This window comes from Plectropomus leopardus, chromosome 22 (assembly GCF_008729295.1).
Source record: "Plectropomus leopardus isolate mb chromosome 22, YSFRI_Pleo_2.0, whole genome shotgun sequence".
Classification (NCBI taxonomy): domain Eukaryota; kingdom Metazoa; phylum Chordata; class Actinopteri; order Perciformes; family Serranidae; genus Plectropomus; species Plectropomus leopardus.
This window is the reverse complement of record NC_056484.1, coordinates 1419240-1491328: the sequence shown is the minus strand read 5'-3', so window position 1 is coordinate 1491328 and position 72089 is coordinate 1419240.

Below are 72089 nucleotides of genomic sequence, written 5' to 3'. Positions count from 1 at the left end.
AAGTTTCAAAGGGTTAAATGTATCAGTCTTAAAAGTTTTATGTTTATTGTGGTAAATATCAAGCTGTGCATTATTTAAAGGTTTTTCTCCTGTGTGTGTGTGTGTGTGTGTGTGTGTGTGTGTGTGTGTGTGTGTGTGTGTGCGTGTGCGTCCTGGCGGGGCGAGCTACCTCCTGGCGCCACGGGGATGAAGGCTTCACGCTTGGGCTGAGATTACCTGTGCGGGCGCCCTGTGTGGCTTGTTTATGAATCAGCTTTTTTGTTCTGATTTTCCCTCCGCTTGTGTCTTTTTAGGACAAGTCCCTCCATCTACGAGGGAGGGAGGGAGTGTGAGGGAGTGTGAGGGAGGGCGGGAAGGCGGGCGTTGGCCGGCCACACCTTGCCGTGAACCCCTCACCTGGACGTGACCCGCCGGGTGTTTATAACCTGGGTTTATCTCCATGGCGATAAAGCCTTGTGCTGCGGCGGTGGAATGAAAACAGGTTGGCGGGCCAGACAGGCAGGAGACGAGGATGTAACGTAACACACGTCTGCACCCGACCAGCTGAGTGGTCGAAGCCAGCGGCGTGCATCATCGCCTCCAGAACTGAATTAAAAAGAAAAATCCCCTCCAGGACCCTCTCAGCCACATTAGAGTTTATTGCAGAAGGGTTTTTCTGATAAAAACTTTTTTTTAATGACCCCACTTGCCCTTTACTGGCATCAACTTTATGTAGTGATTTTGAGTAATTCCTAAATAATCTTTAATAAACCGCCCAAAAATGAGCCAGGAATTATCTGCTCAATCTCTGGTTGAAAAAGAAAACTGTTAAAGCAGCAGAGGAGTAAAGGTTATCGATTTAAAAAAAAACTTTAGATATAACCTCTTAATGAAGCAGAAAATTTTGTGCATGCGGGTGCAATGTATGGCTGCAACTAACGACTATTTTTATCATTAACCCTTGACGTCAGTTATATTTTTATATATTATTATTTTTACTAATTTCTTACTCATTTTTGGGCCACGTCTCATCAAGTTGTCATTTCTTTTGTCATTTTTAAGTTGCAATAACTTTACAAAATTAAATAAATGCAGCTAAATCTTGAATAAACTTGACACTTGAAAAGTAAAGTAGTTTTAAAGTAACATTTACTTTCCTTTATTAGGGCAGTAGGTTTCCAAGATTACTTTAAGTAAGATCAGCTTTTCAGTTTTGCATTTTTTGTCTCCATCTGCCACCAAAGGGCTATCACTATTACAGTAGGCGTAATATGTAAATTTCACTACACGTGAAACTTGATGTTCTGTGCAAATAAATGGAAAATATACAGTATATGCATCGGCATCGGATTATTATTTTTACTAATTTCTTACTCATTTTTGGGCCACGTCTCATCAAGTTGTCATTTCTTTTGTCATTTTTAAGTTGCAATAACTTTACAAAATTAAATAAATGCAGCTAAATCTTGAATAAACTTGACACTTGAAAAGTAAAGTAGTTTTAAAGTAACATTTACTTTCCTTTATTAGGGCAGTAGGTTTCCAAGATTACTTTAAGTAAGATCAGCTTTTCAGTTTTGCATTTTTTGTCTCCATCTGCCACCAAAGGGCTATCACTATTACAGTAGGCGTAATATGTAAATTTCACTACACGTGAAACTTGATGTTCTGTGCAAATAAATGGAAAATATACAGTATATGCATCGGCATCGGAAATCAGCCAAAATGAAAAGTATCAGCAAATAGTACACCACTGATTATTATTACTGGTGCATCATATAGTTAAACCATAGCAATGCATCATATTTAATGAGATATGTTTTGTTCTTTAAAGTGATTAATTACAAAATGTAATTGAGTGTGAAGTACACTATGTGCTGGAGTAGAGGTAGTACATGTAGTGCAAGAACACAAAAAGCAAACACAGTACTAAAACCACAAGACCGTATTATATTCCACTACTTGGCTGGCACCAAATCACAAGCAGAGTTTACTTATCATCAATAATATTCGACATGTACAACAAAACAGACTTAAACATATCAGCAACCAATGATTTTCTTTACAGGTTTAACCCTGTGAAACCCAGACAGACATCAGGTTTCTTGTGCTGCAGTCACATGCCTTTTCTTAAAAAAAACATGAGAATAAAATCAGTGGGCATCTTCGCAATAAATGTTTCAGAAATTGCAAGAAATTAATAGATTTAGTAAAATATTTTTTAAAAAGCTGGGAAAAATGTCTTTGTAAAAAATAATAAACAAGGGAAAAAATGATTTTTAATTCTCAAATTTACACATTTAAAGTTATGTTACAGAATTATTGTATTTTTCAATCACTTCTTTGGGGTTCATAATTGAAATTATGTTATGGAAAAAATATAATAACTATTTATCTTTTCTTTTCTTTTTGTTTAGGTTTTTTCCTTTTTTCTGTATATACTACTTTTGCAAATTTCCATGCAACTTTCTACTATCTTCTTTAACTAATATTTTACTATGTTTTATTTGTTATTTTTATTTTTTCATGTATTTTTGCAATTTTCAGGTAACTTTCTTGTACTTTTTTAAACTATTTTTTGCTATGTTTTTTTAATACATTGTTTTGAACATTTTCATGCAATTTTCTTCTAACTTTTTTAATTCATATTTTGATATGTTTTCATTTGTTATTTTTATTTTTCCATGTATTTTTTGCAATTTTCAGGTAACTTTCTTGTAATTTTTTAAACAAATTTTTGCCGTTTTTTGGGACATGTCTCGTTAAGTTGATCATTGTCTTCTTACCTTCTTTTTTAAAGAAATCAGACCAGTTGCTCTGGTTTCAAGGGGTTAATCACGCATGTTTTCTTATAATAACCAAACTGCCTCACCTGCACAAACCACACCCGACGCCACACACACTAACACACACGCCACTCAGGACGCCGAGTCACCGTGAAGCCTCCGTGTGTTTACACAGGAGCACCGCTGAGCTGGAACACTCAACTATTCCAAGCATGTGTTACATTCAAGTGTCGGGCTATTGTGCGCTGGAGAGCGGCTGTTGTTCGAGTCACTAATGTGAGAGTGACACGAGCCAAGTGGGCTTAACTTGAAGAGTACGAAGTTCGATGAATGCTCGCACACTTGGCAGCCGGAGGACTCATCACGTTTAAAATCGAGCAGGAGGAGAAAACTGAGGCGAGTGTGCACAAGCCTACCACCACCACACTACAAAAAATCTGACATTTTAAAAAAGTCTAGAAAACTTTAAAAAAGCCTAAGAAGTATAAGTAAATATAACTATAAGTCTTAATTTATGTTTACTTTATATTGAATCAGTGGTGAACAAAGTACACAACGCTTTTACTAAAGTCAAAGTAAAGATCGTCCTGGTCAAAGTTGCTGAGTCAAAGTATTACTTGAGTGTTAGTACTGGAGTATTTGTTATTAAAAAAAGTAAGTGCTCAAAGTACTCAAAGCTTTGTTTTCCTTCGTCTAAATACATTTACAGTTCCTATGTATTCTGAAATAATACAATGACTTGCTGGAAGAACTTGAATATGCAGCAAAGCTCACAAAAATTTGCTCACAAAAACAGAAACTGACAAAATGACCACTACTGTCATTTTCATTTTTTAAAGGAGAAAAATTAATACTTTGACCTACTTTATCAGGTTAGGTGGTGAAGTCTTATAGGCTATGATGTAGTTTGTGCGTAGTGAAGCGAGCAAACATTTAACCCTTCAACATTTTAATATTACACACACTAATATCACATCAGTCCTAATCATAAATATCAAATATTCATAAATTTTAACCCTACAAATGCCAGTTTTTTGTCATGATGCCACTTGTGTTTTTAGATGAAAACAGAAACACAAAAAAATGAATTATACGACATGCAAAGTGGATTTGTTTTTGTTGTTTTGGGGGGTTTGCTTTGTTTGTTTTTTGCTGATGACAGCCTGAGATATGTTAGTGATTTGCAGCAACATTGATTGTGGAAATAGCATTTATTTTCTCCATATGCCAAATAATATGGGTCTAAAAAAATGACATCGCCAGGTGGAAAATGGTAAAAATGTCAAATTCCAAGTCAAAAGCCCAGAATGACACCCAGAAATAATACAAGTCATGTTTTTATGCTTTGATGGCTGTGGGATCAAAAATGTCAGTTTGAATGAGTTTCATTACAAGATTAAACAAAAATACACAATGTTGTCAAAATTGATGCCATATGCACGAACGCAGCCAAAATAATCATCCGCTGACTTCAAAGCAAATGTAACGAGTAACGCGAGCGAATGTAGTAATGTAGTGGAATCAAAACTACAGTATTTGTCTTGCAAAACTAGTGTAGTCAAAGTAATAAATCTCCAAAAATAAAATAATAATACTGAAAGTACACATACTCAAATACTGTACTTAGTAGTACTTTGGTAAGTACTTCTTTACTGTGCACCAGTGTATCTAAATGTTAACTTTACTTAAAATCAAATTATATTTACGTACTTTTGTGAAATTGTTGCAACTTAAAAATGGCGAGTAGTAACTTTCTAAGTTTTAGCAACTTCTCTCTGTATTCTGCAGGTTACATATAGTCGAACATACATGTATTTTCTAACACATGTAAACAAAACAGAACAAAACAGAAATCTCCAAACTTCATCATTAACTAAATCCTCGTTGTGATGATCAAGTTACATCAGATTAACTCTGTTTACTGACGTTGGTAACGAGGGAAGTTTCCTTGTTCTTTCTAAGTTGCAACAACTTTAAAGAATTAAGTAAATAAAGGCCTTGTAAAAAAATCTTTAAAAAAGACAGAAATATTCAGATTTAATCAAACTCCTTGATTTTACCTAAGACTTTAACAAGACTCCATGTCATGCTGTTTTATCACAAATGTCAATCAATCTTCAGCCAGTTTGCAAAATGCATTTCACTGCTTAGTTAAGTCTAACTTGGTTTACTTCAAAACTTAAGTTGCTCTCACTTACATAGAACAAGCTAACTCACACGTCATTTTTGAGTTGCTACAACTTCACAAAATTAAGTAAATGCAACTGAAATTTCAAGTAAAGTTAACAGTTAGGTATGAAATAAAAATGATAGTTATATTTACTGATTATTGCAGGTGAGACCGATTTGTCAGATTTTACAGTGACAGGAAACTGACTGCGTCTGATAAATAAAGTAAGCTCAACAGAGAATTATTAGTTTGCAGGATTATTTTCATTTTACATTAAACTGTTAAATCCGACTAACTGGTTTACTTAAAAACTTAAGTTTCTGCCACTTACAAAGAACAAGTTAATTCACTCAACTTCAAAATTAATACGACCAAATTTAAACTGAATTAGGTACGAAGTGAACATAAATTAAGTAGTTATATTTATTTTTTTCAAGGTAATAGGTTTTCCAGATTATTTTAAGTAAGATGGACTTGTCAGATTTTACAGTGCTCTTTTCTCTGCTGTATCATCCGTAGGCCCGATCCCAGCCGCCCCAAACCGCCGGTTCAATTACCCATCATGCCCTTGACCTTGGAGGTCAGCTTGCTTTGGAGGATGAAGCCTTAGATGTCCGGAGAGAGAAATAGAAAGTGAAAGAGAGGGAGGAGGAGGGGAGCACAGGGAAGGAGGGATTGAGAGTTGGAAGGGGTGAGGTGGAGAGATGGATTGTGGGGAAGGGTGAGTGTGTGTGTGTGTGTGTGTGTGTGTGTGTGTGTTTGCGGCGTGAGAGAGAGAGAGAGAGGAGAGAGAGGCCTCAGCCCTGCTCTCTCTTATCTCTCCAGCTTGGTGGAGTTTTAAATTATTCATTCCCTGCTGCTCCCGCCGACTTACACATCTCCATCACACGGCTGCCCGCATCCGCCCGGGGAACAGGCGGTCGCCACGGCAACCTTATCACAGATCGCAGATTTCGGCTCCAGAAATGAAATAAAAGAGGAAATTGGCTGTATTAGCATAAGAGGAGTCAGCCCGGAGTTGAATACACACATCACCCCCCCACCCACCATCCTCTCTCGCCGCCGCCGCCGCTGCCGCCCCAAAGCTCACAGCAACACCCCGCCCCCGCCTCCTCTTCTTATCAGCGCTGTCTGATCGCTGCTCTCCCTTTCTATATTTTTTTTTCTAATTCCACTCCCCCTCATCCACCGCCGCTGCCGCCGCCACCTCCACCGCCACCGACTCGCCCTCCAACCACACACCCCATCCCTCTCCCTCCGCCGCCCTCGTCGTCGCTCTTTGTTCCTCCTTGTGCTCGGAGAAGAATGGGGCGAGTGGGTGGGAGAGGAAAATAGATGTGGTCGCCGTGACCTCTAACCTTTTCAGAGGGGAGTAAACAATAAGCAATAACCTGGGAGACGTGACTCTGGCAGCGCCGCCGCGGCGACTGACTGACAGCACACTTTATTTCCTGTCCAATAGGACCTTTTTTCCCTCCTCATCATTTTATTATGGGCATTTTTTTTTTCCTTCTTTTCTGTCCGTCTTTCATTCTCGGTCCTGTCCTCCGGGATCTACCATCTCAATTTTTAGAAAGCGGATTCTGACACTGACCTTAAAAAAAGACAGATATTTGTTTGGCTTCCAGGTGAATGGATGTAACTTCCAGGCGGCGTGAGGCCTCGCCGGTGTAATCACGCTTTTGCAAAAACTAGATATCACGCCACGTAGGTTGTATGCCTCCGCGCACCAGACTAGCAGCACGTGCAGTTTCCATCCATGTGTGTGAAAACATGGACGCGTCACACACAGAAGATCTCTACAATCAGATTACAGATAAGTGTCACCCATTCAGCACCTGACCAAACGTCTCCGATATAACGCTGAGTAATTATCGGGAAAGGGTTTATGCAGAACATTATGTTGTCACAGTTGACCTTTGACCTCTTGGCTGTAAAATGTCAAAACTTCCTTTTATCCTGTAAAACATTTGTGTGAAACTTGAGCATACACTGTGAAAAATGTCGGTAAAATGAACTGGTTTTTTTTGTTCTGTAAAAACAACCGTTTTGGGGTTTTTTTTTAAACCCTGTATGAATTCTTGAGTTATGGCCAAAAGCATGTTTAATGAGGTCACTGTGATCTTGACCTTTGACCTCCAAACAACAGATTCTAATAACGTCATTCTTGAGTCCAAGTGGATGTTTGTGCCAAATTTGAGAAAATTCCTTCAAGGCCAAGTCCAGATATTGCATTCATGAGTTTTAGACAGATGCAAGGTCACAGTGACCTTTGACCTTCGATTTCTGATTTCATTGAGTCCAAGTGATTGATTGTGTCAAATTTGAAGAAATTACAATAAGGTGTTATGGAAATATTCATTTCACAAAAATTAGACATATGTGGTCACCGTGACCTTGACCTTTGACCACCAAAATCCAATTAGTTCATCCTTGAGTCAACCTGAAAGTTTAAGCCAAATTTAAAGGATTTTCCTACAGGTTTTCTTGAGATATCACTTTCACAAGAATGAGACAGACGAGGTCACAGTGACCTTGATCTTTGACCTATAATCACCAAAATCTAATTAGTTCATTCTTGAGTCCAAGTGAACGTTTGCACCAAATTTCAGGAACCCCCCTTCCTCCATCTTCAGATAGGTCACGGTGACACTTGATCTTCAGCCAGCAAAATTTTATCCGCTCATCGTTAAGTTCGTTTGAAGGAATTTTCTTGAGGATCAATTCTAGACTAGAATAGATTAGATTCATTATTGTTTGTGTTTTTTATATTTATTTTCTTTATTTTATAAAGTTAATTTTATTTTCATATTTATCATATAACACTGACCATTTATTTTTTATCATAAATTCTATACATTTTTAACCAGATTTATTTTTATTTGCATTTATTTATTTTTCTTATTTACTTTTATATAATTTTGTAATATATATTATATAATATAATTTTTTTTGCAAATATATTTTTAGGTGTTACTGTAAAAGGGTTAAGATATCAAATTCTCAAGAACGCGCCGGATAGACAGACATCACGTAAATATAATGCCTCCGACCTCGCCTATCACCCGCACGAAGGCATAAAAAACAAAGATATGTGTTTGACTTTCAGGTGAATGGATGTAACTTTCAGGCAGCGTGAGGCCTCGCCGGTGTAATCACTCTTTGGGGAAAATAAAAAGGTCCGGGTCCACATTAACATCCTCCGTCAATGCATAATCTCCTGCAGCTATCAGCAGCCCTCCATCACTGTGAAGCCTCAAAGGCCGCGGCACAAAGCAGACTCTTTAGGAGAACCCATAAATGTGTTCCCCCCCTTAACGCCCATTCTGCCGCCACTTAACCACCCGTAACAAGACGTCCCGGTTCCTCCCTCTGCACCTCATTCCCTACACTCAGGAATAAAGGTTCCAAAAGGATTCTTCCTGAAGACCTGAGGTTCTACCCAGAACCATTCGCTTCTGAAGAAACTTTTTGTTAAGAAACAGTTCTTCAAGTGTACTTTGTAAGACTCGAACCAAAACCAAGATTAGTGGGAGAGAGATTTATGGGTAATGTAGTCAATGACTATTTTTAGAGCCCCCCTTGGGCCCCTAAAGAGTTCTCAATGGAACACCCTAAAATAATCTAAAATAAATAAATCCATATAAATGGGTTCTCAGTTGAACGCCCTGTGTGGGTTCTTTGGTTATATAAAAAGGTTCTGGATCAAATTCTAGAGATATCCCTTGGAAAATAAAAAGCTTCTCAGTATAATCTCCTGAGTGGGTTCCCATCGCATCCTTGGAATGAGGAACGGCTCTGGATAGAACCTCCACAGAGGGTTCTGGGTGGAACGATTACACCACAGAAGGGTCCTCTGTTAAACTTCTCATAAGGGGTTCTGGGTGGGACCTTTATTACACTTCATGTTTAGGTAGATACCTCTGAAAGTTTTCTAGCTGGAACCTTAATGAAAGGTTCTACAGGCAACCAAAAAGGGTTCTCCTGTAGGGACAAGCCATAGATGGTTCTAGTTAGCAGCTTTATTTCTGAGAGTGCGTTCAGTAACAGGTCGTCCCGGTTCCTCCCTCCTCCCGTTCCTCCCTAATTGAAGTTAAACGGCTGAGAAATAGCGGCCGTGTTCCCCCCAGATGGTTCTAAATGTCGACATGTTCTCCCACTCAGACTGACACTTCCCCGGGGAACACTGAGTGTGTTTGTTATGGTAATCACCGTCCTCCCTCTCACATCTTTTGTGCAAATCAAACTGGTGGTGGTGGTGAGGGGGGGGGGCAATAAGGCACAATAACGCCCACCGTGCTCGCCGGCGGCGTTCTCCATTATCACCGCCATCATTATGGCAACTTAGTTAATGTTGTTTTAAAGACGGCGGTGTTTTCTGCACAGATTTTTTGAACAGAAGAAGAGAGCATGACTGAATCGATGAGGGATTAACAGCTGTGTTCACTCGGCCTCCCCCTCACTGTCCGACTGTCTTCTCTCTTCATCCAGCGCGGCTGCTTCACAGCTTCATCAGAGGGTTTTTTTGGCGGCGATCCGATCCGATGCGACCCGTTTTTGACCCTTTCTGTCAAATCCCGTGACGATGCCGTCTGTCTGAGAGCGTGCTGACCACCACAGAAACTCACACAGTCAAAAGTTTGTGGTGCAACTTTCACTGGGTTCAAAGGCAGATGCTACCGTTTTTATTTTGGACTAAAGCCAGAAGTTTGAGCCTGTTTTTTGTTATCAGTTATACCCAAAATTTTACTCTCTGAATTGTTGTAAAGCTAAAATGGTAATAACACGGTCAATGTAAGAAGAGACGATCTTTTGGTAAATTGCCTTGAAAAAGGAAAGTAAATATAACTTTAAATTTTAATTTGTGTTTTGTTTGTATGTCAGTGTTACGTTAAATTAAAATTTTGCTGTATTGACTTAATTTTGTGAAGTTGTTGGTGATATTTAAGACCTTTACAAAACGTACCTTTAAACAGATTTCATTGACATATTTACTAAAGCGTTTCTGTGACTTTTCCATCAGAGACCTTATATTCTCTGATATGATTAAAATATATATTATTTTAAAAAAATACCATGAATTCAGTATGGTACTTAATGGAACTTAATATCTAAATTTTATTTATTTATTTTTTTTGACTCAGGGGAGTGGAATAAAAACTTTAAATGTTTACTATATTTTGAATTTATTTTTACCATTGATTTGAATTTAGCGTTTAAAAATGTTGGCAATTAAAAAATCTCGATAATTTTTTTTTAAAAAAAAAAGTGATTAAAAATTTGGGCCCTTTTTTTAAATAGTGATTTTTTTTTTATTATTATTTTCTTTTTTTATTTTGGTCATTTTTAAAGAAAACATGCCCTCCAATCCCGTAGCCCTGTGGTTTTGGACAGCATTTATAAAGGTAAGCAGTAGGCTTTACATGTAGTCCCTGACAGAGTCAGGTTTTAAACTGGAATATAGTCATTAGTGCGTTATTAATCCACATTTTAGGTACGTGTGTATAACACTTTTAACATCACAAACGAAGAACTTTGACTCATTTAGACCCCAAAACAATCAAAAGATGGATAAATAAAATTAAATAAAAATTATTGTAGCAATTAAGCATCTTCAAATTCAAATTTAAGTAAAATAACTTACTTTAAATACCTTATATCTAGTAATTAATTTAAGGCATTTTTAGACTTCTTTTTTATTTACTTTTTGAGGACCTGCAGACACACTGAGTGAAGATAACACCACCCAGTTGTGCTACTTTGTTATATCAAGAGCTCATTGTGTTTTATTTCTTACATTTTCATAAACATTTCCAATTTAATCAGAAGTGGACGGCGCAGACGGACTTATATCGAGACTAATGACGAGCCAAAAATGGCAAACCATTACATCACTTTATCCCGCAGAAACTAATCAGATGCATGGGAGTGTAATCTGATGAAGTCCTCCCACTCTGAGCTCTCTGTCCCCACAGACGCAACAATGGAAAGAAAAATGTGGAGGAAGAGGACGCCGGCAAAGCCTCATCACACTCCTCCATCTCCACAACAAGCCAAAGAGAACAGAAACAGCCTGAGGCATGAGGACACAGGGACAATGTCCACCAAATGCTCTGCTGTCCCACTAACGCCAAACATCTGTAGCTCCAAACAGTTCTCACTTATTATTGTCAAAAATCAGGGATACTCAACTTGTTCTGCTCTGGGGCCACTTCTGGGGCCCCATACGGGTTTCTACGATTTCAGGACATTTTTAGGATTTTAGGACATCCGTAGGAGTTTAGGACATTTCTCAGCTTTTGTGATATGTGTTTGATTTTATGACATTTATGGGAATTTTAGCACATTCATATGATTTCAGGATGTTTCTAGGATTTTAGGACAGTTCTTGGATTTTAGGACATTTATAAGATTTAAGGACATTTTTAGGGTTTTAGGACATTCCTAGAATTTTAGGACATTAGGGTCTTAGCTAGGACCTCTGTAGGGGCGTGTGGGGGATCTAACAAGCTCTATTTTGATGCTGCTCCTTATGTATACCAAAAGTACAAAAACAATTCCCAGTGTCAATCACTTTATTTTTATTGTAATAAGAAAATAGGTGGGGGGCCACCCAGCACCCTATCAGGGTCCAATTTGACTGATGTTGGATCGTGGTCATTAGTCCAAACATAAAACATGTTATTGTACAACAACCAAAACAACCACCGCAGACACCATCTAACAATCTTATCTATTCATTTGAGTCCAAAACTGAGCTTTTGTAGATCTCAAATTACAATAAAAAAGTCACTTCTTTCCCACGAAGCAATCCAAACGTCTTTTTTCTACCGCCTTTTGTTCATCCATTCATCTGTTTCATCACAAGCGCCTTAATATTGGAACAATCCTGATTGCTTCTCGAGGCGTTATCTCCTGAAAGGCTTCTCTCCCTTTCGTCCTGCTCTCTAATTCCCGAAACCCTCCTCCTGTGTTTCCCCACTCGGTAGCATCGGGCCTGTTTATTCCCCAAGCTCTTAATCTGTTTTAAGTGGTGAATACTTTGGAACAGTGAAGAAAAAGGCCCTAACATGAAGACAGCCCCGGCATCCTGTGCCATGCTGCTATCCTTGGTGGTCTTCTAAAGCTGCCTCTGCCTCTGTTTCTGCGTGTGATTGTGCCTGGTATGGTTGGAGGCTCATCGCAGCCTACATGTGATTTCACATGGGCTATAGAGACACTTAGCGCCTGTGGCTCTGTCCCTCCCACACACAGTCTGCGAGCAGGAGCTGCACTGCTCACAATCCCATGTGTAGGTTTGCTGAGAAGCGCCTGTAGTGGTGACACTGTGTCTGTGTTTGCGAGAGAGTGTGTGCTCGCTTGTAAAGTGCGCGTGTGCGAGTTCGATGCCAAGACCACACATCCTGCGCTGTTTTTCTGGAGTCACACACGTAGGAATACACAGGATGTCAGCCAGCGGTTCGGTAACAGCAAGTGACAGGGTGAGACGGGAGACAATGATGATCCCTCACCGTCCTAAAATGGATCGGCGCTGCCCCCCCCCCCACCCCGGTCCAACCCCTCAGACCCACGCTTGTCCCTGCTCCCTGGCCTTGAGCAGATAACCGCGGCCGAGCTGTGAGCGGGACAGGGAACGAATCCCAAAGGTGCGTCCCGTAACGGCTCCGGCCAAGGGAGCGTGGGCGCGGTGGGGCTGATTCCCCACCGGTTTGTGGGTAGCGGCGTCACACTCGGTTCCAGCCCTCGGGGGTCGAGGCGTAAGGGGACGCTGTCTTTTCTTGTCCGGGTCGGACAGCGTTGGTCACAGCGGATTTCCAGAGCGGGTGGAGGAGCGATGCACGGTCCCACACCGTGTTAAAGAGTGCGGGACGGCAGCCATTTGTAGTCCTGTTTGGACAGGCGTCAGTGTGCGGTGGGCGGGTGATATGGACATTGGAACAAAGGGGATTGAGACAAAGTGTCAACAACAACAACAAGTACAGCCCAGCCTGTGTTTGATTTGATGTAGTTTGCTTCAGCCAAAGCCAGTGCTTTTATTTTTACAGCATCAAGGAACAAAGCCCATCCAAGATGTCAGGCGTAAAGTTTCTCCGCTCAAACACAAACAGGCACTCGTGAGTGAAGCTGCTGACGGCAGAAACTCGGTGCCAGGTACGAACATGTTTTCATGTGATCACTCTTAGCCCCCCAAGTTTAAAATAACTAATTTTCCCCCAAACACTGTGTCATTTTGTCAAGGAGGAGCAGATAAGATGTGAAGAGTGTATGCAAAGACACAACTGTTGGACCAACATGAGACTGTCAGGGATACACACCTTACGGCCTGCAGGCCAAATCTGGCCCCTGATAGGGTACCAGATTTAACCTTAAATCCTTGAAAGATCATTAAATCCTAGAAACACCCTAGAATCCTAGAAATGTCCTAAAATAACCAAGAAATGTCCTTAAATCCTAAAAATGTCCTAAAATAACCTAGAAATGTCCTCGAATCTGCTGTTAAGGCTCCGTACATGGGTGTTTTGTCGCAACCTTTCAGTGTTTTTCCATTTTCTTCTTACGCAGGAAAACCAGTTGTGTTTTAGCGAGTCATTGATGTGTTTAGGCTCCAAATGTAGGTGTTTGTAGCAGTCCATTGCATTTACATTTGGTGTTTTGTAATTACGTCAATGTGTTTCAGAGTACTTTTTAGGCTCCAGAAATGTTTTTTTGTTGTTTTGGGTTTTTTTGTTAGCTACCAGTAAGTGTCTTTCAATCTGCTTTTTTTTAGGTTCAAAATTGAGTCTGTAGTAGCCATCCGTCAGTGCGGCGAGTGCTTCGAAAAGCAGTTGTTTCTTATCAAGCCATTGCTGCCATCTCTGTTGGGATTTTGCCATTAAAACTGGGAGTTTAAAGCCAAAACAGGATCTCTTTCAAGCATAAACAAGAGGTTTTTGTGCAAAAACTAAACCACACATTAACATTAACATTTTTTAAAAAAAGATGATCTTATGGTGTCTTGAGGACTGGTATAAGTGCTTTTAAAAAAAGCATTTAATACAATAATTTTTAATTCAAAAGCACAAAAAATACTATCCAGGAAAAAGTGCTTAAAGATCTTAAATAGTGAAGTGATAGGAGAATATCACAGGTTTATTAGGCCTCATGTACTGTGCTGATTACAATAAAATCAAATAACATATACTCATAAATACAAATAGCATGCTTAGTAAGGTATAAACCTAAGTGTGTGTGTGTGTGTGTGTGTGTGTTGTTGTTGTTGTGTGAGCGGCTGGGTGTTGTGGCAAACAAGCGAGCAGGGCCCATAAATCGTGGCGCTATCAGTGGTCCGGTCTCGGCCACCCTTGTGTTCTTTTATTGAATGTTATTGTAGCTGGACGGCCCCTCGGTAGATATTTCCTGGTAAGAAATCAAGATCAGAGCCGAGGGGTTGGGAGGGGGTGAGGAGGGAGAGAGAGGAGAGGAGAGGAGAGAGAGGAGAGGAGGAGGACGGAAAGGGAACAATGACTGATGGACATTGGAGGAGAGGGGAAGAAGAGGGGATAAGAGTTGGAGTGGGCGGTCACTGGCACTGCTTTAAAGCTCCGACAGAGAATGAGTGGTGATATTCAACTTAAAGTGAAAACTGGGGGTGTGAGCAGAGATGTGATGTGGATTTAGGATCATCCTACGATGAGGGATGGAGACAATCTCACTATCGTTCTCTGCGATTGGTCAGATGAGGGTGTTATTTTCTCTCTTTTAGGGCAGTGTAGGAGTGAGAAAACACAGCAGAGATCAAATTTATCACAACTTCTGTGAGTTACATCCAACAGTAAGATACAAACTTATTATTGTAATGATGTCATTTTGTTCGTCGGTCTGCGACAAAGTGAGAAATCAGTGGGTGCGTCTCCTTGTGAAATGCGATTTACTCTGATCTTTTGTCAAATATGTCAAAGTTTTGAACTCTGTTTTTATTTTGCTTCAGTTCTCATGAGGTATATGAATGTGAATGTTTTCATGAGATGAAAAAGCAGAACCAGATTTACAGATTTAAACCCTACCGTGTCACAGTGGTGTTCAAGGATACAGCCTGAGAATGGCTACATATCCATATCATTTCAGAAAAAGTGCATTTAGTTTACGTGCACAAAAGTCTGCTTTTTGCCCTTATTCTGAAAAAAATGTATGAATATTTCACTAACACTCCTGTTCACATGCAGCTCTGATTAATAACATGTCATTTATCACCTCAAAATGTGGAAAAGTAGAACAGCTGGACTCGCTTGTCATTCTGTTTCTTGGCATTAAAATGGGATTTTTATGTTACAGTTTCTTACCAACGTCACACGTCAACAACGACGTCAACATCTGACACTGGAGAATTCCCACCAAACATTAGACAAACGTTTTTACAGGAGTTGTATTCCTCCTCAGGATTATATTGACCTTATGAAAAAAACTTCACCTAACACCTGGATCAACGTCAGTTTTCTTGTGTTGCATCAGACACCTCTTATGAACACAGGGAAAAAGGTTAACGGCCACTTGGCATAAAAATAAAATAAAAAAGTGAGAAAAATTAGTTAAATTAAATTTTAAAAAGTGTGAGAGAGAGAGAGAGAATCACTAGAAAATGAAAAAATAAGTAGGACAATATTTTTTTAAACTATATTTATAATTCTTTTTTTTAACTTTGTTACAGAGCAATATATATATATATTTATTATTATTTATTTATTTATCTAGCACTTTACATTTTTTTTTGTTTTTGCTAATTTTCTGTAATTTTTATTTAATTTTTTACCAATTTCTTACTAGTTTGCTGGTTGCCTTGGTTCTGTATTTTGAAAAGAAATCAAGCTTTAAGCATCAAGAAACATGCCATCTGTACAATATATTATTCAGATGTCACTACTCTATATTTAATATTTCGAGTATTTAATTTTATGCCAACATGTTCCAGTTTAAAACAAACCCCATTTCGAATTTCAAAGTTGCATCATAGTTGAGAAACAGAGTCAAATGCGAGCGATGAGAAGCTCAGAGTAAAAAAGTTCTCAAGTAGGGTAATAAAATCAAACGATTCTTCATTTAGCCGTGAACCCTCTGAATCCCCTCTGATCCACTGTTACAGGGCTTCAGTAAATGAATCTCAGTTTGTCCACCCTCACTGTCTTTTCCTCGGTACCTTTCCGTATGTGCAGAGTGTAAAACATTTGTTAGTAAGCCCGAGCGCGTCTCCTCGTGGGCGTGATTGGTTGGACTTCCCCGTGGCCTCGCTCTCCTTGCCTTTAATTGCTGCGGGGATCGCGGGGCGGCAGCGACAGAATGGACTCCAGAGATTGTGGTTCCACCGCTGCCTCTCAAACTGGCTTTTCTTCCCATGCGCCCGCTCGCCAAGCGCTCCCAAATTCCCCCATTTGCCACCCTCTCACCCCACACCTCGCCTGAGTAATGGCATCAGAAACAAGCGCCTCTCTCCAAAGATAGACGCTCATTTTCGAGAGGAGGCTGGGTGGACTCTGTCGCTCCTCAGCGAGGAGTTTTGAAGCGTGAGGGAGTTAAGAATTGGTAGAAAAATCCGGTACACCAGTCGTCTAACGCTCGGACTCTTCTTCTCCTCAATTCTCCTCTTGTATCCTCACCTTTCCTTTAACCTTCCCCTCTTATTACGTTTCTAACCTCGTTTTTTGCTGGTTCGCTTTCGACTCGCCTCCTCTCTTTTCCTTCTTTTTCAGTTCCTGTCCACCCGCTGCAACACAGAGGGCATGATTGGGACCGCCTGGTTTTCACCTGATCAAATAGCTGATTGGTTTAGATTGGGAGTCAACAACAAGAAGTTTCAGATTAAGCTTTGATTTTTGTTGAATCTGAGAGATTTTGGTTTCATTTGTCTGATTTGAAGGTTAATTCTCTTAATTCTGTTCAGGAGAAACCACAGATGGCCTGTAAAGCATTTCAATAGCTCACTGGGTCACAATAAGACTGCGAACAAACTGATATTTGGGTCTGATAACACTTCAATAAAAAAGAAATGTTGGCGTCTAATTTTATTTCTTTCCACCGAGTTCCCTTTTCTTTCTTTAATTCTCCATTTGCTTTCCCTTTACTATCCTGTTCTCTCCTTCCCACTGGCTCTTCCTTTTCCGAACTGCTTCCTTTCCGCTGGCTTCCTTCCCTCCTCTCCTAATCTCGGCTGAGCTCTGGGAGCAGATAAGGCTGATTTGGTGTTTGGAGTTTCCCCTCCGTCCTACTGGCACTAGAGCATCTCCTACCAGGCCAAGGTAGATGAGGACAGCAGATACATGGCGGGGAGCTTTTTATGTATGGAGGATTTGATTTCATCCCGATCCCAAACACAGAAACACTCACTCGCACTCAGAGTCGCTTGGATCAGAAAAATATGACAGTTGGCCGATGGGGCAGGAAAAGAGTTAGAGAAGTTTGACTGAATATTTATGACAGAGCTCATCGATATGAGAGCGGTGGTCTCTGGAAGATCGTAGTCAGAACTGATTCTTGTGATCTTTTGATCAGATTTTACGAAAGGATGCATGCATGTTATTATGAGTGACATCGGCAGCAAGTGTCACATCCCATCATGGATTAAGTGATGTTTTACAGTCTTTTCTTTAACCCCTTTAAAAGCTAAGCAAATTGCAGTTGTTTTTCTTGTTGTTTTAAAAAAATAAATAAAAATTATTAAAAAAAATATTGGGAGAAGGCAATGAATAACTTGATGAGAAAATGGTCAAAACTAGCACGACATTTGTTTAAAAAAAAAAAAGACAGAAAATGACCTGAAAATTTGCCCAAAAAATATTTACCACGACTTGAAAAAAGTGCTAATATAAGAACACGTGTACATATTTCATGTAAATATTAGGCAGATTTTCACATCATTTTCGTTGTTTTCGACCAGCTGCGCCCCTCCAGCGTGTGGCGCTCTAGGCGGCAGTATATTTCCTCCTTATTCACTGATGATCCCTAAATGTTTCTCCTGTTGCATTTTTTAAAAACATTGCCATTGAGAGGCATTAGGCGAGGCATGTGCTCATAATAACAGATCCCTTCCAGTCATAAAATGTATTGATCAGGCCAAGTACTGATCCCTCACATCCGACTGAGACTCCCCTCCCTATTTATAGGTAAAACTCTCTCATCTAACTTCCTGCAGAAAAGCACAACAATGTGAACAAGTACTCCTAAAAAACATGGTCAAAGGTACTTGATAGTAGGAAATAAAACATGTTTTCTGATTTTATTTAAAGATATCGACAGCCTGTTGTTATCAGCTGTCAACAACCTGTAACCCTAAGTTGACCCGTATAGGTTTAAGATGCAGAGCAGCAGATGCTGGTTATTGTGATTAGAGCAGCGCTTTAGTGATTTGGCAAGATGCTCTGGTGATAAACAAGTGATTATGTACATGATCCACTCCAGCCATCATCTCCCTTCTCCCCCAAAAGCCAACATGTCGGATCTGCGTGTCTCCGATTCAGCGGAGGCTGCGGAGAGAGACTACCTCGGGGAGGTCTACACGGATAAGCATTTAAAAACACTAATCTCCCAATCACTAACACTCCCAGATAACCGTCTGCTTGGGCAGTGATCAGCGTGGAGATTATGGATGCGATCTGGATCTGATCACTCCTGCTGATATCAGACGGCTGTTTGAAATAGATTTGGGGTGTTCTGCTCCAAAACTGAAATTATTCAGCTTGTGAGAAAAAAAAAATCATCTGACTGAGAGCGAGCCAGTCAGAGAGCACCGTCCCATCCAGAATCACTAAGATACCTCCAAAATCTTCCCTGCTGGGAAACTCCATCTAGATGTCAAAAGTTATGCTTCAATGCTATTTAGCTCGTTTTGCGACTTGGTAACCACGCATTTTATCCAAATTAATCACATCACTTTTCAGGATTTCAGGAAGACAATGAATAACTGCGTTTTAAAATGTGCTTTCTGCATCACACGAGGCTTTAACTCACAACCTAAAACATCAAGTCACTATCCCGGTACCAAGAGAGAAACCAGACGGCTTCACACTATGACTGAGCCGACCACCAGGGGGCAGGATATCAGCCGTCTGTGCAAAGGCGCATTTCAAACTGCTGTCAAAAATTCCCTAATCAAGACTAAACTGAGAGTTTGCAGACTTCATCTGGACAGCAGAGATGTTGGTCATTTGTTTTTACAAAGATTGTTTTGCTCCGAAAGGGAAAGGCTGATTGAAGGACTGCAGTAGTTGACATGAGGGTAGATTTGAAAATGCCGTAAAAAATTCAGTTTTTTAGATAAAATTCTGAAATGTTACACACTTAATCTACCATGACAGCAAAATGTTGTCAATTTTTCTTCTAAAATTTAAGGTGATCCCTGTTATTCATGACATTTGGGGGATTTTAGTACATTTGTGGGATTTTAGGACATAGGTTTAGGTTCATTTAGGTTCTTGTATAGGACCTCTGTCGGGGGTGTGGGGGATCCTTGACTGGCACTTTTTTTTAATCAAAAAGCTCTATTTTTATGCTGTTTTAGACACCCTGGCATCTTATGGATACTAAAAGCATAAAAACAATTCCTAGTGTAAATTATTTTCTTTTTATTGTAAATTAAAACATGGTTGGGGGGGCACCTGGCACCTTACAAGGGGCCAGATTTGAGTATCACTGGCACTGAGTTTCACCAACCTGCATGGGTTTTAACTGAAACAAGAGCACCTGGAGAAACTTTGCAGAAACTTCTCGCTGTGAGGACCAACCACTAACCACAGAGCCAACATGCTTCCCCACTACATGCTCATGTGTTTCTGTATATCATATATCCTCGACTTAACATTCACTGTCATTTATAATTCATGTCAAAGTGGAAAACCTGCAATTTAAATACCAATAGCAGTAAATTAAAGGGAAATCTAGAATTAGAAAAACAGAAATCCCTGTTATTTTGAGGGAAAAAGCATGACTTGTGGCTTTTTCCTTTAAAAGCTTGGTGCAAAATGACATCAGTTTGATGTAATTTAGTTTGGTATATGCTATGATTTCTGCCACAAAGGCTCATGTCAAGTGGATAAATTGATTTTTGGTGTGTTTTTGCTCCACTACATGCTTGATTCTGTCATTTCTCAGCCTGTCTCTGTGCCATTAGGTCATGCTGCACCGCTGCTCTGATCCGTGCTGCGGATACAGGCTCCTTGTTTTGGTTGGGCCTCAGGTAAGCGCCGACCGAGTGAAGGCTTCCAAAAGGCCTTTCTCATCTTTCTACCCGAGCGTGGCGTAACCGCGGCACAGACAAAACACCAAATCCAAAGCTGATCCACATCAAAGCCGCCACTCCTCTGTCTCCTCTCTGTTCTCCGCCATCACTGTGTTCACACAAACCCGGCTTCACCTCGTCCTCTCGCTGACCTTGTATCGCTCTTTTTATCCGCTGATTATCAACGGCCGCGGCGTTTTACCCCCCCTCATCTTCTTTCTCTTTGCTCATCCCTCTTTCCCTCTGTGTGTGGGCTCGGCTCAACAGGAGGTCGTCCACAGGTAACTCAGCTGAGGAGCGCCACAACGCACAGAGAGGAAGAAGAAAGAGGAAAAAATAGAATAAACAGGATTAGGGCGGGGTGCACTCTTACAAATAAAGGTGCTAACTAGAGCCATACACTGGCTATTTTAAAATTATTTAAAGATGTATACTGTGCACCACAGGGAGTTTGCAATTTTGTTGTATTCTTCTTTATATTATGACAGTAACGTTCTTGTTCGTCATTGGGTTCTACTGCTTGTTTCTGTAGGAGATCTCTTTAAGGTTGGTATTATAGTTTCAACTGGAATAATGCCAGAAGGTACTACCTACAACCCAACATAAAGGGTAATACCTCGAACCATCTGTGAAAGGTTCCACCCAGAAGCCCCTATGAGAGATTCAATAGAGAACCCTTCTATGGTGTAATGGTTCCACCAAGAACCCTCTCTGGGTGTTCTACCAAAAACCAACATATGAGGTTTTACAGAGAACCCTTTTATATTTCAAAGGATTTTAGGACATTTTTAGGATTCATGATGTTTTTGTGATTTAAGGACATTTCTGAGGTTTTAGGACATTTCTGGGATTTAGAGACAATTCTACAAGTGTCAGACATCTAAAGAATTTTAGGACATTTTAAGGATTTTAAGACATTTCATCAATTTTAGAACATTTCAAGGATATTAGAGCATTTCAAGAATTTTAAGGACAGGAGTTTAGGACATTTCCACGGTTTAAGGACATTTCTACAATTTTAGGACGTTTCTAAAATTCTAAGATATTTCATGTTTTTTTTTTTGTGATTTAAGGAAATTTCTCGGGTTTAAGGATACTTCTAGGATTTTATCACATTTCACGGATTTTAGGTCGTTTCTAGGACTTTAGGACATTTCTCCTGTTGAGCAGGGGATTCTACGGAGAACCCTTTTATGTTCGAAGGGTTACATCTAGCACCCGCCCTCTGATAATAGTAACTGACTACATTCCCAATAGATCTCTCTCTTCCATTAATCATGGTTTTAGTTCTTAATGGAACTCGTAGTCTTGCAAGAAACCGTTTCTTCAGAAAATGATCCTTCAGAGGCAAATGGTTCTGGTAGAACCACAGCCCTTCAGGACAAACCCTTTTGAATCCTTCATTTCTCAGAGTGTAGGGAAGAAGAAAGAGGAAAAAGTGGAAGAGACAGGATTAGGGTGGGGTGTGGGGGGTGTGTGTGTGTGGGGGGGTGTCTAACAACGCCATCATCACCATCGTCGTCATCATCATCATCGGAGCCTTAATCAAACCCGGTTACATCTCAAACCAGCCTTGAATGTTTGCCGCTCGTAATAATGTGCACCTTCTGTCTAATTTGGCCATTATTCAGGCCTGTCAGACCGCAATTATTTAGAGCTTATCTCCCTCGCACACGAAATGACGCGTTTGTCACGCTTTTGCTCCAAACACAAACACACACACACACACACACACACACACACACACACACACACACACACAGAGGCTTTAGAAATTCCATTGATGCCTGCGTGTGATAGGACCTGGTGCCCCCGTTTCACCCTCCACCCCCCTCTCGTCATTACTGCATTGATTACCTTGCTCGTTTTATCATCTACACATATTCAATCTCATCGGGAAGAAGCCACACACATGCATATTGTTTATGCGTAGATGGAGATTGCATTGTTGTTTATCCCCCGAGTTTGTTTATTCTATTGGCTGATTTGTGTTTAGTAATGTCATCTATCCCCCTCTGGACTTGGAGCCAAGCAGCGGAGAAAAGAAAAGAAACACAATCTCTCCATTCAGATTGGCTGAGAATAGGATGCGTGATATTGGGTTTCTATGATCTTTTGTGAAGCCGTAATTTGATGCCACGCAAAGTGTTTAGCGGAACAAATATAGAAACGTTGTTAAATCATATCATAAATTAGTGATCAGGAGGAAGCGGTGGAGGGGGGGGTATGTGTGTGTTTACTGCAGTGATTGGGTTACATTTGCCATAACAAGACCACGTTTTTGTTTTTTGTTTTTTTTTTTTATTTTGACATCCCAATTTAGTTAGTGTTATTTGGAGAACAAACCAGCCATGTAATACACAATAAAAGTTGGAGTAATGATATTTTTAGGGCAATAAAGGGAATGGATGTGGCTGTTATTAAAGCATCTCTGCAATTGCAAAACAATTCTTATCGGCTGGGAAATGCTACATTTTCCGAGGACGAGGAAATGAGGCGGTGGACAAAACTAGCCATCAGATAGCGCGCCTCCTTAATTCTCTCATCCCCTGTTAAATAATATCATTATCATTGCCTAATGACGATGGTGCAGCCGTGCTTATGGAATAAGCCGATTAGAAGAGAGACAAACAGCACGGGGCCAGGAAGCACGGCGAGGCCATTTACCACTTCATACAGGACAAATGACTGTGTCTCCTACACTCTCACAAATGAAGGTGCTAACTAGAACCATGGTGGGTTTTTCAGCTTGTCCCATGGTAAAATAAATAAATATAAATATATGTAAAAAATCCTAAAACAATTTATTTATATACAGTTTCTGGTTGTGACAAATTGTGTCATTTTGTCGAATTTTATTTTGGTGGTCCCACAGGATTTGAAAGGCATGTTTTCTCTTTTTTTTTTTTTTGAAAAGTTTTTATTTTTTAAAATAATTTTTTTTTAAGGAAAAAAATGCTACAAAATTTTAAAACAAAACATATTGCCAATATTTTTTAGGAAAACATACTGTACCCCCCAAACCTGAGGGCCTCCGGTTTGGATGTTACATTTTCTTAAGAAATTGCTTAAAAACAAACACTAAAAAAAAAACGTAATCATCAAAAGAACTTAAAAATAGTCAAAATGTTTTTAAAGAAAGAAAATCAATAAAACTTTTTACATACAAGAAAATCACCATACATTTTTAAACATCAACCACAATTTTAAAAGGAAAATAAATAATAATAATAACAATAATAAAAATAACAATAACAATTTAAAAAGGGGGGAAGAAAATGCAAATAAAAAAATAAAAATAAAAAATAAAAAACATGCCTTCCAAACCTGCAGGGTTAAACAAACCATTTGGAGCATGGTGACAATTGAAATATTTGGGGGTAAAGATCTTTTAACACCTATGCTTTCAACAATCGTTGTCTTTAGATATAAAAAAAAAGGTTTGTATTGGAAATCTTTGTCTTAAGAAGGACCTTTGAAGAACCATTTATTCAAAAAAAGGTTCTTTAGAAGCAAATGGTTCTGGGGAGAACCTCAACCTCTTTTTTCTAAGAGTGTACCATCTTTCCCTTTCCCTTTTTTCAATCTCCCATCCCCTCCACACTCCCATCTATTTCATTTCTTTTTTTTTTTAAGTCGTCATGAAGTATTTGATTTCCTCTCCTCCCTCCTTCCCTCTCTCCGTCCCCCCACCTCCACCGCCCCTCTCTCCTTTGTGCGGAGGTAATCGTAGATGCAAAGGGAAGGGGGCCGCGGGGCTCTTATCAGCCCATAACATCTGTTGGCGTGTCAGGTGATGAGATGGAGCGCTCGCGGCCTGCCGGCGGCCTGGACGGCTCCTTTAATGCAGAGAGGGGAGTGTGCAAACAAACAGCGGCTGATAGGGTCTATGCTTGTCACAATCGCTCAGGACCGTGATCTATCTTCCCCCTGCCTCCTCGCTCTCTCTTCCTCTCCCCCTCTCTCCCTCTCTGTCTCCATCTTCCCCTCTCTCACATGAGTGTTCTTCTTCACTCTCCCCATAGACCTCTCACTCTCCTGTGCACCCCCGTTTTTTTATTTCAAACCCACCCTGTAACACCAGCAAACGTTATAACGGCCCACAAACGTGATAAACCACAAACGTAATACAAATCTGCAGCTTTTGATGTAATAATCCCACAAACGTTAGAAATTTACCACAAACATAATGGCAGTTTCCACCAACAAACGTGACACGAAAATTCCTACAAATCTCCAGAAAAGACATCTATAGGACGTACAGAAAAGACATCGTATACAGAGAGGACATCTATACTACATCCAGAGAAGATATCTATATAATGTATAGAAAAGACATCTATATGACGTCCAGACAAAACATCTAAATGACGTCCAGAAAAGACATCATGCACAGAGAGGACATCTATACTTTATAGATCACTTTGCATCAACAATATGTAATTGTTGCTCATTAAACTGACATATCAATGCAGATCGATGGATAATTACACCCCTGCTGGTAACCCTAATTACCAATAACAACTGCATCTACCAAAGATTGCATATTGACGACAGGAGCATTCACCTCACCACACACACACACACACACACACACACACACAATCAATGACTGTTATGACTGTCAGAATATCTTTGCCACATGAAAGGTAAGTTATTTTTAGGTATACATTCGGAAAATACTGCAGTCCTGACCTAGTTGACCTCAATGGTAGGAGCACCCTCCTCTGCTCGTTATGTTTCTATAATTCTTACGTTTGTCTCATGATTATGGATGTGTGTTTGGCGCTGATCAGGTTGTTCTAATGGTTTTCGGGAGCCTGCAAACAGAGAGGAAAGGGAAGTGGATGTCAGACAGTGAGATGTAGTAGATAAGATGGTCAGCAGGACTATCAGTGTAGACTTACAGTGCTGTTATCAGGAGGCATGCATGCTCAAAGAAAATGTTTCGGCCTTATCAACATGCTCATTTCCACAATCATCGGCAGCATCGACAGCGCCAGCACCATCATTATCATCATCATCATCATATCCGTCATCATCGCTGTCATTATTAACAGTATTGGCATTGTGGCGGGGAAAACCATCAGGATCATTATCATCATTATCAATTTCATACATTTTCCCATAATTTCTTACTTGTTTCAAGGTCTGCACAGCCCAAAAAACTCTGAAACATCAGAGCTTCAGCAACATTAAAAAGGGCTTTGGTTTGATGTATTCACAACCTTCTGATATATAGGCCGAGTAAAAACAGAAAAGCAAAATGTTAACATATAAGATTTGTCTGGACCAAGCAATCAAGTCTTGGACTTATTCCCAAACTTCACCAGCCTTTATCAAGACAGAGCTAGGTTTTAGACGTTTGACACTGATATATATTAGGAATTATATGATATCATATCTATTCTTTAGACAACAATACAATACTTGCTGAAATAAAATAAAAGAATCTGCCACAATACATTTCAATTCGAGCAATATAAAATTATCTGATCCTTTAACGCAGTATTTTTACTTTTGGCAATAAATGATAAAAAAAAACATCCCATAAAGAATTGCAATTAATTAAAACTGGTTAATTCTGTCCAAAAATCATTTCTAGAAGAAATGTTTTCATTTTAATTCAAACCATGAGCCCAAAACATCTGGGCTAACTGACTTTAAGTCCTGAAGACAAATTTCTCCCAACCGCCATCAAACACGGATTGACATTGAGATCACTTAACAAACGTATAAAATTTGTCTCAATAATAAATGTCAAGGTTCACAGACAAAAAAGTCATGTTCTCCTACATATACAACATGCTAAAATTATTAACACGAGCCTATGGCATTTTATATTGCATTACTGTTTTGCCACAAATGATATTAAAGCACACCCTCAAGTGTAATATTGCATTAATGGACATTCTTGCTGATCTGATAATATGTTGATGCTCTCAAAATGGCCAAAATGGTCAAATTTTGAGTCATTTTAAAGAACAGCGATATACAATTTTATAGCAGCCAATAGTTTTAAAGGAGCGATCACACCGAGACGCACCGCACTGGGCGCTACGCTTCAAAAACGCCTTGGAAGCACATCTGGAAAAACAGCTGGGAGCACCTGGAGCGGGGCTGCGTGCACATACTGCGTGCACGTGACCAAAACTGACAATGATGAGCCTTGAGCTGGAAAGTTGCGAATATTTGAACTTTTATGCGCAACCAAAAACTGGAAGAAAAACATGTCGCATAGCAGCAAGAGAGGAGCTCCCATCAGGCACGCCTTATGGTCAACTAAAAATATGTTACATTACTCGCTTGTTAAAAGCTATAAAGGAACTATTAAAGACTTCTTAAGGAAAAAATATGTACAGTATATGACTGCTGCAGACAGGGTACCCCCCAGGGATAAAATATGAGACTTTTTAATACCACCTAGAATGAAATGTAATGCCAACTACAAGGCCATATTGGCAAAAGTGCGAAGAATAATATGCAAAATCAGTCAATTTGTAACCCTAGAAATAATAATTAATCAAACAAAAATATTTTTACATTATTACCTTGTTAAGCTGCAAAGCATCTGTTTAAGACTCCTCAAGAAAAAAAATGAATAAAATATTTCTTTTGCATCTGCGGTAGAAGCCCACGTGGTCAAGAAACACTGAAAACTATGATTCTTCCACTGAGCTGCATCATATTTCAAAACAAAATGATAAAAACTGAATCAAAATGGGAGTTTAACCCACAGCCAGCAGACAACCCTTTGCTCTCTCTCCCCTCCCAAATGAAATAGGATTTCAGGCCCATGTCTAAGTGCTTTGCAGGGACTACATCAGCCGCTGAACTGTACTGCTCCTTCTGAAGCTACACAACTATAATGTCATTGTCAGATGGCTTGTGGCAGCAAGATCAATAGTTAGTAATTCCTTGGCTGGGGGTCTGAGAGTCCTCGCCCCGCTCTCTGTGTCTGTCCCCCCCGAGCTAGAATGTCCTCTAATGGAGCAGGCCAGATCTAATCACGGCAGTAATTGAAGTTTACTTTGAAGCTTTCAATCTGGGAGAATATTTAAAGACAAAGCCACCATGAAACACTATCTACTGTCCCAGGCTGATGTGATCTGGATCTAGTGGCCTCTTCAATAATAGATGAGAGTCTCAAACATACTTTTATCCCTCCGTGCGTCACATTTGTGCATTAGATTTTACTTAATTCAACATTCAAGGGTCGGACCGTCATGAGCTTTCTGAAGGCCAACACCAAAGTTTGCATGATTTATGCTTGTATGAACCATGAGTGTGTTTGCAAATTAAGAGTCTGGACGGACTCATGGTACTATATGTGGCAAAATGATGAACTAGTTTGATAAAATATATTCAACTTGTTCAGGGTTGGGAAAGAGAATAAGACAGAATAAAACAAAAGGGCCTATTTTCGTCAAAAAAGAAAAAAAAATTCAATGTTGAAATCTTTCAGAAATGCAGATGGTGGTGGTGGGAATCAATACAATATTATCACAACACTTTCCGGGCAATACAGTGATACTGCAATTTTAAACATTTTGTGTTATACCGAGTAGTGCGAAATATATAATCGCAAAACGCTGTTTACACTCCTGAAAGGTAAGCTTTATTTGCTAGTTGTCACGTTTCAGTCCATTAGTCAGATGTGTTTGATGCACAATTGCACACAAGAAAGTGATGTATGGAGAGATTTGCACACGAGAAAGTGACGTATAGAGAGATTTGCACTGGTATTATATAGTTTGAAGAGCTAAAATTGTATTATTTTGAAAAATACCTATGTGCTGTCGTCACTCTGCTGTATTTCAGTCTGAACTAGGTTTTTGAAGTTATTATGAAGATCTGTTTGGTGTGTTATTTGTATACAGATGTGCAAAATGCCTGCACAATGTTTCATGCAAATGTCTTATATTATATTATATTCTTGCTGGGCATATTGGCATTTGTGTTTCATTGATGGTATGGTACATTGCAAATAGAGGGTGGCATGATAGTTTTATGCCTAGAGCAGTGAAAGTGCATGCACCGGCCCTGCAAGTAGCTAACAACCACCATCAGAGCAAAAGCAACAACAATTCAGACAAGCATTTCTAACCCTCCAACACAAGTATTCATACTACCGTGACCACTAAATAAACAACAAAAAAGCATCACATTGCAAATACAACAACCCAAGCAAATGTAAGTAGAGCCGCCACAAGGAAGTACACTTAATACCAAAGCACATAAGTAGATGGCAACAGCATAAGAGCAATTATCAGGAGATAAATGCCAAAACACCAAGCTGTCAGACAGAAACGAAACTGCTTCAAGCACCGGCAGCATGCCAACATTATTATGCACACAAACATCAACTCAACAGAGGAAAACAACAGCATCAATACAGCCAACAACACTGAAACATGATGATTCAGGCGGTAACACAAGGTAATTCAACAATATCACAGACAAATAACAGCCACAAGAGAAATAGCATCAAGCTCGATACGTTATTATTATTACAATTAACTGCACACAAGCAGAAATTAGCAGCTAGCAGATCCCAAAAACACACAGCAGCATTAGCTTCATATCTTTTGCAAAGCACATAAATAGCTTCAGAGCAAAACCAGCACACATATATAAATATATTAGAAAAAGCAGCACTTACCTTGTTTAAGTGAATGAAAGTCAGTGTGTAGCAGGAGAGCAGCAGCACTAATGCTAAATATGAAGTGTGTGTGTGTGTGTGTGTGTGTGTGTGTGTGTGTGTAAAATGTGAATGTGACAACAAGCCATGTTTCCATGAAGTGCATGGTGCAGTGGAATAATTGTACGCATGGACAGCGTGCAAGAAAACACTCCTTAAAGCCAGCATACATCAAAGAACAACTGCTGCACAAAACCAGTTCAGCTCATTACAGTCATCAAACATGATGATGAGTCATATTTCACCAGCATGTAAATCAACAGCTCCGAGGCCTCATGATGCACACAACAAAAACAACCAAGAGAAGATGGACCTGGAGTTCCCTACCTTATTATTTTTTCTATTTTATTATTATTATTATTATTATATTATTTATCATTTTGTATTTATTGTTTTTTTATTATTTATTATGTTTTTAATTATTGTTATTGTTACCATTGTTATAATTTTAAAAAATAACAATTTATGTATTTATATATTTATATATAAATATTATTTATTAATTAATATTTAAATTAAATTATTAAATAAAATAAATTATTATTTATATTTATTATTATTATTTATTATTATTATTATTATTATTATTAATTATTATTATTATTAATTATTATGATTATATACTTTTTATTATTTCATTATATTTTTTTAAGTATTTTTATTATTTCATTTTTGTTATAATAATATTATCTTTTTTTATTATTATTATTTTATTTTTATTCATGTTTTACAATTAACTGCACACTAGCAAATATCAACAGTAGAGTAGTAGCAGTAGATCCAAAAAACAGTAGCATCAGCGACATATCTTTTGCAGACCACACAAACAACAGAGCAAAACCAGCACACACATATACATGTTGTGTGTGTGTGTATATATATACACAGTATATATATATTTTTTTTTAAAAAAAGGATTATACGACCTTAGGAGCTTAGCTTGGTCCTTAGAAGATCCTTCACTGGTACTTTTTTATTTTTATCAACAAGCTCTATTTTTATGCTGTTTTATGCACTCTGGCACCTTATGTATAATAAAAGTACATAAACAATTCCCAGTGTGAATTAATTTATTTTTATTGTGAATAAGAAAATGTTTGGGGGTGCCTCCGGCACCCTGTCGGGGGCCAGATTTGGCCCGCAGGCCATAAGTTGAGTATCACTGCCTTAGAGCCAGCACACATCAAAGCACAACACAAACTGCTCCACAAACCATTTCAGCTCATTAGAGTCATCAAACACAGTGATGAGTCATATTTCACCACCGTGTGAATCAACAGCTCCGAGGCCTCGCAACAAAAGCGACAACCAAAAGAAAAATAAGCCCAGTCACGACCAGAAATAATTAATTCACAATTAATTCAAAAAACATCATAATGAAAGCAGCATAAAAGCAGATATTAGCAGCCAGCAAACACCAAGACATAAATCAGATGTCTGAGACAAGCCTGCAACACCAGCAGCAACCACAGATTCAAAACATCAGCTCACAGCACATCTGTTAGTAAAAGCATCTCCTACCATGTCGACGTGAAGAATCGATCTCTGGTCCAGAAACACGACGGAGAGCTCTGATGTGACGAACAGCCAGCACAACTTTCCTCCTCGAACAAGTCCTACAGAAACATGGTCAGACTGTTGGCGAGCTAACATGCATGTCACATGGTCATTAGCATCTCTAACTACAATTTAAGACACAAGACATGACTCAGCAGAAATAGTAGCAAATTTCTACAACAATGAACAGTACAGAATTAAATTGCAAGCACGCAAAAGAAATAAATCAATTAACAAAAATAAAAAAAGTCATAAAATAATAATTAAAGATGTAGAATACACCAATAAGAGATAGAAAGACAAGTGAGTCAGAACTGATTAAAAAATGATTGAAAAGATTAAATAAAAATAAATATCTAATAAATTAGACCATAAGATGAGGATAACACATATGAATTGAAATGAATAAAATAGGTTTAACTTTAAACAAAACAATAAACCAGTTCAAGTAAAAACACAACTAAGTCAAAAACGAATAAAATATATAAGTAAGAATAAAGTAAAATAAAATATATATATGCATATTTTTTTAAATGGCCTCAATTTAACTTGAAAAGATGATACTGTTGGGACACTTCTTTATTTGCTCATTAATTTAACATTTTTTGTTTATTCATAAAATAAAATAAAGAAATCGCCCTTGTGAACCACTTAAAAAAAACAGATACATATCTTAAAACATTATCAAACTTAAATATATCACATAAATACTTACCAAAACTATTAATTCATGCAAAGCTTACAACTTTATAATGTCATTAGATAAACCCCATCTTGTTTGTTTTTATTTTATTTAATTTTGGGATCTGGTTTTGTACAGTTGCATCACTATTACTGAAGTAATGCTTTTTTTTTTGACTTGTCTCTTTATTTTTTATTTGTAAATTTTGCTCTTTACTTGCCACTTTATATACAAACTAAATGTACTGACCAGTGAATGTACTGCTACAAAACTGTTAATAGATAGTAAAATAAATAAATAAATGGATAAATAAATAAATAAAATAAAATAATATTTTTTAAAAAAGTAAAACAAAAAGAAAAAATAGCTTTGAATCCAAAATACATAACATTCAACATATATTTCAATTACAGTTGACAGTAATGTAGCACTTAAAATACATAGACATTAAAAAAAACATGAGTTTTAATCAGGCTCAGACAACAAAGCATATAAAAAGGGGAACTAACTTAAATAAAATGTGATATTTTGACAGTTTTCAGGGCTGCATATCTATATTAAAAAAAAAAAAGGAGCCCACATTCGCATTTTTAACGACTAATGAGAATAAGACCGAACAGAAAGGTGAGCTAAAACAGCTCTTACATAGTAAACCTGTTGCTTTGTTTAGCTAACTCAAATGCTACACAGACATTAGCACCTCTGCTAACAGGTAAGGAGACCGGAAGTGACTCAACAGAAATGTTAGCAAAAGCAGCTCTTACCTGGTGTGTGAAGCGAAGCGTCGAAAACAGCCGAAAATACAACGGAAATTGGTGAGAAAAATCCCGAAGCAACTTTTGTTGTTGTTGTTAGCGAGCTAGCGCACGCGCTAACTAATCATTAGCATCGAGTTTGTCAAACAAAAGTACAGAATTAGCCGTGTTTTTCATGCTAACCGTTAGCTTAGCATGGTCGATAGGTGGATAGGTGTGTGACGGCGGACAGGTAGAGGAGAGGAGTGGGCGGGGCGATGACGGTTTAAAAGACCCGCCTCACGCGCTCAGGGTGCGTTCGATACGTTGTAGCAGCTCTTAGTCTGTCACGTGACTGAAGGATTGAATATTCAGATTTCTCTCAATTTAATTTAATTAAATTTAATTTAAAGCTGCCGAACACGACCTTAAGAAAAAATACAAATAATAAGGGATAAAAGTTATGAGAAAATTATCTGTAAATTAGCAAAACAACAATATCAATAAAAAGTAATAATAATAGTTTTAAAATATGACCTAAATAGACCATGTATTATTATTCTTTTTTTTCTGTAACATCATTCTTTTCAAATAAAACTATTATAAAAAACATAGATATCGTTTTTGGGACATTTTTCCCCCATTTCCTAGCGTAATTTTCAAATTATCATCTCTATTTTTTGAGTGTTTTGTTTTGGGTAATTTTCTTGTACTTCTTACTACTTACAGGGCCAAATAAATAGCAAAAAATAGTGAAAAAGTTACGAGAAAATTACCTCAAAAATACCAAAATAATTACAAAAAACAAACACAAACAACAACACTAATAATAAAATAATAATTGTAATAATAATATTAATAATAAGTCATAAAATAACAAAAAAGACCTTAAAAAAGTTTTTTTTTTTCTGTAACACATTTTAAAAAAAGAAAATTATTATAAATATAGTTCTTGGGACATTTTACCCTAATTTTGGGGTGAATTTCACCTTTTATTACTTACTTAAAATTTGTGGTATATTTCTTGTCAAGTTGATCATTGCCTTTAGACCAAATACGTTTTAGGGTTAACCCTTTGAAACTAATTGGTTTGATTTCTTTCAAAAACATGATGAAATGTGTAAAAGAATAAATAAATAAATGAGAAATTTGTATAATTTAAAAAATAAAGTTATCATAATTATAAATCTATCTTTTGGGACATTTTCCCCTCTTTTTTGGAGCAATTTTCCAATTATTTTCATGTCACCTTTTACTACTTACTTGCAATTGTGGGACATTTCCTGTCAAGCTGGTCGTTGTGAAAGGCCTCTGAACGCAGCACAGGAAAACTGATGTCGATCCAGTTTTCAGAGGGTGAAACAAACCTTCCAAATTGCACTATATTGGACATAATATGCTAAAGTTTTGTGTGTAGTTTGTCGCGGTGACTGATGGACTGCTGTTAATTGTGTCTGTTCCACTGCTGCGTTGTGGCGGCTGCGAGTTGTGTCAGCGGTTGCGGTGGCGTCGGTGGCATCTGTCCTGGCAGCGGCTCTCTGATTGATAGGCCTGAGCACAGAGGGGCAGCAGGAGATGAAGAGAGGTCTGATAGCAGGCCGCTAGATACTCCCTGATTCACTGTGTGTCAGATACTGATAACAGCGAGGCTCGGAGAGAGAGTCTGCGAGGGAAGTAAGAAGAGAAATAAGGGCCTACATGAATACTGTGAAGGGGAGAGGAGGGAAAAAGAGACGCTTTAGATGTCACGTCAGTAGAGAGTGTGGAGTATGGGATTGTGGCCGCTAGCTTATTTCATCACACTGACAAATCGAGGTGTGAGTCCCATTGCTCTCGACTTCACGTTGTCAGGCGGACAAACCACCATCTTCTTCCTCTGCTTTTCTACTCTCCATCGCTCTTTCTCATCTATTTTTCCCTCTGTGTGTGTGTGTGTCCTGGTTTTTATTAATAACTATCTGTGGGAGATGAAATAAAGGCGGTGTGTTTTTTATGTGGCTGGCGTGGTCACAGTGCTGTCATTGTAATGTATGTCTTCCGATAGCACTTTGAGGAGGAAAAAATGGAGTGCACCTTCCTCTCCTCTTTCTGCGGTGTATCAATAGCATCACTCTTCTCCCTCGCCTCCCCCACCTTTCTCTCTTTCTCTCTCTTCTGTCGCAATCTATCCACTTTCCCCGTTTTTTTTTCTCTCTCTCTCTCTCAGATGCCCCGACCTTATCTATCCATTTTATCTCCCTCCAGTTTTCGGCGCCATTTCTCCTCTTCCTCGCCTGTCGCTCATCCCGGTGTCACCAGGTTTTCTGTCGCCGGGGGAAGGAAGGCAGGAGGTTTCAGGAGGACTCAAGTCAGGAGGTCACAGATGACACACGTGGCGGCCACATCTCTACAAACGGTATCTCCAAGGCACACAAAACAATTTAACCTGATAAATCAGCCTGTTCTTATTTCAAAGTTGTCAAATATTGCTGCTTTACTGGCGACCTCTGTGTCAGAGAACAACGCAAAAAGCAAGCGGCAGCTGTCATGGTGGTATGGTACGCCACCGGGTGGCATCAGTTTGAAATGCTGCCAGCAATGATGTAATATAAGGAGCTGTAAAGTCATTTTATGGCGGGTGGGAGGTGGATTGATCCAACAAACCCTGGACTTTCACCCACGAGACCACAGTTCAGTTCTTGAATAAGTGAGCCAAATTGGGATGTTTATGTTGCCTAAACTTAACCTTCTGCTTTTGTTCCCTAAGCTTTAACATCCGCTTTAGTTGCTAAAACCTCACCACCTGCTCTTGTTGCACATCTACATGCTTTTGTTGCCAAAACCAAAAAAATGCTTTTCTCGCTTAAAACTAACAACCTGCTTCTGTTACTGAAACATCCGCACACTTTGTTGCCTAAACTTAACCACCCGCTTTGATTGCCTAAACCTACCTCCCACTTCTGTTGCTGAAATATAGTGACGTACTTTCGTTACCTAGATCTAACCACGTGTTTTTGTTGCCTTAACATAACCATGCACTTTTATTGTAAAACCTAACGTACGTACTTTCGTTGCCTAAACCTAACCTCGTGCTTCCGTTGCCTCTCCCTCGCCTGTCACTCGTCTCGGTGTCAGCAGGTTTTTTGTCACCTGTTGAAGGAGGCAGACGGTTTCAGCAGGACTCAGTCAGGAGGTCACAGATGACACACGCGTGTCCCGTACAGCCGCTGACGGTCACAACTCATTTAGTTTGTAAAACAGATGAACATTTTTGAGGCGTGGCTGTCCATCACGCCGCTGCTCCCGCTCAGACATCTGATGGATGCTGTGAATGCGAGTCAGCATTCCACAAAGGATAACCATACCTGAGCGTGTCACGCGCTCCTCGTCATATGCAACACCTGCAGGAGGAACGGTGCGTGCTGGAGAGGAGTCCACGTGGTTTTAACCTCATGACATCTTCTGTGTTATCACCTTAAACTCTGTGTGACCTCAGCTGTCTCAATGAGGCGTCTGCACCACTGAGTGTCTTTGCACAAGCTTTATTCCAAAAGATTTATTAGCATTTCAGTTACATTATATCTGACACCTATAACATGCATCATGTGCACATTTTTTCAGTTTTAGATTGTCAAGTCAAATCAGTTTTATTAATGAAGCCCATTATCGCAAATTACAATTCGCGTCAGACGGCCTTACAGCAGATGACATCCCTCTGTCCTTAGACCCTCACATCAGGAAAACTCCCCAAACAAACCTGTAACAAATTAACAAAAAAAGTAATAGTATGTTAAGTTAATTGAAATTTAAATTAAAAAGCAAGAGTAAAGAAAAAAAGAAAATGCTTTAAAGATTTTAAGAATTTTGTATTAATTTAAAATATGTAATTATGATAAATATAGATATAATGTTCCCCTAATTTTTGTTCCCTAGTCATTTTTCTTCAGCTTTTAAAATAAGAACAGCTCCTTGTCTCACTGTCTTTGCTGTGTCAGTTAAAAACAGTTATACATGGCTGTAGGAAACACTATTACTGCTGCATCTTGTATAAAATATTTTGTAGTCATATTTACCTTACTCTCTCAGCTGTTGACTGTAAATACAGAAAAGTATTACTATCAACAGTTTGTAGTTACTTTTTGTTTAAAAACTAAACTTACGTCTCGAATCTGCAGAAGGAAAATTAAGCACCAAAAGAGTTTGAGGATTTGGTTTCAGGTTGCCTAAAGAGGATTCCAGCGTGGAGATTATTGAACCAGTAAAACTCACAGATGTGGAGAAATTGTCCACAAGATCTTCTCTTTATTTGACTTCACTGTGTCAGACATCGAGTGTGTCGCTTCTGTTATCTGTCTGCAAAAAAAAAAAAGCTGTTCAAATTACATCTAATGACCAGCCGGCTCAGATTATGATTTCATATTTATCACTGGAGAGCCATTGTGCGCAGCTTAACTGCTGCGTGGACTTAAAATATGATACAAATTTTGCCTTCTTAAAGATTGGACTTTGGTAATCATTATATGGATTGAGTTACACACACAGGGGATTTCAGGATGTGCATTCAACTCCTGCTTTAAAGCACTTAATATCCTCGACACTCAGAGAGCACCACAGGTCTGCTGCTGAATACATCGCTCTGCCAATACACCGGGATTGTGTTTATATGATGAACGGGATTTTATGGATATGATCCAGCCTGTTTTATTAGATCTCTAATGCATTATTGATCAATTCTGCACAAGGACGCCTTTGACCCTTCGACTTTAGTTTTCTTGTGCTGCGTTCAGGCGTCTTTTACAAGCATTTAAACCTTTCAAACATGAGCAAATTTGTTTGATTTGTTTTAAAAACCAAAAAAAAGGCAATGAGAGATGGCATGGAACGTACTGCAAGGTGCATGATTTTTAAAAACTTTTTGCTTGGCTTTTTTTTTTTTTTTTTTTGGACAACTTTTGTTTTTTAAAAAGTTTTTGGCATTTTTTTTCTTTGGAAAACATTGGTGGAATTTTTTTCTTCTTTAAATATTTTTGGTGTTTTATTTAAATAGCATTTTTTTCGTGAATTTTTCAACTACTTTTCAACTATTTTTAGGTCTTTTTTGTTTCACCTTTACTATTTTTTTAAAATTTTATTTTAATTATTTTCAATTTGCAGACTTTAGTGGCCAAGTTGCTCTTTGCATTTTGCCCATGTATTAAAAAGAAATCAGACTAATTCTTTTGGGGTTTAAATGCTTGTGAAAGGCATCTGAATGCAGCAAAATAAAACTGATACTGATCCAAGTCCTGCCAACAACAACTGGTTCTAAACTCCATCCCAGAGGTTTCCAGTGCAGGTCCAGTGTGGCAGCTGATGGTGCAGTGTGGTGGAGGTTGGGGCCCGCAGGATGTGCTGTGTGTTTAGCATCGATCAGCAGGAGATGGAGGTCTGACTCGGGGCCCGGCGTTGTGTCGCTCGGTTCTAATTGATGTAATGAATGTGATTAGGTCTATCAGAGGGATCGCAGAGCCTGGCCCTCTGCCCTCGTCCCCTTATCTCCCAGTGCTTCCTGGGCCCTACACAGAGGGCCAATAATGCACCAGAATGGGAGGAGACGGGCTGACAGTCCCGAAGATGGACGGGTTAAATAATGTGGACTCCAGCAGCACAGCAGAGACAGAGCTTATTCATAAACGTGAAGAAATAATAAATAAATTATATCAAAAGGTTGGTTTTATCTGTTAGATTATGGATCAACCTCTCTGTTTTCAGTCAATGAATCAATCAGACTCTTCAGACAAAGTGCTCCGTTCAATAAAACCAAAATAAAGCACTAAAATAAGAGTACTCATTAAAAACAGAGGAAAAACTGAGGAAACACCAGAAGCAGGATAAAAAAAATAAATAATCAAAAAAGTAATTTTTGGATAATTTTTTTGTCACCTTTTACTTGCTTGCTATTTGTGGGACATTTCTTGCCAAGTTGGTCATTGCCTTTTTTTCACATGTTCTCAAAAGAAGTCAAAACAATTAAAAAAATACAAGATAAGATAGGATGGTAAGTGAAACAATAACAGTAAAATAATAAATAAGTAGGTTGAAAAGTGTAAAATGATATACCACCTACTCAATGTAAACATAGTCAATAAATAGATATGAACTATTATAGAAAGCCAGACTAAAAACCTAAGCCTTGAATTTGCTTTGAAAATTTTTTTTTTTTTTCTTGTTGTTAATAATTAATTGTTTATTCCATCAATAACTCCGTCCAGGTCTCTCATGTTAGTTGACTTCACTGGGGTCAGTCAGCTGTGCTGGTTTTTGGAGGCTGAGCTAAAGAGGCAGAGCAGGAGGAGTGAAGTGATCAGCAGAGCAACACTGGCATCGTGTGGAGGACATGAGGGTTGCAGGCGGACTCAGCAGCTGACGATTTCTACAGTGAATTTCACAGTTTAATTTTAGCAAGAAAATTACCCCCAAAAAATAGGTTTTAAAAAAGAGGTGAGGATTATTAGAAAACTATCCCCCCAAATAGGGAAAAATGTCCCAAAAACTCTATAATAATTCTATTTTCTTCATTCTGCCTCATATCATCTTTTTTTTCCTGATGTATTAAGTTATTTGCATATTTTCATTTCTCCTCTGCCTTTTACCATTATTGCTGTTGCATCTCTCCTGCTCTCTCCACTCTCTTTCTTTCTACTATTGCATGTCTTACAGGGTTTTTTGGGGTTTTTTTTAGACAATGTGAGGGTCTAAAGGCAGAGGGATGTTATATGCTGTAAAGCCCTCTGAAGCAAACTGTGTTTTATGATAATGGGCTTTTTAAATAAAACTGACTTGCCTACAATGAACATACAACACCAATCTCACAATGACTGTGGTGTTGGTCTTCTGTAATTCATGATATCTTACTGTTCTTCTTCTTGTTTGTTATGCATGTCACCATCTTGCCGCGTCAAGTGCTTAAAGCTAAAACATGATCTTTTCCTGAACATAATCCAGTTTTTTTCTTTGTGCCTTAAAGCAACATTATGCAACTTTTAGTTGTTGTTGTTGTTGTTGTTGTTGTTGTTGTTGTTGTTGTTGTTGTTGTTGTTGTTGTTGTTGTGTAGTTTTACTGTTGAGTCTCATTCCTCGGTTATCAAATATCAACATGTGTGGATGATGGTCAGCATACAACAACATGGGAATGAGACTTAATAATCAACTAAGAGCTGCATAATGTTTGAGTCACTGCTTGAATGCCCTAATATTCCAATATTTCAGATTTTTTTTTTTTTTTTTTTTTTTTAAATTTATTGGATGTTTTTAAAGGTTAATTTTTTGAATTAGGGGTGTTTTTTCCTTTTTTAAAACTGAAGGTTTTTTTTTATGTTTATTATAATTTTAAGTTTGGGTTTCTTTTATTTTTTATTTTAAAATTTATTTTGGATGTGTTATTTTTCAAGACCTTTCTGCATTGGGTACTTAAAAATTAAGCTCAGTTTCTGGTATCACTTACTCTACTTCAGTACCTTTTTCATTGCAGGACTTTTACTTGAAACAGAGTATTTTTACAAGGTGGTATAAGTATTTAGGTGAAGGATCTGAACATTTCTTCCATCACTGGACTCACATCTTCCATAAATCCTAAAGAGGGCAGTGTGACACAACAAATACACTCCCCTGCATTCACCGTGCTGTAGGTAAACTGTATTATAGCATATATCGCTAGATGAGATTTAGCCTTAATTTGTTTGCACCAAATTTTCATTTTTTTTGTAAAAACAGCAGACTGGAGAGTCTCTGCTGAATGCTGTGAACATGTATTGATGTTCATTTTCAAACATCCTCAGATTCTTGATCATGTGTAATTTTCCCGAGTCGGAGTCGATCGACTGTGTCGGTGATGCTGGTGATTACGGCTTTCATGCACATTGATCAGGAGCCACCTCGCCATCAGCTGATGTTATCCAATACAGCAAATTCTGCTGGAGCTTTCATATCATCAGAGGCCACTGACAATCACTGACGTACAAGGTACAAGGTAACTTATTGTAGGTTTTCTTAAACATAGTTTAGGAAAGAAATGAAATTTAAAGTGATCCTAAATCCTGCTGCATGTTTTGGTGTCGAAGGAGTTGAGGAGTGTCACAGCCTGGGGAAAAAAGTTGCTGTGTAGTCTGGTGGTTGGGCAGCAGATACTTCTGTATCTTTTCCCAGAATGCAGCAGGGTGAGCTGTGTCAGAGATCTGCGCAGCCAGCCGCTGTGTCAGAGACAGGCGCTATTGCAGATCCGCACAGCTAGCCGCTGTGCCAGAGACCGTCAGAGACTGTCAGAGATCCGCGCTGTCAGAGATCCGCACAGCCAGCTGCTGTGTCGGAGATCCACGCTTTGTCTATTTATTAGTAAGTAAGTAACCTCCAGACAGTACTAAATATATTTTTTTTAAATTCTTTTTTTCTGTAATAAAATTTTAAATACCTTTTACAACCAGGACAGAAAATTACAAATAAAGTTTTATAGACATATTCCTCCTCTGTTTTATTTTATTTATTTATTTATTTTTACCACATCTGATAATTTCATTTCTTGCCAAGTTGCTCATAATGTTTTTTTCTGTGTTTTTGTAAGAAATCAAAGGCTAGTGGAAAACAAACATCTAAATGTAGCACAACTGCATACAACTACTACAACAACCATTTCTTTTTCTTTTTTTGGGGCATATTTTCATGTAATTTTCTTGTAACTTTCTATAAAGTTCTTAGTACATTTTTGGGCCATTTTTCTGTCATAATATTAAGACTTTTGTCAAAATTGCAACTTTATTTTTGTTAAATGTAATCTTGTAATTAATCTTACAAATGTATTTATTTATTTATTTTGTTTTTTCCTTATAATATTGGGGCTTTTTTCCCCATTAAAATTATGACTTTTTTTTCTTCTTTAACATGGCTCAAATCCTCCATCATATTATCAACAGGCAATGTCTGATTTTTAACATAAAGAAAAAGTTTTGGTCATTAAAGTAGTTGCATGGTTTTATAAGGTAATTAAAAGTTTTTGAAAGGACACTGTCAAAGCTCTAAGAGACTCAATGCCTCCATCATGTGGTATAGATGTAAAAAATAACGTCACTTCAGCGTTTCTACATTAGAGAAGAAACTTGTGCTTTTTGATTTACTGTATCTATCAAGTCTTCTTTTATGAAGCAGGAGTATTCTGGGCTAATGGTGAGATAAACTAATCCACAAAAGCAGGCAGGTAAAAGAGGGCGGCGATGGAGGCAACAATGTGTCTGCCGGAAGACGTCTGAGGCTTTTATGTATTTCTGGTAATGGGTGAAAAGGGAGCGATAATGGGCTGTTTGACTCAGGGAAAGTAAAAATTCTTCTCTGGAGGTTTCACCTTTCTGTGAGAGATTATCGTGAATAATACTTCTGAGAGCCTGAGACGGGGCTCACTGAGTGCAATTAAAAAAATATATTTTCACAAGGTTGTCTTTCACTTTCATTTGCATAATCAACTTAATTCATGACCTGTAATGATCCGTAATGATAACAGATTCACAGTGAGTCCTAAAGGGCAGTCATCTTTCCTCTTCCTGTCTGCAACACGCCCCGGCTGAATCACGGAGGTTTAGAGGCTGCTTAAACACACATTTTTACTTACTTTACATTTTTGTCTCTGTGGAGCTACATGGACAAGAACACTGATTCTTCACCTGATTTTTATTTGTCATGATAATCTCTTAAACTCAGACAGCTCAGGCATCCAAATCACTGACTGCACAGACTCAAAACAACCGCAAAGAGATTCATTTAAAGACTTACAGCAGGGAGACTTCACCTCGCTTTGTAAAAAGACAGGAGGCCAAGGGCCGGTCACAGCAGCCCCATACATGTTTCAAGGATTTCAGGACATTTCCAGGATTTAAGAACATTTCTAGGATTTTAGGATGTTTCCAGGATGTTGTGACATTTAGGATTTTAGGTCATTTCTTGAATTTGGGGTTATTTCTAGGATTTTAGAAAGATTCTCTGATTTTGATCCTGTTTATGGACTTCGGAAGTGGTTGAGGGGGTTAGATTTGGCCTGCAGGGGGAGTTGAGTATCACTGGCCCTCAGCATCTGTGCACTAAAATAGCTGCAATTAAAATGGACCTAACACACTTAAACATCACTAAAATACTCCACAGATACTCACAGTACACACCAAAAGTCAGGATACATGATTGATTTTGGGACGAACTGTCCCATCAAACCTATTGTGATTTTATTGACATTAATTGCACTAATTCTCCATCTGAATTCCTTACATGTGTGTTTATCTCGTGTATGTGTGGTGCAGTAATAGCAGCACTCTTTATTTGTCTCACTTGCTCTTCCTTGTGTTCACAGCTCTCCATCTCAGTTTCGGGGTGCCATATAGCTCCAGTAATTGCCACCGGAGCGATTGCTCCTCATTAGATGCTATGGAAGCTGTAATTGGCCATCCCAGGCACAGAGATCAATGCTACCGTTATTACCGGGATTTCAGGCACCTCGGCCCCAGACAGCGGGCCCGGCCGGGGCCAAAGGGGAACTGAGAAGAGGAAGGGGGGGCTCCACAGCTTGTTATGGCTGCACAGAGACCAGACGACTACTTGTCTAGGCGTCTATCGACAGCTCGCACTCCAACATGCATCTGCTCTCTCCGTCCAGCTCATTGACACTTTCCCTCCGCTGAATCTGTCTTTCGGCCTCAGCCCATCTCTCACCCTGTCTCATTAATGGGACTCCTTCGGCGCCGTTTCTCATGCTGCCACACAAGACCTGTCAGAGGGTCATCCTGTGTCCTGTCTGCAGCAGGAATCCCACTTTTTCAGCTCTCACTGTGAGTGCACTATATTTCGTTTTAGCAGTCATCGCATTAAATTGCTGCCTGTTTAACTTTTAATACATCATCGTGTTGTACAGCTGTTACAGCAATTATAATTTCAAGAGAGTGAATGTGATGAAATGTTTGGGCTGATGATGGCTAGCAGATCAATCTGCCCCCCCCACTCAAATTAATACTGACCAGAAAGAGACACAAAATGAAAACAAAGAGACACAAAATGACCAGAAAAAAACACGTCAAAGACGAATGATGGCATATAAGATGGTAAAAACATGTCTTTATATATAAACACTTATTTTACTTATTTTCTACACTCACTTTTATTTTATTTTAATTTATTTCGTTGCTTTTTTTAATTTTAATTTTTTTTTAAAGATTTGATAACCCCCCTTTTCCTTTCTTTTCAACCCATTTATTTGTTCATTATATTTTATTTATTTATTTATCTTTTAATTTACATTTACAAAACAAACAAAAAACCTGCAGTGCCGTGCTAGGGTCACGTGACAGACCTCGCAGCGCGCCTCGGGAACGCGCGAGCTCCTCTCCGAAGTGGGTTTGATGTTTCGATGTTGTTCTGTTTCGGTTTTTCTCGAACTTTCTCGAAAATTACTCGGTGTCAAATTTAACGTAACTGTGTACATTAAATGATCCACGCTGCCGGCGGGACGAGCTCGTCTTCAGGTTAAATTTGCCCTGAGGTGTCGCCATTTTTAAACCGTCTTCACCTGCCTCAAACCGGAGCCGGTCGCGGGAGTTTCCTGTCTTTTTGGCCGGCTAACATTTGCTTGGACCACCGGGTGATTTCTGAATCTGCTCGACGGATTTACCGTCACTTCATTTCACCAAGGTAAGAGCAGTTTTCACCTGCGCTCGTGTTCAGTTTGTGCTATGCTACTAGCTAACGGCTAATTTCTGCAGTCATGTAGCTAACATTACCTGCGCGTCAGAAACGTTAGTTACCTGTTTGGCTGGTTTTGTGCATAAATTGTGATGTATTTCCGTCTTCTGCTGTGCTGAAATGTGTTGTTGTCGTTGTTGTCCTTGGGCACGCTCATAATAATGTCTTTAAGCTGGTAATTGATTTAGTGGTGAAATGTGAACGTTTACGGTGGTTTTCAGTTGGTTTTACATCGTGTTGTTTTGTCAGTTGGTTCTGTGTAAATGTGGTTCCCATTGTAGTAGAGTAGTACTAATGTGTTGGCTTTCTTGATGTTTATTTGACTGTTTTGTGCGCAGACTTTTCACCCTTAACCGGCTTCATCTCTTTTGAGGCTTCCTCTGTCTCCATAAAGACATTTTGTGTCTCCTCGTGGTTGTTTTGTGTCTCTTAATGATATTTTTGTGTCTCCCAGTGGTCATTTTGTGTCTTCCTGTAGTAACTTTGTGTCTCCTTGTGCTCATTTTGTGTCTCTGTATGGTAATTGTTTGTCTCTTGTGGTCATTTTGTATCCTTTATTGTAATTTTATGTCTCCTTGTAGTTATGTTGTGTCTTGTTGTTGCCCTGTGTCTCTTTGAGGTAATTTTGCATCTGTTTTGGTTGTCTTGTGTCTGTTTGCAGTTATATTGTGTCCCCTTGGGGTTGTTTTGTGTTTCTGTGGTAATTTTCTACCTTTTATGGTGATTTTGTGTCTCTTTGAAGTTATTTTGTATCTCTTTGTGGTAATTTTGCAATCATGGTCGTTTATGTTTCTCTTTATAGTGTTTATGTGTTGCCTTGTGTTTTTTGTGTCCCTTTGTGGTAATTTTGTATCTTTTGTGGCCATTTTGTGCGTCTTTGTAGTCATTTTGTGACTCTGTGCTTGTTTTGTGTTTTCTGGGCGTATAAGTTGTTCAGTTATATGGAGGATTTATCGAACATTTATTATATCGCTATAAAGCAAAAGTTACATTGAGATAATTATTGTTTTATGGCCCAGCCCCGGTCTGTGCTTCAACAAGAAAATGAATACAGCAAGCTTCGCAAAGCTGGTATCGATTGTGTTGGATTGCAGTACATTTTCGGGTGTTCTTATTATTTTGTTCACCCCGTGTTCAACACATTACAGCAGAGCGGCGGGGCGCTGGCAGTAATCGTCTCTGACAGGAGAGCAAAATGCCTGTCATCCTTTACATTCTGCTCATTCACTCTCATATTCTATTACAAGCCCTCTCTGCAGATCTAACCATGACTCTGTGTTTGTGATCCGTCTGCCTGTTTGAATGTCTGACTTTCAGAAACTATTCCTTTTACTCTCCCACACCCCGCTTTATTTTTTTCCCCCTGTTGTGTATTGATCTCCTATCATCTTTCGTCTTTTTCGCTCGCTGCATCTCTGCCGCTGTGTAACTTTAATATCTGGGTTTAGAACAAGGACAGAGGCAGCAGCTCTGTGACAGTCAGACATGGGGGAGCAACACAAACACCCTTCAAAGCTCTTTTTCTTTCTTTTTTAAAATATATATATATATATATATATATAAGTGAGGGATGAGAGAGAACCAGCACATAGACAGAGCCGTGAGAGTGTGTGTGATGGAAGCAGTGGCGTGAGGAGGCCTGTAGCTTTCATTAGACTAAACCAGCACACACACACACTTTGACGTTGTTAGCTGAGAGCGAGCGGGGTGTAAAGAGAGGGGTGGAGAGGTTACAAGATAATCAACACTCCCTCTCCTCCATAAACCCACACAATAAAGACTTGACATCAATATGCCAGTGCAGTCATCACCACAATAGCGCCTGGCACCAGAGGGGGAAAGGGCCTCCACAGTACATCCGAACTGATTAAACCATGATGAGTGTGTGTGTGTGTGTGTGTGTGTGCGCGCACGCGCGGCGGATGTTCTCTGAAATGTAACGGAGAGTTTGCCTACTTTTAATTAGCAGAAAAGAGTTTGGCTTGCCTTTGTTTGTGTAAGGCTGTGTGCAAGTGGTAATACATGATTAGGTGTCTCAATATAAGAAAATAACGGACTGTGCCAAGTGTTTTAGTGTCTGTAATGACGTAACTGAATGCTTTATGGACACCTGTTAAAGAATCAAATAGCTGAACTTGTATCAGTGTTGATGCTGTTAGAGAACAGACGATTTCCAGTTTTGCTGGTCCAGTGTTTGGGCTTAAACTGGTTTCATTTCAATGGGTGGGACAAAAATATTGCTATATATTGCAAAACTTTCTCTTGCAAGATGGTATCGATACACAGGCGCCAAATATAGCTATTTTCATTAAAACATACAGGTAAGGTTGGGCAATGTGACTTTAAATAATTATCACTATATTTTTAGGCTGTATTGCAATAAATTAAATAAATCTCTATTTTGAAATTTCCTCTAAACTACAGTAACCTACTAAAATACAAAATTATTAAATAAACTACAGTATGTGTTGATTTGTGACTGGTGAACATAAGAGAAAGACAGGGAAGAGGAAGAAAAAAACAAAAGACCAAAAATGAGCAAAAATGGCTGACAGCGGTGGAAAACAAATCTGTAGCATCCCAAGTCTCTGTCGTGAGCAGTGTGTGTGAACTTGTTTTTTTTAATTTTTAATTTTTTTTTTATTTTGGTGTCTGTGATAGCAGATAAGAGCAGCCACACTGTCTACAGGGCTGCTCAGGCACGGCGTGGCTGCTGCTCAGCTGCAGCACATCTACAGAAATGTGCATGATTTTCAGCAAAAATAGACAGTAAATATGAAGTTTTAATGGTCATACTGACTTCCTACCTCCTTCACTACAGTCTCAATGTCAATACCCACCACAGCAGGAAGAAATACGTAAATACCTGTTTTACTCAAACTTTCCTGTCTTTCTTTCAAAACAAAAGCGTTATGACAACTTTTCTGTCAACAGAATCCCGTCAGTTGATAACACAAGGCTTTTTTATTGTGAAATACTTGCAGGACCATGTTGATGATGATATAGCGGCTTGCAGGACTTTATAAAAGAATGGAGTATGTGTTTTTAATTGTGGAAATATAGTTGTAACACCAGCAGGCAGCTCTGCAGCAGCATCATAACAACTTCAGAGCTGTTGTGCTTTCTGACAGTTTGGCCTTTTTTGTCAGTTTATGGCTATTTGACATTGAAATGATACCACACGTTGTGCACAAGTTTCAGTCAGTGTGTAAGAGAGACACTATGCTAAGAGTATGCACTTTGTTGTATGTTTTTTTTTGTCTTATTTCAGTTGTGAAACTGACATATTCAGTGCTGTGAATAGAAACACAATTGCTGTTTTTTGCCTATTGAGGAGTAATTTTCTTCTTTAGTCATAGATGTATTGTAGCTGAAATGTCTTGCAGTATAATGATCATTGCAGAATAGCAATGTTGGAGATCACTTTGCTAGATACCCCACCACAAGGGTGATGAAAAATGGTAAGGAAAAGTCCTATTGGTACCATCCACAACTTTAAACAATGGAAACAGAAAAAATGTGAACCAAACTGAATTAAACTAGACTGCTTGGTGGAAATAGGGCTTATGTTCCACCCAGGAGTGGCTGGTGAGTAATTTTACAGCAATGGAAACATAAGGATTGATTATTCATACAGAATATTTGACGATTAAACTTCTATCATTGCCAACTTTGGAATAAACTGAACTTTACCGCTCCGACAAGTGGGGAGAGTTGTTTCCTAGTAACAGCTGAGTCGTCTTCCACAAAGCTGTGCAGTTATCTAAAAATAAATCAGCCCCACAGCCAATCACATCTGTGATAAAAGTATTTATTGTTGCTATGGGATAATATCTGTGATGAAAAAATTTGTGTAAAATGCATATTGTAATGTATTTTACAGGTTGTTTTTTTTTTTTTAAAACAGTGTTGATTTAAACATTTTTTATATAACTGCATGTGTTCATACACTTGTACACTTGTAAATATGTGCCTTGTCAGTCAAAGCACACAAAAAAGTTACAAAGAACAACTTCTCAGGCAAAAGACACGTTATGCATACATCTTAAATGCATATTATTATTTAGGGCATTCGGTCATTCTCCTAATTTGAGCTCATATATTAACCTTGTTGCAAGGTTTACATTACAAGTACTTATCCTTGTCATTATCATTAATTATACCTTTTTTAAATATTTTTTTAGTGTGCCATCTAGTCATAATATTGCATCTGTGGTATATTCTGTTAAGCCTTACTTTTTACATTTTTTTCATATTATTTATGTGGAGGCTCCAAATAAGCCAAATTGGGTTTATGTCTCTCTCTGACCTGCATGTCTTTCTCATTCTGGTGTAAAATGGTTGAAAACATTGCTATTTGTTGAAGACCTTGTTGTCAAAATGTGAGAGCTATAAGACACATTTTCAGCTAGTTATGGGTGCTGAAAGAGACAGTATTACAACTGTCCCTAGTGTCCTGTACTGTCAGTCCGTCAGAGCAGCGCAGCAAAACTCACCTGCGTCAGCCGGCAGGTGATCTGGATGATCTTACTCTGATGAAACTTGGCGTTTTCTTTTCCTCCTTGGCTTATCTGTCGAGTCATTTTCCAATGAGGATGAGCATGAAATCTGCTCTTGAAGTTTTACTTTTGACAGAGACCTAGTTGCCAAGCAACCAGGATGCAGCTGCCACTGTGCGAAAGTATATCAGTTTTATTGTGGAAAAGTCTGTGCGGTCTTTATGACCACCTGTGGTTGAAATAGGTAAAAATTATCACATTTTCTTTGCCTTTTGTGCAATTTGTGTAAATAAAATTTTAAATGAAAATACTAACATATTTTTAGGAAAAATCAGGGACCAGGAGCACTATAATATTTAATTATTATGGAAAGCAGTTATATGACATACAAAATGTGAAAATGCTTTTCTGATGTTACAGGAAAGGTTAACAGCCTTTGCCTCACCCAGGATGAAACACTTGGCCTGCTTGTCTTTTTCCAAAACATTGCAGTTGACCTTTTGGCGTACAGAAGATGCATATCTATCATTATTCATTTACTATTGGATAATATAAAAACAAACCAAACAGGGTTAATTGTAGTGGATTTTTTGAGAAAATCTTTTCCATTGGCTTTTTAACCTCCTGCCAAGAAGACACAAGGCATTTTTTTTAAATGTAGAGAGCACCGCTACTGTTTTTGAGGGTATAATGCAGCTTCCAACATGCTGTACAGAGTAAATCCAAACATGTATACAGAAAGCCTTCAGTATAATTACATTACTAGACATATGTTTGTCTAGCATTTATACCGGACCAGAGCTTACAAGGGATTATAGTGATATCACTTTGTGTTCCCGCCTGTGCGTTGGACACAGCGGCGTTATTTGTCTAATTAAATCCCTCACATTTGTCCTTCTCAACCTTTCACCCTCAGCGGTACACCAGCAGCGACAAGTGGCACTTTGAAGCCATTAGTTGGTCATTTATATTTTACACAGAGTAAGTATTTCGCTTGGACTGAGGAGAGATGTATTGGATAAACCTGTAATGAAGTGTTTGATAGTTGTGTCACACACACACACTCACACTCAGCCGTGAGTGGAGCCTCGGTGAAGTTGTCTTACACCTTTAGATGGCAGCAGCATGCCGCTCCATCACACGGGAGGAATCAGACAGAGCAAAGCTATGAGCAAAAAACAAAGAGGGACAGTTAGAGCTCATTATTCCTTTGATTCTTTAATCTTCCTCATGTCTTCATCCAAATTGTTGTTATTGGTAATAGGCTGTCTCTTCCAGTGAGGGATGAAAAAAACTTTTAATAAGAAAGAAATACATATGGAAAAACTAGAGCTGCTTTGCTCGTCTTGTTGTCTAAGTTTGATGTCTCTTCCGTGTAATTGAACTTGATGAATGTGGCGTTGTTTTCCCGTGAACACGTTTTGTCCTTTCAACCCTATCTGACATATCTGGGCCGGCCAGTTATTTTCGGAACACAATTCGGTACCTGTCTGCCTGCCGTAGAGTGCAGGTTTGAATTGTCAGTTATATGTAGTCAGGTGTTGTTTTTATTTTGCTTTTTTTTCTGTGTGTGCTGCTGCAGATTTTGCATACAGTTGTAGTAAATCTGTGTGATTCTGTTCAGTCTGCACTGCATAAATAAAAAAATCAATTTTCAACAAGCATTTCAGCAGATGGTTGGCGTTGCATGTCAATGTTTTCACATTTGACACTGAAGCAAGGGAAAATATTGTTATAAAACGTCTTTGGAGTGTTTTGAACATAATAATTCCAATTTTGGGTTAGATTTTCACACTATGGTTCAGCTATCTGTGACACTGAGTCAACTCACATTTTGTTGCTTATTCACATGCGTGTCATGGCCAAGGTTTTGCAAACACTCAAAGTTCAACCCATGCAACTGAGCACCTTAAAGAAATGTTTCACTAGACACCCAAAAACTCTGTTTATTCCTTTTAGAGCCAAAATTATTAGTCATTCAACAGAACATGTGTCAGTTAATATTTCTGATAATCTGCTGCAGGGTTCCTGTGAATTCTTAAAAAAGTCCTAAAAGCAATTTTATTAATTATTCTGAGAATAAAGCCCTAATTGGTGTCAGAATGTCTTAAATTAATATTTTGGGGCGCCTGGTAACTCAGTGGAACAAAGTCCTTGCTGCAGCGGCCGTCATCCCCTCCCTCCCTCCCCCTTTCATGATGATTACACTCTGTCCTGTCAAAGAAAAAAATGGCAAAAAAAACCTTGGGTAAGTCTTAAAAATGCCATGAAATGGGAGGAAGAATTGTAAAATCTAAAAATGATTAACATCTATTAACACCACCCACCCCACCCTCAAAAACGTGCCTCTCACATTGATGTCAGGCAAATCAGGGTAGCGACACCAACAACACTCAAATTTCATTTCAAAGCCGCAAATCCGCTGTCCGCTAGCTGTAACTGCACCCTGGATGACATCGGGAAGTACAGATCATTCAAAATTTGTCTGTATGACAAAGATTTGCCATCTTGCGAAGGTGATGTAATTAAAAATCCTGCATCTATGTGGGGGAGTTCCCGACAAAACCCACATATATGTATATATGTATATGTGTGTGTGTGTATATATATAGATATATATATTTTTTTTTTCCTTCCTCATTTTATCATATTTGGCATAGGGACAAAATACATGCTATTTCCACTAGGTGCATTGTCACTATTAATGTTGCTGCTAATCATTGACATATCTGTCATTAATTAAAAAAAAAAAAAAAATCAACTTTGAATGAAGTATATTAAATACTTAATTTTTGTGGGATTTTTTTTAATCCTAAAAACAAAGTAGCATCATGACAAAAACCTGGCATTTAAACGGTTAAAATTCTGAAAATTAATGAAATGTAGAAAGTGATCATAATGTATAATATTTTTTAAACCTTGTTTATGAAAAGCGCATTTTGTGCGTAGGGCGATTTGAGAGTGTGTAGTGCTAAAGAAGGCCCTAAGGGTTAAACATGATAAATTGATGTCAGTTAATGTTTTTTTTTTCTTTAATTTTGGTTGATGTAAAATTGGTCCGTAACAGTCTTAAATTTCATTCCATGAGGCATTATAAAAAGTTATAAATCAAATTTGCTTTAAGCTGTAAGAACTGTATTACTTGTTAATTTTTGAAGCATAAATGCTAAACATTTACTGATTGTTGCTTCTTGAATGTGATGATTTAATGTTTGTCTGTGTCTTATATGATAAAGATGAAATATCTTTGGGTTTTGGACAGATGGTCGGACAAAAAAAGGCATTTAAAGATGCCACTGGGATGCTGGAAATTGTGGTTGGCATTTTACATCTTTTGTTGACATTTTATAGACAATTCATTTGTTTATCTGTAAACCAGTTTGGAGATTAATCAAAACTGAAAACATTCAAGTCTGCAACCTCATTTTTATTTAACTTTCAGTTGTATTTTCTGTTAATTTTATTCCCAATATGACATTTAAATTCAGTTTTAAGGATTGTCCACACCCCTAGAGAGATAATTCTGCTGGAGAAATACCAAATGTTTTATTTTAAGCCATTCACACACTTTAAGATAGTGACTCTGAAGAACCAACAAATAAGCTTTAAAAAACTCACTGTGTATTTGGCTGCAAACTCTTCTTCGGATTCCCAAATTCCCAGAAATAATAACGAATACATGTCATCAGTGTCTGCAATGGCAGCTCCGGCCCTGATGAGATTTTCAGTGTTGATGCAAGCTTTTTTATAAGCATCAATTCAATATTAATTGTTTTTGAGTTGTTTTTTTTAATCACATTATATAACATTGGGTCAGTTGAGGTGGTCACATGAACTGGTTAGACTGGTTTTAGTGGCGTATGGCGCTCAGTAATCTAATGAGAAGTTCAGAGGACTAAACTCTGGACACTGAGAAAAGAAAGGAAGGGAGAGAGCAGGAGAAAAAGGGAGGGAGAAACACCTATGAACTTAATTACCCAATGAATAATTAATGTTTGATTGCAGCGTTCCCCCAGGCTGTCAACACAAGATAATTTATCATAAGATTATAATTTATCACTAATTGCTTTGGCAAGAGGTTTATGATTAGAATAATTTGCTTATTAAATGCACAAATTTTATTAAGCAGCAAACTTTTTGTGTAAAGTACGTATCGATTTAGCAGCGCCCACACCGTTGGAAAGAGAGCCACTAAAATTGCGTTTAATCAAGTTACACATTCGGGATTAAAAATAGTTGTTTGCTCAGTCATAATGCAGTCCTGCTTTCCATAATTTAGTTAAACAGAGCAGGTGATTATTCTAATGCAGTGAGATGCATATGACCCAGGGAGCGATTTTAGCAGAGAGGTGCCTCAATATCCTCAAAGCCAAGAAAAGCACAACAGCATCCTAAAGACTTAAGCTCCTCTGTGAGTCCTGTTTACTCCTCTAAGCTGTAATGCCTATTTAGATGAGGAAAATTTGAATTGTTTGTCCCCGGCATAATGAATGTTTGTTGTCTGGCATGGGAATCTTTGCCGAGTCGTCACAGTATCGTGGCTGCGGGCAGGTCAGGTGGATGGTTTGTGACTTCCTGCAGGCCGTTCACGCAGCCAAGAATCAGCGCTCAGTGTTTGACTTTACCGAAGTCCAAGCAGACTTAACTTGATTTGCTTGTGGAGGGGGGGTTGGAGATTTTTAGACACTTCTTGGATTTTAGGACGTTTTCTCAGGTTTAAGAATGTTGCTTTGGTGAGATGTTTTTCTGATTTAAGAAAGTTTTCTCCGTTTTTAAGACATTTCTAGTTTTTTGAGTGTTTCTATGATTTTAGGATGTTTCTGATTTCACAACATTTTCAAACTTTTTTGGACGTTTCAAGGATTTTAGGGCATTAGGTCTTAGCTAGGACCTCTGTTGGGGGTGTCGGGGATCCTCCACTGGCACTTTTTTGATAAACAAGGTTTATGTTTTATGCATTCTGGCACCTTATGTATATTAAAAATACAAAAACAATTCCCAGTGTGAATCACTTTATTATTGTGAATTCTATGATGGTTGGGGAGCCACAGTATTAGAGGCTAGATTTGGCCAACGGGCCATAGGTTGAGTCTCACTGCCTTAGTCTTTGTCTCATGCTGACCTTTATTATAATGTTATATAATGACTTATTCTTTTTTGCCATTCAAACCCCAAAATTACAGCCTTAGATAATACCATGGATTGAATATAAGGCAGTTTGAATGAAACTCTTATTTGTCCCATTGCTGCAGTTTAAATTCAGAAACCACTTGTATCCCATGCCTGGACACAAAGACGTATATAACCGCAGGTCTAATAAAGGTGGAGCCATGAGCTAAAGATAAACATAGCTTTCAGCTTTTCTCCTCCGTTTAGATTGATTTATGTTCAGAAAAGGCCAAATTATCCAATAATTCCTTTAATCAACCGGCAGCTGTTAAACACACTGTAGTAAGGGATCTGTTGTGTAAAGGCACAATCTACTGGGAGTCATTGTGCATTGAAAAAATGTTATAGAAGAGCCTAGAAACAACGGGGCAGAAGCACCTCGGGGTGCAATCGTTCCAAACCTGTATAAACACAGCTACAGGTGCTTTTTCTGTTGTAGTGCTGCTCTTTGAACAATCCCTGCTGTCTGTTTATAGCTTTAACTCTACTTTCTTTTCTTCACAACCTCAAAAACACTAAAGAGGTAAACATACAGGCACTGATTCTGTTAAATTCAGTAGTAAATCAGTCGCAACTAATTTTTTCCATATAGAATTTTTACCTACATCAACTTAACATCATAAATTAGGGGTCGACAGATTACCAGCCTGGCCGATTTCCGGGGCCGATATTTGCCATTTTGCCGTTTATCTGTATCTGTGATTTATTTTATTTAAATTGTAGGCGATAATTTAATCATTTAAAACCAGGGGCGACTTTTCTTGTGATGATTTCAGATGCCTTTTGCTAGTATTTTAACCTTTGAACCCTGAGCAAATTGGTGCGATTTCTTGAAAAATAAACCTTGGGGAAAAAAGGAAACAAACAACTTAGTGGTAAAAGTAGGTAAAAGGAAAATTTAAAAAGCAAGGAAATGTGTAAGGATAAAAAAAATATACTTACTACATATTTAAAATTACATTCTAAAGGTATTGTTGTTGATGTTGGGTTTACCAATTTTCTGGTAATTTTCTTGTACTTTTGTCTAGTTTTGGCTAGTTTTTGGGTCATTTGTTGAAATAAGCCAGTATATTCAGGCTTCAAAGGGTTAATGATATAGAACTTCTGTTATTGGTTTTGTTTTAATCATTTAATTTTTAGTTGTTTTTTTTTGTGTGTGTGCTTTAATCTTTCAAACCACAAACAGATTTGACGATTGGTGTCATGTTTAAGAGTTTTGCCAGACGAAATTAATTCTGACTCACACGAGCACACACACGCTGTGTCTTGGCATTTCGGGGAGAGGAGTGGGCTGCTGGAAGCGATGCGTGCTCCTCGTCCTGCTGTCCAATCAATGTGAGAGGACAGGAAGGGAAGGGCTGAGGGCCAGTATAACACTTTGTAACACTCTCACCTCACAGTGCGCACACGTCACTAAACGTTACGCTCAACACACACACACACACACACACACACACGCACACACACACGCACACACACCCACACACGCACACGCACACACACCTTTTGTCTCACCGGCTGAGAAAAGAACGGTGTGTGTGTGTGTTTATCATTGCAGCTGTAAGGTGGTCTTATCAGCGTCCTGACGAATTTGGACAGATATCAGTTCTGGTAGCGAAGACGTGGACTACATATGGCACAGATAGGACTCACTCTGACACACACACTCGCAGCAGGAGGCACCCCGTATTAAAGGGTTTGGCAGCCGTGTTGAAACCGTCAGACAGCCAATCAGGGGATCGATGGCAGCCGTGACTCGCCCAATGACCCACACTGTTATCTCCGCTGGCCATCCGCCCCCCCTCTCCCCCCGCTCCGTCTCTCCCTGCACTTCACTTTCGTTTTTTTTTGCCTTTCTCTGCCTCCCCTCAAAGACAGGGATACTCAACTTTCTTTGCTTAGGGGCCACTTTTGCAGAATGACTGGAGGCCAGGGGCCAGTCGCAGCAGCCCCATACGTGTTTCTCGAAATGTAGGACTTTTCTAGTATTATAGGATGTTTCTAGCTTTAACATGTTTTCAGGATTTCAGAACATTTTTAGGATTTAAGGACTTTCATTGGACTTTTGGATGTTACTGGGATTTAAGGACATTGCTAAGATTTTAGGACGTTATTAGGATTTAAGGCCATTAAGAACATTTCTCTGACTTTTCAGGGATTTTAAGACATTTCTAGGATGTTTCAAGGATTTTAGGACATTTCTGTGATTGTAGGGCATTTTTAGGATTTAAGGATTTTGTATGGTTTTAAGATGTTTCTAGGATTGTAGGATGTTTCAAGGATTTAAGGATATTTCTAGCATATTACCATGTATCCAGGACTTCAGAACTTTTTCTAGGATTTTAGGACCTTTCTATAATTTCAGGACATTTCTAGGACGTTAGGACTTTTCTGTGATTGTAGCATGTAGCAGGCTTTTCGGACATTTGAAGGATTTTAAGACATTTCTATGATTTTAAGACATTTCTAGTATTTTAGGACATTAGGGTCTTATCTGTGTCCTCTGTCGGGGGTGTGGGGGATCCTCCACTGGCACTTTTTTGATCAACAAGCTCTATTTTGATGCTGTTTTATGCACTCTGACACCTTATGGAGACTAAAAGTACAAAAACAATTCACATTGTGAATCACTTTATTTTTATTGTGAATTAGAAAATGATCAGGGGGCCACCTGGCAGCCTATCAGGGGCCAGATTTTGCCTGTGGGCCCTAAGTTGACTATCACTGCCCTAAGACCTCATCAATCGTGAAAAACTTTTCCCTCTTTCTCATTTTTTTTTGCAGCGTGCCCCCCCCCCTCCCTCCTCTCCCTCCTTTACTGGCAGTCTGGTTTTTCTGGTCTAATGAACCTGGGGGGTCTCAGGGCAGCCTCCGCTGGGTTGATTAGGATCCTCATTAAAGAGAGGACCAGACCAGACTCCTCTCTCCCTGCCTCCCCCCTTCTCCGTCCATCTCCCATCTCTCCCTCCCTCCTCCTCCCTCTCCCTCCTCCCTGCCCTGTCACACAGAGTGGCATTTTTAATTACCGCTGCTCATCATAAAAGGAAGACCCATTATACATATCAGTGCGAGTGTGTGTGTGTGTATGTGTGTGTGTGTGTGTGTGTGTGTGTGTGTGTTTTGTCCATCCTTTCCTTTTTCTTTCTTCACTGATCTATTGTAATGAACTCAGTGTGTGGTGTAAACTCCATGGGAAGGCTCATCACAAAAACAGACATTACTGGCCAACTAGTTGGCATTTTTAACACAGTGAATACACAAATAAACACCACGGTCTTTAATGTTCGTTTTGGACTCACTTTCATGCTTCCAGAAGGCAGTAATGAGCAAAAAAATAACTTGTTAAGAAAAGAGGTACGGGGGAGAGAAGAAAGGGAGAGGCAGACAGAGGAAGAAAAGACTACAAAGCACAAAAATAAATTAGGTAGTTTAGGAAAGTTTAAAGAAGGAGAATGAGTTGTGGAAATAAAAAAGGGTGGAGGGGAGCAGCAGACAAGGATGGAGGAGGGCAGGGGGAAGTCTGGAGTTTTTTGCTGTTGTGCTCAATGACGGGATCAGATCAGATCAGCGCTGCTCCAGAGGATGCTCGGGGCCAAAAACGAAATCTGATTATGTCGCCTGAGAAGACTAATCTCTCTTGAATCTGTCTTGGTCTTATTCCAAAAACAATACTGTTTACTGTGTGTTTGTGTGTGTCTGCCGCTAACGAGGGTCATACACTCGGATTGACTGACACTGGATTTTCATGTCAGATTTCCTAATATTACTTCTGAGATATAACAGGGATAAAGGTGTAACAATGTCTAAAATAAGGGGCTACAGTCCTTAATTTAGGGGTGTCAAACATGCAGCTCACGGGTTAGAAACAGCCCGTCAAAGGGTCCAGTTTGGCCCACTGGATGACTTTACTCAATTAATATTGATGCACTTATGAAAGTTAAAGAGTGAGGAGCTTACATAATGATCACAAAAAAGATGCATTGAGATTATGAAGATGCATCGCTAATCGTTTTATCATCAAATTGTAGCCCTCTGAATCGTAACTGAATCGTGAGGTGGCCAGAGATTCCCACCCCTATGATACAAGACATCACGTGAGATGTGCATTTTCATAGTTTTCTGATAATTAATCATTGATCATAAAAATAATTAAATGTAAAAGGTAATTGACTTATTAATTGATATTGAGAATATTGGTAGTTGCAGCCCTAATTAAATGTGAAATCCTTGTTCTGATATGTTGTCTATAGAATATTTATGTGCTCCAGCAGCCTTTAGGAAAGTTCTCCACATTAATGCGCGCACGCACACACACACACACACACACACACACACACACACACACACACACACACACACACACACACATTTTCTGTCACAATACATTAGGTATCAGAACTGTTCAGTGAGCAATCAAATAAGGAACACACACACACACACACACAGACACACACACACACACACACACACACACACACACACACACACACACACACACGAGTGCTTGTTCTGCTCACTGACTTGCTGTTAGCACACCCGTCCACTAATTAGATTCCATTAAAGGTGGCGTTCATAACTCCGGAGGTTTCTTTGGCTGACACACCACTTGATGTTAAAAATATCGCCAATTAGACACAGCTTCAACACACCATCACGTCCGACCACCCAGAAAGATGAGACCTCGCTCTGCCTCGTCAGACGTTCGACTTCCAACCGCCAGCCAAAAAAAAAAAAGAAGTCACCAAAGTTTTTCTCCTGTCTGTAATGGTCTGGCAACTCCTGGAAATTGAGGGTAGAGATAGAAATCGTCCTTACGGGGGGGGCGAGGAAGAGGAAGCGGTGGGTTTATCAACAAAAGCAGCGCTCTGGGATTTAGTGGACAAAGTGTGGGGCTCTCCAGGTGCCTGATGGGAAGGCAGAGCGGGGGCGTTTCTTTGGCTAAATATCATTGTTGTCTTTCTCTTCTCCCTTTGGTGGACTCTCGCTGCCATCTCTACCTCTCTTTATCAACCACTGAACAGAGTTCCCACAGTCAGGGAAAACATGGAAAAGTCATGGAATTTCACAATCACATTTTCCAGGCCTTGAAGTCATGGAATAAGTAAAAATAATTGATAATTTTGGAAAAGTCATTGAATTCTTAACCATTTTAGGACATTCCTTGCATTTCAGGATGTTTCTAGGATTTCAAGACATTGCCAGAGTTGTAGGACATTGCTTTGAATTTGTGATGTTTCTAGGATTTTAGGACATTGTGAAATTATGTCCATGAAAATGAAACCCTGACTGAAGCACCTGCTATCAGCTGCTCACTTGTGATAAAAGCCTCGTGACAACATCTCAACCCTCTCCACACCTTCACCTTCTTTTCATTTTGTGAATGAAGATTGGATGAGGGGAGAAGAAAGACTTGGTGTGCTGATATTTTGGGCATTTCCCCCCTCTGTCTTCGCAGCTCCGTCTGTCAGCACGCCGGCAGCATCTAAGCTAACCCGGGCCGGCGTCGGAAATGTCACTCGGTGCATTAGCATTTAGCCACCGCGCTCTGCTGTCAATCTGGGTTTATCTTTGACACCCCCTATGGTCTCTCACCTTAACTCCCAGCCCCCCCCCTCCCCAGTTAGTCATTGTACTAATAAGGCAGGGGGACAGTAGAATTTATCAGGGCTAGACACTCCCGCCCCGCCAGCCATTACTCATCCACAGACCAGGACATGCCAACAGTGGCTAATTGCTTTCTTTAACATTGGCACATGTGACATTCAGCAGAGTCTTCACAGGAGGAAGATGGGCTTTTCCTCACAGCGCTGAGCCCAGAGAGAAAATCACTCCCTCCTGTTTAAATCTGTGACACATACAGTTTACAGGTAGGTCGTATGGCCCTAAAATAATGCCAATGTAGTTTTTGTGCATAAACCTAACTATATTTTAACCACAGTGCTGCTGAAATGTAAAGCCATTGTAACATATCTGTGGTTTGCAGGAATACATGGTTCCAAATTTTTTTCTCAACTTTGGGTGGTGCAAATCCTCTTGCAGTGTTTACCTTTTTCAAGCCCAGTGATACACACTGTAAAAATCCTTTAAAGGGGCCAAAAAGTGAACATATTGGGCAGCGTGTAACAGTTTTTTCTTTATGGATGGTGGAACGATAGTCATTCAGCTGACGTTCTAGCGAAATACAACAACACTGTCACGTCACAGCTCACCACGGTTGATTAAGTAAAGTAATATGGTCTGTACAGGGTATTTTATTTTGAAAATTGACAAGATTCGCTGCCGTTGTGTCTGTGACTTCCTGCATGATTTGCTTTGAAGCTTGAAGCTTGGATTATTTTTTTGTTTTTGTTTCTTTTTTGGCACGCCAACCACAAGATTGTTCTTATCGGATAAGCAGCGTTTTCCATTTGATTAAGTGATTGAAAAGAGCCACGCTTCCTCTCTGCTGACAAGCAACCTTTTGTGCTCTGTCCTTTGAAAATGAAACAAAAAGGATCTGCTGAGCTGACCAGGTGGTGAATTTAAAAATGATTAATGTTGAAATTTATTTTGATAAATTGCAGATGTTGTTTCAAAAACGTGTGGGCTTTCATTACGGCCACCACACAAACAGTCCCTGGAAACCTCTCGAATGGTTTGTTCCACATACCTCCTAATGTAAACGTAAAGGTGGGCTCAGAGGAATCTGATTTAGTTGGCGAAATTGTACAATAAGCAATTTCCCTTTGTTGTGAGCAGAGAGGGATTATTCATCAAAGCAATGGTGGATGGTCCAATATCTAACAAAGCTCTTTGTTTTGTTTGGTGGCAAAAGATTAATGAACAGGCTGGACTGACATTTCCAGCAGGAAGGACATTGATCTGGAGGCCTTCTGAAGATCCTCATTGTCCTGTTTACCCTGCAAACAATGGATGACAGTGAGGAAATATGTATGCTATCTACACACCGAACGCACAGCGGCTCTGTGAACACTCGCACACACGGACACATCCACTAATCTAAAGGGCAAACTCAGAATTTCATAAGCTGCTATACTTGTTATTAATCAGGAGTTCCTTCATAACATCTGAGGAGATTTTTTTCCCTGTTTTCATGTGTTTTATTTAAGAAACTCACTGGCGCCTGCTGATAGAATTTTTTGGCTTTGCTTTAAACTCATCGGGGACCTAAACCATTTTCTTTTGGAAATCAAACACGTTCGAGCCATTTGGTTTTCTGACCTACAGTAAGAGCAGAAACAAGTAACAGAACTTTTTTTGGGAGAATTTAAATGAGCCAACTGTCTCGATTCCCCGTCGACTTGATCCAGTATTGCTAACAAATGCTGACTGGAGGCTGTTTGCCAATTTCGGGCAAACAAACTTTTTAGATATCCTTTGGTTTTGGCAAGCTGATGAAATGTTTGAGCCCGTTCTTCAATGATTATCAGTGCACTTTGTTTTACTTATTTAATAAGGGCATCAATATGATGAGTTGTGGGATCGACTGTGTTTTTGTCCAGTTTCATCTTTTTGGTCATTTTTATGATAATTACAACAGGGTTCCCACGGCCACGAAAAACCTGGAAAAGTCATGTAATTCGTAAAAATCACTGAAGTTTTTTAAAAAAAATCACATTATTGTAACATAACGGTAAATTCATTTTCCGTGGCAGACAACATAACGTAGCTTTAATGTGTCAACGTGTGAAAATGTTTTGTTTGTTTTATTAGTTTATCACGAAAGATTCTTCATTTTCTCTTTTTGCTCCATTTCTCCTGTCATGTTTGCCTACGAGGCATGTCGCATCATTTTTTAAGCACTTTTGGCTTTAGGGGAGCTGTGGGTTTGGAAAGCAAATTTTCTTTTGAAATTTTTGCTTATTTTTTTTTTTCTCATTTTTTGGTGGTTTTTACAGAAAGCAGCAGAAAAGGCAACTGTTTTTCTTTTTTTTTTTAAACTTTGGAGATTTTTTCATTTTTATTTTTGGCAATTTCTTACAGAAAACCAAATAATTAAAATTCGAGTTATATTTTGACATTTTGTCAGTTTTCTTTTTGAAAGACTTGTTTTTTGTAAAAATCCCCCAAATGACGCTATTGATCACAACCAAGAAATGGTCAAAACAGAAATTATGGCTGAATATACAAATTTCAGCCGGTCCTTGAACACATTATGTGGGATGTCTAACTTATGTTTGAACAGAGTTTGAATCTCACAGTACATGTTTTAAAAAATGCTGGGAAAGTTGGGGCAAGAAAATATAGGGGGTCCTTGAAAAGTCATAGAATAGTTTTAAAATAATTTTCTTTTTTCACTTGAGATTCTGACAGTGGCTTTTCCAGTATGTAACCCAGGATTTTGTGTCCTAATGGGACGTTTCCATGCTCTGATGTCAAACCAGAGTCATACTTGGACCCTTAATTGTACCAAGTCAGCTCTCATCAAGCCAAGCCTTAGAGAGTAACTACAGCTGGGCTAATAACCTTTTTATGCTCTATGACTGCATGTTCCCTCCAAACCCTGTACTCTGCAGCAATTTACTATCTGCTGAGCAGTTCCACATGATAATTGAGTGTGTTAAAAGGACAAAAGTCCACACCTGTGGTCTGGGACTTCACAATATATCGAAAACCTTCATCACAACATGGACATGCATGATAAAAGTAGTGCAAAATACTGTTTGAGCTGCTATAATTAGTATATTTATGTATGTTTACATGTGCCATGCATTCACATGCAGCATGACAATATATTTAGCCAATCAGATGTGCCAGGATGCGCCATTGGCAGGATGTTACTTGAACTTGACTTTTCTAGTTTTTCTAGTATTTCAGGATGTTTCTCTGATTTTTGGATGTTTCCAAGATTCAGGACATTTCTAAGATTTTGGGATGTTTCTTGGATTTTCGCACATTTCTAAGATTTTAGAACATCTCTCGGTTTTTATATACATTTCTCGGATTTTAGCGTTTCTAGGATTTTTTGACATTTCTTTGATTTTAGCATATTTCCAGAATTTTAGGAAGTGTCTAAGAAATAAGGATGTTTCTAGGATTTTGGGATGTTTAGGATGAGTATCACTGATGTAGGGCAACTTTGCCTACTTCACCTGACCTATACGCTGTACTGAGAAATTTCTGGTAAACATAAACTACAGAAGCAGTTTAGGTGGCAAATGATATTAGATACATACATAACACTGCTATCCCATTCAGTGACTTCATGCCAGCTGTTGTTGAGTCTTATGTTTTGTCCATATTGGCTTCTCACGAGTGTATTTCTGGCTGGTAACATGAGTGACTGGACTCTGTAGTGAAGGAGGCCAACATACTGCAACTGCCTGCAGATTGTTTAAAGAAGAGAGCCAGAAACTGCAGAGGCCGTCTGACCCCCAGGCCGGGTTAACGGCTCTCTGCCCCGTGCCACTCATATTAACATAACCCAGTGCTGTCTGATTACCATGCCTAATGCGAGCAGACCAGGGCCCACTGTTGCTCCGCCAATCAAAATAATGTCATTATAGTGGAATAATGGCCGTGGTTGCAAGTAAAGCCAAAGAAGGGGGAGAGATGAAGGAAAGACGGCGTGTTTTTATCGTCCCCGAGAGGCCAGTAAGATCCAATCAGCAGGGTGTGACTTACAGTCTGGGAGCCCCGAGCCCATCCACTGCACCTCCCCTCCACTCCAACGATCGCCTACACAGACAGTCTGGGGAGCCGGAGGAGCAGCCTCCCTAACGAGGAGAGAGGAACTGTACATAAACACGCTGAAAGCACAATGGCCGCTTTTCTGTTTGATTTTTGTGCCGTATGAATTAATAAGCGAGTGTGGAAGATATGCATTTGTGCTTGCGCAGGACTTTTGCACAGGCAGCTAATATTGTGTGTGTGTTGATGCGAGTGAGTGTGTCTGTGTGTTTGGCCAGCTCTCCAGTTATTGCTTTTGAAGTTGTTAATTAAACCCTCAACCATCTGGTAGCTCAATGAAATTACACTGAGCTTCTCAGCCATGAAAAAAACATGACTGACTGACTGACTAAATGAATAAATAAATAGATTAATAATTTAATAAATGCTTCAAATATCTCTTGTCTAAGTGAGGGAAAAACAAGAAGTCTTATTAATGTAAATTCGGTGCTCTGTGCTGTCACCCCTGTTGTGTGTGTTTGTGTGTCAGCGTGTGTGTGTGTGCCTTGCCTTCCTGAGTGTGTGTGTGTGCGCTCAGTGTGGCTTACAGGTGAATCAAAGACAGCTGTCAGTGTGTCAACCTCTGATCTCTCTCGATGTCTTCCTCCTCTCTCTATATGCCTCTCTGCTCTCTCTCCTCTCCGTCACACACTCCGTGCATGGGAGAAAACACACACTGTGTTCAGATTTCCACATGGACGGATCTCTTTGTAGAACATGAGTGTACCATTTCAGGAGGAGAAAATGGTATACTGTATTTAATCTTTAATTGCCTGCTGCTGAATGCATTGTGCTGCAGCTGTAACATAATTCAACATAATGCACTGTACCACATGTTTTATAGTCTCTAATATAACACTGATGGCATTTTCCGTATGGTTGCATGCAAAATAATTGCATTTCTGCGAATATCCGTGATGAATTAACCCCCCGGCAAATAACTTAAGTATTGGCCAGTGTTAAACATTGCCTCCTGATACACGTTTCATCTTTTTAAGTATCTTCATCCAACAGTGGTTCATCAGAGGGAAGAAAAAACAGGCCAGGAGATTAATGCAAAGTGTACAGCAAGAATACTAAACCTGCTCTGCTTGGGGGCCACTTTTACAAAATGATAGGAGGCCAGGGGCCAATCGTTGCAGCCCCATAGGACATTTCAAGGATATAAGGAAAATTCTAGGATTTGAAGACAATACAAGGCTTTCAGGGCCTTCTAGGATTTTAGGAGGTTTCTAGGATTTTAAGAGATTTTATGGTTTTAGCATTTTAGGACGGTTCTAGGATTTAAGGAGGTGTCTAGGATTTTAGAACATTTTTAAGTTTTAGCATTTGTTGGTGGGATTTTTGGACATTGCAAGGATTTTCAGAAATTTCTTGGATTTTAAGAGATTTAAGGGTTTTAGCATGCTTCTAGCATTTGAGGACATTGCAAGGATTTGCCTTGATTCTCAATGGTTTAAAGAAATACAGACAAGTCAGTCTTTCCCCTTTAGCAGAAAAATAATGTGTGTGTTTCCAGACCTTTCTGTTGCACTAAGGGTATAGGTCTGGCTAAGTGAAGCTGGTGTTTATGAGATTAATTCACTGGATAAAACATCTTAAGTTGTGGTTTGATATAATTCATATGGCGACAGCGTCTTGATTTTGATTTGGTCGGTATTGGAGATTGTTTGTCTTGTGATTATCTCCAACTGGGAGCTGTAATTCACCCAGCGTTTAATTTAGCATTACATTACTGGAGAAATATGTGCATATCTCTGCATGTATCCTACTCTGTCTGCATTTTTTAATTCCAGTGGTCTTTGACTTCTCACATCCTCGCTCCACTTTTTTTTTTCCTGTTATTTCCACCTAAAGCTACCAGTGACAGCCTCCCTAACTCTCTTTTGCTCTGATATCCCTTTATTCCCTCTGCAGCCATCTCATATTTCTCTCGCTCTTGACCACGCAAAACAGTCACTCTCCTATTTGTCTCCCTGCTGGTTTGGGTTAAAGCCTCCCACTCGTGTCTTAAAATTTGCCTCTGCGGTACAGTTAAAAAATGACAAGTTGTTGCAGTGTCAGCGGTCATGGTTAAATGCCAGCCAGCTTTTTCAGAGCGCGAGTGCACACGCAGGAGACTGCGCAGCCAGACAGTGGTTGCTCACCAGGTAGATCTTTAAGTGACCCGTCTTAATAAGAGGCTGCAGAGTACAGAAAGTGTCATCATCGTGCAGAGAAACTGAAAGAGCACAGACGCTCTGCACAGCACAAATGGGTCCTCTGCTGCCACATAAGCCTTTTAGACAAGGTAATAAATAAGATGTAGGAAATGCAAAGCTCAGAGAAATTCATTCTGCTGCAAGAAAAATGTCCTCTGACAGTGGTCATGTATAGAATTTCTTTATTTCGTTATTGAATTTTATTTTTTTAAATGGGACTATGTACAGTTTAAAATGTGAATGTTACCATATGATGCACCGTCCCAGATTATAGCTTAGAGCTGATTCACATCTGCAGTCCCATGTATTTTTATTTTATTGAAACTGAAATGTACATATGCCCCTTAATATTTTGGTGAGTATCTTTGTTTTTTTGGGAGACAGCAGGTTTGAGACTACATCTATATAGTAAACACAGATATGTCACTGGGGGGCACAGTGAGCAATCTTTCAGTTAAATGTTGCAAAGTTTCTGAAGTTTCTGTCATTCAAAAACTCCAGCTGACATCAACACAATGGCATGACTTTTCCAAGTTACTGTAAATAAATTCTTTCTGTTTCTGTCAGTCTCTCCCTTGAATTTTCCAACACAAGCTCAAAAGACTCTGCTATTACAGTCGTTTTACCAGACAATAGTCTGTCAGTCGCAGCCTCAGTGTCTGTACCCACCCATTCACAGCTGTTTCTTTCCACTCTTCACTACAGCTACAAAACGAACATCATAGAAGTGTAAACCATTACCTGCTATGAATGAATCGCTTTCGGGAAGTGATACTCAATTTAGGACCCGTGGACTAAATTTGGCCCCTGGTGAAGTGCAGGGTGGCCCCCCAACCATTTTCTAATTCATAATAACAGTAAAGTGATTCATACTGGGAATTGTTTTGTTCTTTTAGTATACATAAGGTGTCAGAGTGAATAAAACAGCATCAAAATAGAGCTTGTTGATCAAAAAAGTGCATTTTGAAAAAGTGGCCACCATGCAAAGCAGGTAGAGTGTCCTTGCTATAGTTATTACTGTAAGGGTTTGATCTATAAATGCATACATGTGAATTACAGTTATTACACTCAAGTCAGTTTTTTGATTGCTGTGAAGGGTGGGTATTATAACTCAGTTAATCACCAGGGATGTAAATCAATAGTTTAATCACAAAATATTATTATTATAATGATTACATCAAGTCCGGTAACCAACATAAAACATGGCTTAACAACAAGAACATTTATAAATGTACACATTTTTATTGACTTTTGCACCCGACCTTATCAATATCAGTGTTGTAGCCGATATGGATCATTGCTCGTCTTTCTGTGCATGTTGGGAAGAGCAGCCTTCTCAGCAGGAGAGCTGCTTTTACAGCAATTCTCTGGAAGACCAAAACAGGCATACCTGAATGCATGATCCGAATCTTTGTCAAAACTGGTAAATTTCAGAGTGCAGTTTGTTAGCACTGAAGTTGTAATGCACAGATAGTGTTAGGTAGGATGAATGGCGGCCTAAATAGTCAGCCAATGGCAGGAGCTACAGGCTACAACAAGACTAAAAACATGACCCCAGTGATGTTTTTCAAAACAACTTGGCACATCAGGGCTTCAGGGCACTTGGATTACTTCAGACAAGCAGTATGGAGACATTTTGTGGTTTTATTATGTATTTTTTAATGTTTGAATCTTGGGTCACTATTTGCTTCAATTGTTAAATGCAACGTCTTTTGCCCATGAACCTGCGGCAGTGTTTTGTGGACTATAAAATTCACCCAGCTTTCCATCAGCATGATGGTGAGTAGATAATGACTGAATTTTCATTTTCAGGTGAACTATCCCTTTAAAAAGCCTTAAATATGACTTGCCTTAAGCAGCAGGAACCATGTATAGAAACATGAATGTACCTTATAAATATACACATACAGACACCAGTGTATGTGCTAAATATTTTACATAAGGTATCATTGAAAAAGGTGATTGCATTGACAGAATTAAGGGCTAACTGCAAAGCAGAAGTGTGTGGAGGCATTAGTCAGAGCTCCCCCTCTCTGTCCTTTTCTCTCTGTTGTTCTGTGATGAGATTCCATTAGACGCCATTAAATCTCTGCCTAAGAGCCCTCTGAAGCTTCACAATTACAGAAATAAAAAAATCACAATCCTCATTGAGCGCTCTCCTGCATTAGGGGCTGCCTGGAGTCGCGTGGGAGCTGTTACACGGGGCCCCTGCACAGACCGAGTCAGAGGCTCCGCAGAGCTGCGAAGCACAGCTCATTAGAATGACTAAGAGCCCGAATGACGGCCCTTATGTGAAAGCCATAATGGAGCGGGGCTCTTGTGCCGGAGCCGTAATGGAGGCTCTTGTGCGGTTGCGCTCGTCTCCCCTCCGCACAGCCGAGGCTTGAGCTGAAACCACGCGGCTGGAGAGGTGACCCCCGCCGAGTGGCCGCCGTGGTGCTCTGAACACAGTGAGGCTGTCGGTCACAGAGCAGGAGGCTTTCACCGCCGTCCGTCACTCTGTGAAGTGTGCGGAGGTGGTCCGGTAAAGGAACCTCTGATCAAGTGAAAGCTTGACTGATATATCAGTTTGATTTTTATGATAGTGCTACTGGGGTGATAGAGTTAGATATGATCAAATTTGGCAAATTTTGGCTTCACTCTACACTCTGGTCCCAGCAGCCTCACTAGGCGGGTTTCCATTGCAGATTTGCGCAAAACGTAAGCGACATTTTTGAAATGTTGATAAATTGTGAGATGATTGTGTTTCCATTGAGTGATGGTATGTGACGTCTCCTCTGGTTATTATTATATTATATTTCCAATCCTAGGCGTATTATCGAGCCATGATGGAAAGGCGAGCCCCTTATACGTGAGAGTGGCCACGTATGAGGGATTTCTGGTAGCTGATAGTCCACAATTTCACAGAGGAATTGTGGATTCAAAACTTCCTGATGATCTACTCAACTTTCTCAGAGTTACGTGATACAATAACAGCTCTTGTAGCTCCTGCTGCATCATGAGGGAGCCAGTTCATGCTGACAAGCACGTAGCCATAGCATCATGTGACCTAGAAAAGCCAAGAAAGGGTTTCCATTGCAGTTTTGCGAAACCAGGCTTTTTCCAGTTACCTGAAATACCACCTGTTTCCAGTAGGCGTTTTTTATTTTCACAATTTCAATTTGTGCAATTTAAGGGTTAATGGAAACCCGCCCAGTGTCATGCAGCACTGTCACATGCACAGTGCAATGTGCACATCATATGGACTGTCACATCTTCTGGCTGTTTGATCCATTGATGGATTGTTAAACCCCTCATAAACGGTTTCACTTCATCCCATCATGCCTTTCATGTAATAGACTTTTTTCTTTTTTGGTTCAATGCATGAAAAGGAGCAGTTACTTACTGACTTGGTGACCTCTGTTTGTACGCCTACTGTTATGCTAAAGGTTAATTTTGGATAATTCTCAATAGACATTTTCATAACACTACATAATGAACGCATTATTTAGTGGAATATTCAGTGAAGAGTGATATTGATCAGATTTTCTGTATTGTACGAAGCAAAAAAGTGTTATATAAAGTTTGTGTTGGTCTTCATTCTGTTTCAGCGGCCTTGACATCAGTAAAATGAAATTCTAGGACAAAACACTGGAATCTGATTTTCTCTCAACTAGAGTTATCAAATGAAATTAGAATAGCTGCCGCAGTTGTTTCTGTATTTGTGTTGAAATGCTATTATTTTTAGTGACGTAATTACAGGTTAATTAAATCTTAGCTCTTAATAATCATACAATGATTACTGATTTGTTCAAGGACAAAACTTTTGATGAAATTATTCCTTACGAAGCTGCTTAGTGACTCTGTGGTTTTAATTCAGTCATGTATGAGCTGTTTCCATAGATGTCTCTTTTTAAATATATCCTCGGCTGTGAGGTTGACAAGCTGAGTGTTCTCGCAGCCTCTCTAATTTCCCTCTGTTAAATATCACTAGTCCTACTGCTGCTTAAATGCAACCCTGTTTTTAGCCGAGTGACATTTAAAAGAAACACAAGACCTTTTGCAACACAGGCTGCGTGAAAAAAAAGAAACTCCTGAAAATCTCGTGCATGGAAACGCAGAAGCTCTGCTTTAATTATAGGAGAGTTAAAGTTAAAACTCATATTCATGTCAGTGGAGGTGGAGAAGATTAATTTGTGCAGTCTAAAAATGGATGAAACATTTAACTTGTGAGGGAGGAATGTGTGTATCATTCTCACTCGCTCCTGTAATACGGACGAGATTGTTGGCAGTGGTGAATGCCAGGTCATCTCACTCTCTACTTTAGTGTGTGTGTGTGTGTGCGCGCTGTGTGTGTGTGTGTGTGTGTGTGTGTGTGTGTGTGTTCCCGTCTGCATCTCTATCTCAGCGTGTGGGCACATGAGCTGCGAAGCTGTTGCACGGCCTCATCGATTTCATGCCCTCTTCTCACATCTATTCACATCTCCTCTGCGACTCACCTCCCTCCTCCCCGGCACCTCCTCCTTCTCTTTTGGTCCGTTGCCCATGGCGATGGTTCACCTCGGTAACCAGCGGCTGAGCAGGAAGTGGGAGGCGGCCCGGTGAGAAGAGGACCTCCCGTGAGTGTTGTGTAAGGCGGTCACATGACTGTGGGGAGGGGGGGGCCTTCGATCGGTGCCAGCGGGTGGGGTTAGGGTTCGATGGCGAGGGGCTTGTTCGCTGCAGGCTTGAAAAAGCGGAAGGAGTATGTTAAACATTTCATCGATCCACGCGCTCCTTCGTGGCCGGGAACTGCGGATGAAAAGTGCACAATCAAAAAGCATGTGAGCATAAACTGTGATATCACACGGAAAGATGGAGAGTTTGAGGAAGAGGAGGAAGTAGAACGAGAGACTCCGAGGGAATAAGAGCTTTAAATATAAAGAGAGGGGTTCTCAGAAGCATCTTAAAGGGGTTTTATGTCTCTCCGCCAGATGTGAGCACTTTGGGAAGTAGGCCAGAGCATCCTGGTGGGAGGTGGGTTATTTTCAGTCATGGTATTGTACCATAGGAAGCCTTCAAATGATGTTGGCGAGAGGCTGTCGTTTACAGAGGGCCACTCCTATGTACTGAAACGCGTTACTTACAGCAAAATCAAGGGCTTACAGGCAATGAAAGGCAGCTCCTACAGGGAATGTGTCCCAGTCAGCTCAGCCTTTACGGGTTCATGCACGCGCAATATAAATTGTAGTTAACTATTAGGGACTGTTTGCATTTTATGTGCTTTTTATTCTTCATGTTTTGATAATTTTGGCTGTCTTCATACATACATTTTGGCAAGATGGTGTTTTATTTTTTTTTTTTTAATTCAAAGTTTCCAATTCAGCTCCTATAATAAGTCTATTTGGATACACAAATGTCATATTCACACTGTTAAGTGCAAAAAAATGCTAAATTGAAACCCATTCAAACTTTGATTTCTGATCCCGCACCCATCAACGCATAAAAACATGACTTGCATTATTTCTGGGTGTCATTCTGGGCTTTTGCCTTGGAATTTGTCATTTTGACTATTTTTCACCTGATGATTTTTTCATATGGAGATATGGAGGATACATGCTGTTTCCTATTGTCATACATAGATGTTGACATTTCACAGGATGTGATGATAATTATAAAAAAAACAAACAAACATTTTCTTAGCATGTAGTATATTGAAATATTGTTTTTCCATCTAAAAACATAGTGGCATCATGAAAAAAAATGGCATTTAAAGGGTAGTAATTCTGAATATTAATGAATTTTTGATATTTATGATTAGGACTGATGTTGGTTAAAAAAGAAACTTAGTGAAAGTAGAATATCATATTAATGATAATATAATATGTTTTATAACCTGATTTTGAAAAGAGCATTTTGTGTGCACAGCGAGTGTGTGTAATATTGAAGTAGAGACTGTCAGGAAAGATTTCACTGCCTTCTCTGGTTGACTATATAATGGACTTTGAGTATAAATCGTGATGTTGTCTTTGTAAGCCACCGCTGTTTTGGTTCTCTCTCTCTCTCTCCTGCGACCTCTCACAGACACACACAAAAAGTAGGGCTTTTGCAGAGCTCCAGACCGCCACTATTCAGTCACATCTTTTAACCACAGAGCACCAGTGCCATTTGCAAACTGGCAGTGTACAGCAGTGTATCTGGATGAACACGAGTGAGACGAAGGGTAAGGTTGAGATTAAAACCAGAGGACAAATAATGTAAGATGTAAAATGTCAATATAAAATATTATAAAGAAACAGACCAAAAGCAACAACAGTGTCAATAAAAGCTATAAAACCACACCAGAAAATAAAAAGAAATATTATAAATTTGAAGAAATATCCTCTTTTACATTTTTTTATACTGATGTTCATTAGTATGCTTTTAAATAAACATGAAATAAAAATTAAATGACAACAAGAGGAAAAAATCAAACATATTTCAGACATGTTGCCCAGACATATCATCCCTGGCAGTGTACAGCAGTGTATCTGGCTGCACCTTTGTCTGTTTTCATGGCACGGAGTCTGCGAGCCCGCCATACATTCCTGTGACCAGGCATGCCCCCCCTTTGTGTGCACGTGCGCGTTTATACGTGCGTGTTGCTCGCGGCTGCATGGGGCTCAGTGCTTACTCAGTAATTCCCCGGTCCCAGGCTGTGTATTAGCGGCTGATCCAGCCGACTGGGCCAAGCATCCACATTCAGTCGGCTCGGGATCTGCAGCTCAGAGCAGGATGCTGCCCGGGCTCTCTGATGCCTCCCTAAGCTCTCCAGCACAGAGCAATTTACTGGCACTGGATTGGCACAATCAGTGTGTGAGTGTGCGCAGAGTGTTTGTGCTCATTTCAGTTTACCCCTACTTTTTGTCGTCTTTCTTGCCTCTTCACTACCTCGGCTATCGGCCTGTCATTGCCTGGCCCGGTCAGGGTCCCCACTACGGGTGGGGATCGACTCCCGGTTCTATTGAGTAGCTGGTTCT